The 72,089-nt window shown below is 38.3% G+C and overlaps 2 protein-coding genes across 6 annotated transcripts in view; both read left to right on the top strand.

Moving 5' to 3' along the window:
* Positions 1 to 10,042, top strand: part of TMEM71 (transmembrane protein 71) — a 15,278-nt gene extending 5,236 nt beyond the window's left edge. For 2 of the 5 annotated variants that reach the window (XM_014965596.1, XM_014965595.1), the window contains 6 exons: positions 1,104 to 1,273; positions 1,790 to 1,969; positions 2,504 to 2,579; positions 3,076 to 3,125; positions 3,303 to 3,375; positions 6,082 to 10,042. In XM_014965596.1, the coding sequence (XP_014821082.1) occupies positions 1,104 to 1,273; positions 1,790 to 1,969; positions 2,504 to 2,579; positions 3,076 to 3,125; positions 3,303 to 3,375; positions 6,082 to 6,121 (589 nt within the window). In that variant the 3' untranslated portion in view covers positions 6,122 to 10,042. Of the gene's footprint in view, positions 1 to 1,103; positions 1,274 to 1,789; positions 1,970 to 2,503; positions 2,580 to 3,075; positions 3,126 to 3,302; positions 3,376 to 4,815; positions 4,843 to 6,081 lie in introns of all 5 variants that reach the window. The other 3 variants (XM_014965597.1, XR_001414457.1, XM_014965598.1) reach the window with 3 other exon arrangements.
* A 6,306-nt stretch (positions 10,043 to 16,348) lies between these two features.
* On the top strand, positions 16,349 to 49,571 carry LRRC6 (leucine rich repeat containing 6). Its single transcript, XM_014965187.1, has 12 exons — positions 16,349 to 16,627; positions 16,856 to 17,023; positions 19,872 to 19,949; positions 21,674 to 21,846; positions 22,850 to 23,049; positions 24,182 to 24,370; positions 26,235 to 26,312; positions 28,964 to 29,029; positions 30,532 to 30,601; positions 31,443 to 31,538; positions 38,136 to 38,221; positions 46,978 to 49,571. Exons 1-12 carry the CDS (start codon positions 16,582 to 16,584, stop codon positions 47,159 to 47,161), a joined length of 1,434 nt encoding a protein of 477 aa, XP_014820673.1. The 5' UTR covers positions 16,349 to 16,581; the 3' UTR covers positions 47,162 to 49,571.
* Positions 49,572 to 72,089: the final 22,518 nt, after the last annotated feature.

Raw genomic sequence — 72,089 nt, 5'->3', positions numbered from 1 at the left:
CATCTCAATTGATTTAGTTTAGAGAGTGCAATAACCTCATTTTCAGTCATGTCTAATCTTACTACCCCAAAACTCTCAGTACACAGTTGTTGCTGTAAGTGGAGTTGTGTGCAATAAAGAAGAAGCAGAGCTACAGCTCAGTTTGCCAATGGGGTGTTACCATGATAAGCACTAAGAAAATGTGTATATATACATATATAGAGAGAATCATAGAATCGTCTAGGTTGGAAGAGACCCTTGGGATCATCGAGTCCAACCATCTACCCTACTCTACAAAGTCCTCCCCTACACCATGTCCCTTAGCACTGCATCTAAACGGCTCTGAAACACAGCCAGGGATGGTGACTCCACCCCCTCCCTGGGCAGCCTGTTCCAATGCCCGACCACTCTTTCGGTGAAAAATTCCTTCCTAATGTTCAGTCTAAACCTACCCTGTTGGAGCTTGAAGCCATTCCCTCTCGTTCTGTCACTAATTACCTGTGAGAAGAGACCAGCACCAACCTCTCTACAGTGTGCTTTCACATAGTTGTAGAGAGTGATGAGGTCTCCCCTCAGCCTCCTCTTCCTCATACTAAACAGCCCCAGCTCCCTCAGCCGCTCCTCATACGATTTGATATAAATATATATATATTCGTGTATATGTATATTTAAATAAAAAGGTCTGGTCAGGGAATGCTTACTCAGGGAAAAATCTGTCTTGATTTCAGAAAAACATCAGTTTAGGGAAGCATATACAATGTAGTCCAAAAAAGTTGAAGTACCGTGAAGTCAAGCCTCACCTAATGGGGCATAATAGGGTGAAATTCATGGGTAGCATGAGACCACTCAGAGCAGTATCAGAGCCCAATAACTGTACTATCATTTGGCATCACAGTATCCAGTATCATAACAGCATGATGTAACTCCGTGCTGCTAATACATTCCCCGACATCACTGCAGTGGGCAGCAGGCATTTGTGGTGACATACACGGGGTGAAAAACAGAGCTAGGAACAACACCCAGAACCTGGATCGTTCATGTCAGTCCTGCGAGCTTTAGAGCTCCGTCCTTGCTCAGAAAGAGTCATTAACTCTATTCCTTGACAACGTGGCTTTTCTTTCTAGCATATTCAGGCGAAGGAAGAAAATCCGTCGCTCTCTTGCCGGCTTGTTCAACCTCGAGGCCTCCAGCTCATGGTTCAGCAGCACCGTCCTCAGCACCTTGGATTCCTCCCACGTGGATGATCCTTGGCCTGATGGATGCGATAACCTCGAAGCCAGTCAGAGCGATATTGGTAAGCCCTGACCAGCTACCAAGTAATCGAGCTACAACACTGCAGTCTGTATTTAGTGGGAGTTGGGTATCTCTTTCTATAGGTTTTATGGGGATTGTCTGCCAAGATGTGCAGGTAGAAGATAAGTGAACAACAAAATTTTAAGTGGTGAATTTTGAATTTTTGTGAGTCCACAAAAACCCTTGTGCCAAAAAGGCATTTTTAGACTGAATTTGGATCCAAAGTCATCACCACTGATGTTTATGCTGATGTCATTAACACTGACACTGTCTACTTTCACCTGGCTGTTTCAATGACTTCATTCTGTGATGCTCTATGTAATTTTGTCTTTACTCTGCATATTTCCTCCTGCGTACATTGAACCTGCCAATTCCCTACCCCTAACAATTTGGAAACTTCCCTGTGATTAGGTAATTAACTTTTCTCCCCCACAAAATGAATTAACACAAAGTCTCAAAGCTCCTTTTTTTTTTTTTTTTTTTTGTGCAGTCTCAGTTACATATGCACTTTTTGTAGGTGTTTCAGACTTTTCTTCTGAGTGTGAGAGCCCTGTGCCACAAAGGCAAACTGCAGCAGCTAATGGAGCCTCTCTCACCGAAGAGGACGAGTTTCTTCAGCATGGGAAACCAATTTGGTCTCCAAAATCCTGCTCTCCATTTATGATAAATGCCAACAAGGACACTTTGAGCACTGCAGGTGTGTCACTTTCTTATTCTGATATGCCTCATTTTTAGAGTGAGCTAAAAACACTCACTTTAAAAATAGTGATACGGCCCCTTGCAGAATAGAATTTATTTCCTGAAGCATACATTTTAAATAACTGATTAAAAATAACAAAATACTTAAAATTAGTATTTACTTTTTCACTTCTCCCTGCTCACATCTTTTCCTCTCCTATTTTCAGTGATAAATGGAAAAAAAAAAAAGGGAAGAGGAAAATGGAGGAAAGGGCATGGGAACAAAAACCAAAACAGGCAATTATTCAGAAAAGCTTGTTTTCTGAGAGCGTGGAGGGCACCGTGTCTCCATGGTCGTGGGGGAAAACGACAACTGAGAGACACCCAGAGCATGAAAATTAGGTTTCTGCTTTGAATCACTCTGGGCACATTCTCTTAAAAAGAAACTGAAGGGACTGACCTCACAGGCTGAAGGTAGTCGTTACAAACACCTTCTGTCATATATTTACTTTCCTGAAAACTCATGAAAATTCTTTTCTTGATCTTTTTTTAGGATCCAGGATAGCACGAAATGTCCTTTCTCAGATGGTTGCACTGATCACATGTTTAATCATATCAATATGTACAAGGTAATATTTATTTCTTTTATTTGTTGTTTCTGACAATAATACTTACTCCATTTCAACTGGTGAATAAAATGTAAATTAAGGGTCACATTTTCAGAGCTAGATAAATCTTATTGTGAAAATATATTTTCAGGTGATAGTCATGCAGGCAAATAGCAGAGCTGTACAGATATGCACAAAAATAAGAAACATGTATGCAGATATGGTGGCTACTTTGTCACGTGTGCTTGGGCAGGGGTTTCAAAAAGCTGAACCTGTGTCTTTCTAAGTGACCAGTATGGATGTTTCTCTCAGTCTGGGAGTGCTGAGGTCTTTATTTTGATGAAATTATCCTCAATAGCTTAAGAAGTTTAAAGTTTCAAGTTGAAGTTCACCTACCAGAGTTCAGAGGGTTCATCTGCAAGAACCTTCTCGCCTCCCACCCAGGCTTCACCTCTATTAGCCCAATATGCATCCCTTTGGTTTTTTCTAACCTTTATGGGTATTGTTATGTTCTCAGATATTTTCTGGGAGGATTGTCTGCCACTTTGTTGCTGATAATTTTAGTTTGTAAGTACAGACTTCCTTTATATTCAACACACAATATTTTACTAATTAAGGACCAAAATCCATCCTTGGATGTATATCCATGGCTCTTATTGATGCTAAATAAGAGCAGTTTGTGGGCATATGGGGACAGACTGTAACCTTCAATCAGTTACAGGATTTTGCATTTATATTTCACAGTTCTTTTGTCCCAAGATGGTGCTGTGTCATCTTTCTTCAGTCTTGACACATCTTTCAAAACAACTAAGTTTTGGTAAGTGGCTCCAGTGTCATGTGATGAGTAGAGGAACATAGAAATTTTATATTAAGAAGAGGAAGGAGAGATTCCTCCTCTTGTTTTCATGTCAAAAGACAGAAGGCATGATCTGAAGTTATTGGTGGAGGATTTGGCTTTTCACGTTACTGACTTGTATTCATAGAAACTTTCCATTTCTACTGTAAAACTTCCTTTTCATAAGGTGCAAGAAATGTTGTAACACCTATTTGTTAGCGGAAAAGGAAGACAAACCATAACCATAAACCAGTATGTCACAACATGAAGATGCAGAAACAGACCAAGGATAGTAACTTCTTATGAATCCAGAGGTGTGAATTCAAGCCTTGCACTGAATTCCACTCCCAAGCCACAAAGTCCAATTTTTACATTTGACTGGGAAAAATAAAAAAAACCCAGCTAACTATGATGCCTCATCACCACCTTCCAGGGACTACAGAATTGATATGACTTGGCCCTACTAACCCCATGCACCATTAGTTTCAGGACAGAGCTTTGCCTTTGGATTAGACTGTAGTCTGATAGATGTGTTAGAAGTCTGATCAGTTGAATAAAGGTGCTGTCGTTGCTGTTTCAGACTGCTTTAGTTCGAAGATGTACAGCTGTAGCTTCTAAATCCTTCTGGAGAAAAAGACTTAGATATTTAGAAGGCCTGAATTACATCTCTAGAGCAAGCTCACACATAGGCCTCCGTCCTGCAAGTGTGTATGTGCTGGATTTATGAATTATCATCCTTTCACCTTTTACACAGCAAAAAATCCTTTTGCGTGTGTAAAATCTAAAATGCTGCTAAGACTGAAAACATTTGGGCTTATCTGAATTTTTATGTGGTAAAAGTAAAGCTCAAAAGGACATTGTTTCTGAAACTGTGTCAGAGTTCAGGAGTTCAGTGTATCCCAAGGGCAACAAGACACTCTGGCAGACCTCAGCCTTTGAATGGAGTATATTGGAGGTTAGAAACAACAAGGCGCAACTTGGAGAGCCATATTGCAAAGACAGTCTCAGATTTTGAGCATCCAAAGGGTCTTAGCTCACCACCTCAGACACACAAGGATGGTACTTTGCTCCTTGTTTCTATGTCATTAGTTCCAATGAAATCAAAGCCACCAGGTTAGGACTAGCCTGTTGCAAACACATGCTCCAAAGCACTGCTTTCTGACTTTCTGAATAGTTTAGCCCTGAGTCAGAAACAAAGCTGTTCTTCACAAAAGGAAAACAAATACACTCTAAGAGCCTTTCAGTCACTGGTATACAGTGAATACCTCGTTTATTCTCATTACAAGTGAGAAGTTACCTGCTCAAACAAATAGTCCTACAGCTTAACTAAATTTGACAATTCAGAACCTTCATATACTGATTATAACAAACTGTGGTTTAACTCAAGACATACAAAAAGGTATGCTTATTTTTTTCCTCCAGGAAATAATTGGAAAGAAAGAAGAATTGGTGAGTATGTGTCTAAGTTCAGAAAAAATTCCGTACTTTTTGGGGTGAGCCCTATTTTGAAACAGGGTTCAAGCGTGCCAAAAAGGTTCCCTGGACTTTTCGTTAAAAGAAGGTTTAGCTGCAGGCCCCTTGCCAGTTTCCACTGTGAATTACTTCACTTTGCTCTCTGAAACTCCTTTGTCATTTTATTTGGATGAAATATTTTTTTATTATTTGACAACAGTTGCTAAACAGTGTAAGCTTTTAAACAAGTGCTGTGCTTCAGCCCAGAGAAAACACGTTTTTCAGTAACGGGCAAAGAAAGTCATCCTTTTTGCAAGTTTAAACTGCACGGCAGGGCCAGGTGCTCTACAGCTCTACATTGGTACCATTCCACTGAAGGAGTGAACACTGAAGGAAGGAAAACACTTACAGATTCTTCTTTTCCGTATTCCTTTTGAGTCAAGCCTAATCCTCAGGCTCCAGTTTCTGTTTATCAAGTATTTCTAAGTCTTGATACAGCTTAGAATCCTCAAAACAAGAGCACTGATTTATTTGCAGTTGGAGCAAGCCAGCCCAGTCCCGGCTCCATTATTTCCCTTATCTCTTTACTTTGAATAGATAAAAATGAAAAGAAGGCACTAAGTGGAGCTGTGCCCAGCTTTGTATTCCTCATAGTGTGGCTAAAACAGCCCTGTTCATCAGTTTGCTGGTTGAGTGAGGTTCAGGATGTGATATCTAAAAGCATCTGCACAGCTGCAGATGCAACCTGGAAAACCTTTCAGTCAGCCCTCAGGAGGAGGATGTTCATCCTGAGAACAAAACATCTTAGAACTGTACACAGGCATTTGACCACTTTGCAGACTTACTAAAGCCTACGATGAAAAATGCATCCTACTCCTCCAGTGTGCCAAGCAATGGCCACGAAATACGGCACTTCTCACAACCAGTGGGACCATTTAGGCAAGGGCTGCAACACCAGAACTTTAGCGCTGGCTCTGATTTTGAAAGCCAGTATCAATATTAACCCAAGCAGGTGCTACAGGATGGAGTGGAGAACTTGGGACTTGTTGCCTAGCAGAAGTAAACTAAATACAGACTGGCAGAGGTTACTGAGAGACAGGACCTCCAGCATTTCAAAACAAGCTTGTCTCTTGCCTTTCATAAAAACTTAAAAGCAGAGTAGTTACTTCTGTATATTTTGAAATGAGTTCACTAACCAAATTAATTTTTCCTCCTCCTCATATTTATTTCCTTCAGCTCTTCAGCATCAAACTACTGGATGCCTCCTTATGACTAACGTTACACATTCCTGTGGAAAAAAAGATTAAGGAATTGTTAGTATTCTTCCTTCAAAATACAATTCATTTTAGCTTTATTTTTATTCTGTGAGTAAGGCTGTACTTCTTGGTTTCTATCTGGAAACAGTCATGCAAAACAATTGTTGGTCTTTTATGTCAATGAAGTCCTATGGCGTCCTTTGGCATAGGGTCATACAAGCATTTTGATAATAAATTGATGGTGAAAAGTGTTTTGTAACCCACATTAGATCAGTTTTTTACAAAAAAAAAAAATAACAATGAGGTCTTCCTGTACTTTATGTATTCATTTCTTGTAACACATGCTGTCAAATATAATGGATTTGGATAGTGGCTGAGTACATGGGGTAATATATCTCAGAAGCTTTTTTGCACTGCCTTTTGGCCTTTATGCTGAGCATTAAAAAAACAAACAAACAAACAAAAAAAACCCAGCCAGGAAAAAAAGGAAGAAATAAATATTATTGTAGGGAAAGCAGTATTCAGAAAACCAGGAATCAGGACGTGGAGAAGCAATGATGAATCTGAATTACCCGGATTCACATACAAAAATACAAGACCTGCAGGTATTAACTTTACTTTGGAAACACTGAGCCCTGCTTTTCAGCTTGGATCTTTGCTACAACAGAGACTAAATTACGCATAGAACCTGTGGGTAGCCAAAAACTGTTATCTTGTGACTCCAGGCTTTTAACAATCTGCTTCTTAAAATACCTCCCTGCGTGCCATTTTAGCTAGGACAGTGTGGATGTCATCTTCCCGTGCAACAGGGATGATAATGTGTGAGGATGCTGTTGCCCACCCAATCATTCTATAACCAGTGCTGCTTCTGGTCTGCTTGTCCCCTGGTGGGCTAAAAGCAATGTTTGCACAGCCCCAGCTGGTAAATCAGACACGAAAATTCTGCCTGTGGAAGGTCTGGGTCTGCTGATGAGGTACAATCAGGCTGGCAAGGCATAATGACAGGGATTTGAAAACTCTGCAGCAAAAGCACACAAGCGAAAGGTTCTGGTGGAAGAAAGAATCAACAAAACTGGAACACCACTGTCTGTTCAACTCTGTGTCGAAGCCAAGCTCAAGCAGGTCACAGCTGTATTTCTAGCACCAAAGATCCTAACAAGTGATGCAAAGAGGAAAAGGGTACTTGAAATTAAGTTAAAATGTAGATTTCTCTTTCGTAGCAGACATATATGCTGGTGTATTTTGAATATAAGCATCAAAAGCTCAGCATTAAGAGCTCAACAAGGGAAGTTTCCCCCAAATTACCAATTTTGCATAGTAATTTACTGTTCCCCAGTGCAGTACATTGACTTTATATGAAGACAGACCACTTGATGTAACAAGACCAGGTTTTATAGTTTCAACGGACAGCGAAAATAGAATGTTATTCTTCATAAAACTGATGTATTATGCAACTATAATAGCAGTTATAATACTCTTCCTCATATTTATTTGCAGTTAATACACTTGAATAATTTTGTCAGTATTAAATAATTCTACTTCTTTATTTACTTTAACTATGGAAACAACTGAGAGTGAATATCACTGGGCAATATATAAATATTTTGTTCCCTATTTTATTGCTACTTATAACAGCAATATAACAATATTGCTACTTATACTCATTACTAAATGCACTTTTTAAATTAAAGGATTATAAAGATCTTTAGTGTTTAAATAATCTCCTGGAAGAATAATCTAGGAAATTAAATCCTATATTGAAAGAAAAGTCTAAGACTGCAGTTACCCTGCTGTCATTGAAGTGATTATGCTGAAAACTAGAAAAACCTGAGGTCACTGTATAGTAGTTAGTTCACTGCAAACTGCTGAAGAAAAAGCTGATTCAACTTGCCAAAAATTTGATCTAAAATGAATTGCTATAATCTGTCTATGAATAAATATAAACTCTCAATTAGAATTGCTCTGATCTGGAGAGAGGGAAGTTCCGGGACAATTTGGCAATTTGAATTCAAGAGCTATGAATAACACTCTTAGGATCTGCTAAAATATGCCCTCCATGATATTCATTAATGATGAATTAACAAAGTTCTGTTCAGTTACCAGACTGTTTTGCTTTGGCGGTTCCCTTCCATATATTCTAATGGAGATAAAAGCAAGAGTTGTATTGTTTCTCTGAAAAGAGGCACAATAGTATGTTCAGTCCCCTTGGATGAAAAGTTGAAGCCAGGATCTGTCTGATGAAAAACTAAAAAAAAATTTTTGAACCTAAATGTTTAAATACAAATTTTCAGGGGTAATTAGTATTGGCAGTTTCTGTTAGTATCAAGCCTGAGATAATAGTAAAATGTAACTCTAGCAAATGAAAATCACTTGTTGATTAATGATGAACTGACACATCTACAAACACAGAAAACAGCTAGAACTTTAGGTTTCTGTCCCCAGTGATTAAACTTTTACTGAGCTTCAATATAGCACCTTATTCAGAAAAAGAGAATCAAAGAAGACTTTCAAGATACAGATTTATAACCCCCTGTGTATTACCTCAAACCATTTGGCACTATTTTTTATCACTACACCTTTTCTTATACTCTCTTATTTCTTGCTGTGTTCAGCTGCATTTCAGGGTCATTTTCAGGGTGATTCCAGAGTATGTATCACACGGAGCTTTGCAGCGGGAATGTTTCTGTTGAAGGGAACAGCAGCAAGCGAAATGATAATATTTATGGCATCCCTTATCTTATAATGTCCTTAGTCTGTAAGCAAGTCTGTTTTGTATTTATTTTGAAAGCATTGCTTATAGAAGCCAAACCATACAAAGATTAATATTTTTTATTTAAATGAGATGGAATAAACCACAGTGGTACAGAATACAGGTATGGCCATTGAGTCCAGTACTGCAGAATCTACTCTTTTGGTTTGTTTTTGGTTTTGTTTTTGTTTTGTTGTTTGGGTTTTTTTTGTTTTTGTGAATTAGCTGCAGTGTTTTGAAACCTCTTTGTACATTTTAATCTACACTGAGCAAAACTGTTACTTCATTTTATATTCTTTCTTTTTTATGGTTTCTCATGGTGCATTTTTTTTTAATCGCTGGCATTAACTTATCAGTGAGTTTGTTCCTGTTTTCATTTCTTCCTGTATTTGAGGGTATTGTCAATAATGAAAATTATTGTTAAGAATTGCATATATTTCAATGAATTTGTTATTTGTGATCTTATATCCTGCCCTGTAGATTGTGGGCACTTTGGGAAAGGATTTATTGGTACTTTGGTGTGAATACAAAAACCTCATTTTGTTACAGTTACTAAGTAACTGTTACCACCATAAAATAAAATAACAATAATAAATAATAATAATAATAATAGCAACAACAACAAAATCACACCAATAATAATAATTTAATAAGAAATAAATAGAAAGAGAGTGGTTCAGGTTCTGAGTGGGTATCAGTCAGCTGATTTCCACTAAAGACTCTGACCTGCAGCATCTTAGCTGCTATGATTTGTCCATGGATATCAATTTGCTGGGGCTGTAGCACCTTACACGAGTATATACTGATGGAGTGAACACATATTCAAAATAATTCTGGTGCACTGTAATAATAATACTATAAAGCTTATTTGTGTCATGACATAGAAATATATTTTATATTGCATTGTTTCATACATTTAACAAATAAACTTTTCATGTATTAAAGCAGTAACATGAATTTCTTGAGGGAAAGCATGGCATATGGGGTCATTTTTTCTTTCTCAACTCCATTCTCCTGTTTGTAATGTAGCTCATAAAATTTCTCTGTCATGTACATCACTTCATGCTAATAATTCGAGCTTGTGCTACTTAAAACCCTTAGTACATAATTTGAGTGAGAAATAGGTGCATGAAAATAGCGAACACAATAAGGTCAATACATGTAAATAAAAAATTTGCATTTGATTTGAAAATAAATGAATGCGAAAGTCTCTTGAGAAGCTGTACAACAGCGTACCTGCACGTTACATCAAGCTTTCTATATTTATATTGTGGTGATGTTGTACGGGCTGCAAACATTTTGTTCAATGAAGCACATTGTAAAAGCAGCTCACACTTAGGTGTCCATGCTGCAAGCACAATAAATGATAATTTATGAATTATCAAATTATTAATTATTAAACAATGATGTAATTATTAATTATTACATCATTGATTTATTAATAATTAAATGGTAATTTATTAATTATCATTTTTTCACTTTCTCTGAATCAGAAAATTACTCTGAGTGCGTATAAACTAAAATGCTGCTAAGACTAAAAACATTTTGGCTTACCTGAATTTTCATGTGGTGAAAGTGAAGCTCAACAAAGATATCGTTTCTGAAACTGTCATGGTTCAGCTGTTCAGTGTATCCCAAGGGCAACAAGACACTGGCAGACCTTTTAGCCTTTGACTGGAGTATATTGGAAGTTAGGAACAACAGGGCATGACTTGGAGAGCCATATTGCAGTTCTGAGCATGCAAGGGTCTGAGCACAGCGCCTCGGATGCTCGAGGATGGTGTGTTACACTTTGTCATTTCGTTGTTATTCCAAATAAATCAAGGTCATGGATTATAAGCCTCATTCTAAAGAGCTGGTGGTTTTAAGGACAAGAAACCAGTATGATTATCCTCCTTCAGCATTTAGCCTTGCCCCATGTGTGCTAAACCACCAGGTTAGGACTAGCCTGTTGCAAACACATGCTCCAAAGCACTGCTTTCTGACTTCCTGAATAGTTTAGCCCTGAGTCAGAAACAAAGCTGTTCTTCACAAAAGGAAAACAAATACACTCTGAGAGCTTTTCAGTCACTGATATACACAGAATATCTCTTTTATGCTCATCACAAGTGAGAAGTTACTTGCTCAAACAAGTAGTCCTACAGCTTAACTAATTTTGGCAAACCAGCACCTACGTATACACTGATTATAAGAAACTGTGATTTAAATTAGGACTTACAGGTACAAGAGTTTGGAGTGAAGTTGAGCTGGGAAGAAAGGAAGTGTGGAGGGAAGGTGGTTTTAGATTTGTTATTATTTCTCATTTTCCTATTCTGTTTAATTGGCAATAAACTAAATAATTTCCCCAAGTCAAGTATGTTTTGCCCACAATGGTAATTGCTGTGTGATTAGCATAAGAAAATAATACAGGTATTTCTATGCAATACAATGTAGTCACAGCACTGAATAATATTGACAGAGCAAGAACAAGATTTTTTCTTCTTCTTTAAAATGATTGCCTTGACTAGGAGCTATGTTCTCTAGCAAAAAATTCATAGCAATGGCAAAAGGTGCAGCTATAAAAGTCATTATTTGAAGGGACATGCAATTTAATATGAAATAAATGGATACGTAGTGGAAGGCCTTGCCAGTGGCTCTTCTTTAGTCTCTGTGACTCTGTGGAGTGGCCATGGGCCACGCGGTGGTGCCGTCCAGTCAGCCACGTGTCCCTGTCCATAGCCTGGATTTGCTACTTACCCTGTCCAACAGACCTGGACAAATACTACAGAGTTAAACTAAAGCGCATAAACTACTTCTGCTCCTTTGTGTCTCATTATCTCCACAAAGCTTAGTAGCTTTAACTCAATGGCACCTCCTTTCTCCTACCCTCTAAATAGCAATACAATTAGAAAGTTGCAGAGTGGCTGTGGGGAGTTCCATGTATTACATTACATTACATATATTCCATATTAGAGGGAAATGACTCCATAAATTAATTTCATCATTTAAAAGAAAATAATCCTACATCCTTATTTAAACTTATATGTGAATTTCCTGTTAGTAGGAGGTGACATTTAGGTTTGATAGACTACAAGAAAGACACTGAGGTGCTACAAGTGTGCACCTCAGTGCACCTCGGTGTCTTTGCTACAAGAAAGACACTGAGGTGCTCCAAAAGGATTGGAGCATCTCCCTTATGAAGAAAGACTGAGAGAGCTGGGACTCTTTAGTCTGGAGAAGAGAAGGCTGAGGGGAGACCTTATTAATGCTTACAAGTTTCTCAAGGGTGGGTTGAAGGAGGAGGGAGCCGGACTCTTTTCAGCGGTTCCCAGTGAGAGGACGAGGGGCAACGGGCACAAGTTGGAACATAAGAGGTTCCACTCAAATATGAGGAAAAACTTCTTCACAGTAAGGGTGACAGAGCCCTGGAACAGGCTGCCCAGGGAGGTTGTGGAGTCCCCTTCTTTGGAGATTTTCAAGACCCGCCTGGATGCCGTCCTGAGTAACATGCTCTGACAAGCTCTGGGTGGTCCTGCTTTAGCAGGGGAGTTGGACTAGATGATCTCTATGGTCCCTTCCAACTCTAAAAAACTCAGTGAAACTCAGTGTTGGAGCGTGTCCAGAGAAGGGCAATGAAGCTGGTGAGGGGTCTGGAGCACAAGTCTTATGAGGAGAGGCTGAGGGAGCTGGGGTTTTTCAGCCTGGAGAAAGAGGTTGAGGGGAGACCTTCTCGCTCTCTACAAACACCTGAAATGAGGGTGTAGCCAGGTGGGGGTCACCATGTCACAGGCATAGGATGGGGTGAGAGGAAACAGCTACACGTTGTGCCACGGGAGGTTTAGACTGGAAACCGGGAAAAATTTCTTCACAGAAAACGTTGTCAAGCTTTGAAACAGTTTGCCCAGGGAAGTGGTTGAGTCACCATCCCTGGAGGTATTTAAAAGACGGGTAGGTGTGGTGCTGAGGGACACGGTGTAGTGGTGGGCTTGGCAGTTAAAGGCTGGACTTGATGATTTTAAAGGTCTTTTCTGACATAAATGATTCTATGATTCTATGAATCCTACGAACAAGCCACTTCCACAAATGGAAAACACGCTTTCAGCCCAAAATGTGCTAGGCAGACTAGTTGGTGGATATACAGGAGGACAAAAATACCATACAAATGATAGATGAAAGATATATGCGTGAGAAGAGGCACTTCATACACGATTGCCCAGCCAAGGAAAGGGGCCAGTAGCAGCCGGAGTTGTAAAATCTTACTTCTGGATGACACAAAAGTAATTTTTAAGTAATTTTGCATTTCGGGCGGGTACACGGGCACCTCTGGCCGCACTGGCGTGAGGGGGCGGCGCGTGCCGGGGCTGCAGAGGCCCCACCGAGGGCGGGCGGGGCCCGGCCCACAGCAGCGCGCTCCCGCCCGCCCGCGGCCCGCCCGCCCCGTTGCCATGGCAGCGCGCGGCGTCCTGTAATGGCGGCGGCGGCGGGAAGCTGAGGGGCGGCCATGGTGCGGAGTGAGTGTCGCCGAGAGCCGCTTTCCTCCTCTCCCCCGGGACCCTGCCCTCCTCCCCAGGATGTCCCCCGCTCCCTGGCCACCGTGTTCCCTCTCTTCACACCGGCCCCCCTTTGCTGCCGTCCCCCACATCCCCTCTCCCCTCCTGCCTCCCTTCCTCTCCTCGCCTGGCTGGATTGTCTGGTCTCTCTCCTCCCGGGGAACAGGAACCCATTTTATTTGACCAAGCATAGCACAGGGGTGCGTTCGCCTCCTGAAACAGCCCCTGAGAGGCCCAGCAGTGGGGTGGCCCAGGCAGGGACCCCTCTGTATGTGGGGAGATGCTCTATGGAGTGGCTCTTGCCTGGGCCTAGAGCTGTCAGCGCTGGCCTTTCCCTGAATATATAAATTTCCCACACCGCATGATAATTTATTTTTTTTAGGTAGAAGCAGCCCATGCAGATGCTTGATCAGAGACATAAAAAAAAACCCCTGTGTGAGGTTAAAATACACTATACTATTACTTATGAATCCATAATCTTTTAGAGGTAAAGCAGTATGGCCAGAAAATACTGAGTGCTCATACGTATCACTCAAGAAAAAAACTGCTGAGGAGTTCCCTTCATCTGTGATTTTTCCCTGTAATCTGTTTTGATTGTATACTGTCACTGGACTCCCCATGCCTTGCTGGGCTAATATAGTGCTTTGGAAAGGAACTCCTTCTCTCTGCATGAAGCTGGCAGATGCCCACTTTGAGCAGGCACTGCCTGAAGGAGAATGGCTTCATAGCCTGAACAGCATGGGATGAATTTGAGTCTTAAAATAATGGTTGAATACTTCAGTTTTCTGAAACTCAAATTCCCCCACTGTTTATTGATATATCTGCAGCTGTCCACATGCTTATTCTTTCCATTTCTTTAATCCTTTCCTTTGTATCTGTTCCTTTGTGAGTAAAACATGTCATTTTTGGAAGCCCAGCTGTAAAATCTTCAAGATCTGTTACCTCCAGTTGACTGTTGCCATCTCTTACTTCCTCCTGTGTTCATGAGAACACGAGAGTAGCTGTGATCTCTCAGGTCACTGGTCCATTCTCCTATTACTGCACACAACATCAGATATTCTGCTTATATACTGATATAGTATTCTGATATACTTCTCAGTGAGAAGTAATGTTGTAATGTGTTTTGTAAATGTCCTGGGAAAGCTTTTTTTTATATATATAATTTGTTGTTTTCTCTTGCAAGTTTCCCTCATTCCTCTTAAATAAACTAGACAGCATATAAAATGTCAAATATTCACTCAGTTCCCTACAGCAGGTCCCCAAAACACATCTGTAAAGCTCCACTGTAGCATCTGTTGGGAATGATTGTCTCTGCTTTGCAAACCGTCTGGTAATGAAAGTGGATGTTTTTGCATAATCACTGACACAATCATTTCAATTTTCTTTTCATTAGCAAAAGGAAATCTGACTAATAAAATTCTGTCTGGAGTATCTCATATGACTTCTTTTTGCATAAAAGGTATAGAGGATAATGTTATCTCCAACGTTTATGTACACAGATTGTGGAATATTGTTTTCTTGCTCAAACATACTGTTTGCACTGGAAATACCAGCAATGAAATATCTGCCACAAAACACATTAGTAATCAGGCAATATTTTTTTTTTAATTTCCAGCATATTTGCCAAGAAACTGATTAGAAATGCCAATGTTTTTCATATTTTCTATGAAGTCTAAAATATTTAGTAACTATCGTTGCCATTTTTTTTATCTTTTCTCTGTTAATTTAATCAGGTTTAATCAATGGGCTGTTGAAGGGAAGATGTTTATTCAGATGCAGCAAACCTACCCAACATGATTGAAAAAAAACCCCAAAACTTAACTTCCCCAATATACTTTAAATGTTGGCATATATTGCTCTTACATCAATATCAGTATCACCATTATATAATATTATATCACATATAATGGTGATAAGGACAAGGGGCAATGGGCACAAACTGGAACACAGGAAATTCCATCTCACCATGAGGAAAAACTTCTATAGTTTGGGGGTGGTAGAGCACTGGAACAGGCTGCCCAGAGAGGTTGTGGAGTCTTCTTCTCTGGAGATATTCCAAACCTGCCTGGATGCGTTCCTGTCCAACCTGTTTTGGGTGACGTTGGACTAGATGGTCTCCAAAGGTCCCTTCCAACCCCTACCATTCTGGGATTCTGCGATAGGTCTCTAAATCATGTTAGATGAAACTGTTGAACAGAAGTTAGATTTAACCCTGCTCATCTATAAATAGTACAATATACACAAAACCACTTCCACCTTTTTCCCAAAGGCTGTAGATAGGCTTGTTACCCTGTTCAAGTTTGGGCTGAATTGGTACGTAGTTTACCCAGCTTGTACCAGATCAATCTGTGTGAATTTGTGCAGCCATTCCAGGACCACAAATAAAACTGGATGATTTCACAAAGCCTCCCTGAGAGGTTTGTCCCTGAGACTCAGAAGCAATGAAAGAATAATTTTAATTAATGCATGGTAGGAACAATTTGTTTTCATAGTTCTCTGTATATTTCCTCTTTTTACTTAATTTTCTTCAGTCTTTTTGGAAGGCTCACTAGCCTTTTTTGGCATCAACCATCAAGAAAATACCTATGCTAATTTGAGAAAACCCTACTTTTTTAATCAGTACTTCACTGTAGTTCACTGCTTGTCAAGGAGAGGAAAATGCTAGTGCTTTTTTGGTGCAGTGGGCTGGAAACGAAGTAATAACTTCTAGTTCAAGAGCACTGGTTCTCATAGAATTTCTTTACTTCATTATACAGAGCCTTTTCGTTGGTTGAAAGATTGGCTGGCATTAAATATTACCATGTGAAAACTCTGAACCCAAGTCTCTGGTGTCTTTCGGCCACTGAGACTCCTTTGCTGGGCTGCTAATGAGCTGGTAATGCTTAAGAAATACCCAGGATTAAATTTCATTCTAACATAAACATTTATAAGCATGAATTGGTTATGGTGTTGCCTCAAGGACTGAAAAAGTGAAAAATATCTGCCCACTTTCAGCATTCATCCTGCTTATTCCTGTGCACACTGTGCTGGTGGAAGAATATGATGACACACTGTGGCTAGTTTACTTTTTGTGAACATCTGGCATCAGGAAATAAAAGAACATAAAACACTCCATTGCTTGCCTACATGCATCAATCTGCAACCCGAGCTATGCTGAAAATAACGGATGTTGGATTAATTTCTGCAGGGGTATCACACTCATATGGAAGACTCAGCAGTTTTCATATGGATTTTTCTAAATATTACAGGTGACATGGGTGTTTCAAAAAAGATGTTTACTGTGGCAGGGTGGGCTGAAGTTACTTGGCACTTGGTGTCTTTCCTAGCAGATATTTTTTTTTTCTTTTTGGTGGTGTTCCTACCGGCTATGTATTTGGTATGGCAAAACAAAAGATTTTAATGTTTTTATAAGATATTCATAAATCAGATGGCATAAAATGACTAAAAGGAGATATGACATCTAATGTTTCTTTCAGTCACTGAAGATCTCGTTAGAAGACGTGCAGAACATAACGACTGTGAAATTTTTTCACTGGAAGAAATCTCTTTACATCAGCAGGAAATAGAAAAACTAGAGTATCTTGACAAATGGTGTCGAGATTTAAAAATTCTCTATCTTCAGAATAATCTAATTCCAAAAATTGGTAAGTGCTTTCTGGATATGTTTCTTTTTAAATGGATTTACATGCATAATTTTGAAATTAGAAAAAAATGACTGTTGGGATATTTTTTAAGGGAATGCAGAGTAACTACATAAAAGTCCTTTGTGGATCTGCTCATATAAGATTTCCTTTCCCTGTCTCTTTAATAAATTTCTAAGCAGCTTAGAAATTTGCAAGAGAAATTTTTAATGAAAAAGATGGTACTGAAATAGAAGTCACTAGAACATGTGTGGAACACCTTTTATTGATTAAAATCTCATAAGTCAAGATCTAACTTTAATACCCTGTCTTTGTGGCAAACGGAGAGACAAACAGTTTAGCGTATGCCATGAACTGTGGTATCGTAGGACTAGCTCTCCTCATGCTCATTTTTAAATTCAGTTTTCATACTAATGGTCTTTTTATGTTAACATGAAAATAATTTTCATTCGGATAAAATACTTGCTTTTGTGCATAAAGGCAACTTTTTCCAGTGAAGCCTCAATGGTCTTCCTGCACCACGGGAGAAGGTACAATTTCCTACAGTGTGTGTTTTGTGCTATGAGTTCACATGGTTCCTAGGCTCTCTATGGAAAGATACTACATCAGGCCTTGGGCTGGAAAAGCTTGGACTCCACAGATGTAGATGAAGAATGGAAAGTCAAAAGTGCTTAGAAATTATATTAGCATATTTCTTTGAAGTTCCTTAAGAGGAAGAAAAGAAAATCTAGTTTTCGGGTGAAATTCTGTGCTAAGGACTTAAAATCCTCTGGAGGGGTTCATCAGGAAACCCCTAGGGAGTATCTGTACTAGTAACATCTGCGTTTCTTACAGTGGAGGAATCTTGTCCCAGAGAGAATAAGGTTTTTGTTTTATGCTGCTCTGCTCCGCTCCATCAAAAATGGGACTAAAATAAGTTGGTTTTCTCTCTATTACTGTGTCCATAGTAAGGTACTAGACTGCATCTCGTTCTTTTGTCAACACCTACATCTCCTGTAGGTTAGTACAGTGTATCATTCATATTACTGCTTTTGGGACACAAGATTTTTTCAACGGTCTCATTTCTGAGACATTCAATTTTTATCTTAACTTACTCTAAGTGTAAGAGTTGGAAAACCATGCAACTTTCTACTTCATATATTCTTGTGTAATGTAACAGCTTTCCAAGATACTACCTTAGGAACAAAAACAAAAAAGTAACAAAAAAAGTGACCAAAAGGGTTGCCAATAGGGTTGTGTGAAAAAGTACTGAATTTGAGAAGTCTTCCCAGTGGATACCAACATGTTCATGCAGAGCACACAACATTTCCAAGCACATTTCAACATATCATAGCTGAATGCTTTACACTGATTCTCCTGTGATCGGTCTTTTCTCCTTTTAAAGAAAACCCTTACACAGCCCTCAAGATCCAACTTGCCTGCCAACCAGACAGCAAGTTGTAAGGCACCCACTGTATGGATTCTATTCTTAAATGGAAAAATAACCACAAGATGCCTTTGGCTTCAACACTTATCTCTCCAACATCTTCATGTGTATGGGCACTGCCATTACCAAAATACTGTAAGAAAAAAGAATAGCCAACCTAAGTTGCACAGGTCCTTACTGAGAAATTAATTTCATCATGTTTATGAATTATGAAGAAAATATCTCTCAAGGTCTTAGTAAACTAAGTGGCAGGATTAATGTCACCAAACTTTTAGATATCTATGTTGAAGACAGTTACTGTGGCTTCTCTTTATAACCAGTGATGAAGAAAAGGTGTATTTTTGACTATGATTTGGTTCACTGGTTCTAGACAGCCAATTTAAGGTAAGACAAATTGCACCATGAAGAGCCCGTTTCTCCTTATTGATTGTAGAGGAGCCTAGACAACTAATTAAGCTGTAGACCTGAGCTGTGTTGGTTAGGAGAAGCTCCCTCTTCTTGGATTTCTTTCTTTGTCTGAGCAGGACAGTTTGTACAACAGTTAATCAGTGTAGCTTGTGAATTAGAGTCTTCATAATTTCATTGGATAGGTTTTCCAGTCAGATCTTTGTAACATCTCCCCACAACAGTAGGGAGAAACTGGTGAACTGTGACACAACTAATACTACCTATCTTGTCTTAGATGTATGTCTCTGACCTGTCATGTATCTTGAGGGGTATTTGCATTTTTTTGACATTTTTGAGACTGATGAAGGTCCTATTCCCTCTTTATTCCCTTTCTGTATTCACAGAAGGAAATGCTGGCCATTCTGACACAGCCCCACGCATTGGGAACCTGCTAATAATATAGTATAATATATAGCACTGCTTAGATTCCAGATTGTGGTGATGCTGGGTGTCTTTGTTTTGTTCATACTAAAGCCATATAAATCCTTATTTGCAAATTTTTTAAGATGGGAGCAAAGGAGATTTCTTGTATTAACCCTTTAGATAAAAGGTCTTTAAAAATTAAATGTGTACTAAAGAAGCCAATCTTTTATATAAAAGTGAGTGTAAAACCCTAATTTTGTAAAGCTTGACTAAGTATGGCTGATCATTTCTGAGTTTCATGTCAAATGTCACCATGTTTTTTGGCCAGCCCTCTTGCATTCTATACGTGGTTTGGGAAATTGTGATAAAAAAAATGTGTTTATAACCTTCCTTATTTCTTTTTATTTTTTAAGTTAATTTGTGTTTTCAGAGATCTTTTTGGTTTTGTCTTTTCATTAATATTAAAATATTAATGCCCAATAATCTGATACATATTCTGATTTTTCCTTCCTGTTTTTCTGATTTATTGTTTCTTTGGAGTCAAGTGAGAAATTAAAATGTTAATGGCTTTTCCAATGAAGAAAACTGAAATAACAGATCTCTGTTTTGTTGCAGAAAATGTGGGAAAACTGAAGAAGCTGGAATATTTAAATGTAGCTTTGAACAATATTGAAAGAATTGAAAATCTGGAAGGTCAGATTTTAAACAAACCATTTTGCCTTTTCATATAGAAACACTTCAGTTGTGACAGTGTAAAAAAAAAAAAGGGTGGAAGCCATTAAGTATGTCCACAAGTAAAGATACTTTGTTGATTCTCAGAAAGAGCCTTTTTGTGTGCAGAGTTTCAACAAATGCTTCTTTGTAGCAAATGCTGCTACTGCTGCAGTTTTGTCATTGAACATCCTGAAATGTATTTTAACTCGCTTTTTGCGTACTCTCTCACCAGAATTGCCGGCTACGATAGCTCTTTTCTTCAATACTTTGCAAACCAAGAATCTGTATTTTTGATGAAATTAGTGTTTTTCCCTCTCTAAAGATAAGATCATTTGTTATGCAGGTTAGATGGAACAATACAAGGGTTTTTTTTTAATGCTATGCAGGCTGTAAAAAGTCCCTCTTGTGTAATGTTTCAGCAGTCATCTTCACTTCAGCAACCAAGTGTCACACAGAAGCAGGTTCTACAGAGGGTGCATTGGCAATCTGGGGTATTTTTAAATGGTTTTATAGATTATACTTCTCTGTCATTCCATGAAGTCCTCTCCATTTTTTCTGTGTTTAATCCTTTATCCCGTCACTGTAATTCATAGAATCGTAGTAGAGAATAATTTCCCAGTTTGGGTTGGAAGGGAAGTTTAAAGATCACCTAGTCCAACCCCCCTGCAATGAGCAGGGACATGTTCAACTGGATCAGTTGAGAAATTTACATCTGTTTTTATGCCAGTAAGTTTTAAGTTCCTCTATCAGGCAGCATTATTTATCATTCTGATTTGTCATTTACTCGGGAGTCAGAACCTTTGGGAGTGAGCCTTGCAAAAATTTGGGTTATTTAAATCCATAATAAATCATTTTGAGCTGTTTATTTTCTTGCAGTTCCCTTATGCATAAAATACTTGCCAAATAGACCTGCAAAGGAAAAGAAGTGATTACAGTGATGGGCACCAAAGTTGAAGTTGCTCTTAGCTAAACATTTTTACTCTTAGAGTCAAGGTTATGACTCATGGAGAGATTATGATAAAAGGAGAGGCTGATAAATTTTGCACCCAGATTTTCCAGAGCATCTTGTTAGCTAATTTAGAGCTTCTATTTATAATGAATTATTTTGGTTAACAAACAACATTTTCTGGCTGGTGTTTGCAATTTAACCAGCGATAAAGTATTTGCCTCAATAGCTGAGTCCATAGAGTGGAAACCTCAGCTTGACTTGGAGTCAATTTTTAGATAAGCTTATCTTTACTCTTCAGTAATGTTATCTAGGGCTAACAATTACAGAAATAAAACCCATAATTGATCCTGCTCTCCTGAAGCAATTAGACACTCTTTTAGCCATACCTTACCCTAAACTCAATTGAGGAGGGGTACCAAGACAATCAGACTGTTAAAACTAAAACCTAGTTTATCTGGAAATGAAAAATTTAATAGCTCATCTAGTATACAAGAACAGATCACAAAGTTTTGATAGTGATAAAATCTATAATAAGTTTTGATATTCCGTATTTTATTAAAATATTTTTCTTTCTATAAGTATCGTGACCTCATAAACTTAGTCTGTGAGTTACTATTTCACTTGTGGCTAGGAGAGGATGTATTCTAATAGGGTGAAATTAGTATACAGAGAACAAATGCAGATAGTTTTATATCCAATTATGTGTGTGTACTTTTATATTATGAACAAATTGAATTATGTTTTTTTTTACCAGGTTGTGAAGAACTGAAGAAACTTGACCTAACGGCAAATTTCATTGGCGAGCTCACCAGTATTGAAACCCTAAAATATAATATACATCTGAATGAACTGTTTCTAGTGGGTAACCCATGTACTGAATTTGAAGGTTATAGACAGTATGTGGTAGCAACTCTTCATCAATTAAAAGTAAGATTTTAAAAATTAAATTTATATCCAAATCAATAACCAGGATTGTTGACTGAATATACTAATCCCAAAGAAAATAAATGCCCATGGTAGATAAATGGGGTGTATTTTTCTTACTCTCTGAAGGAAATTAAATTATATTCTCAAAAATAAGTGGCTAGAGTAAATAATGTGATAATAAATTACTCCTGTTTTGACTGAACCACATGCATTTGTTAATTTTTCCATCATTTTCATTGGAGATCCTTAAAGAGAATTCTGAAAAAATAAATTCACAACTGTACCATTTTGGGTTTTTTCCTCTTTTGTTTTTATATACACAATGTATTTTTAAACTATTTTCATGATTGCAGAATGTTACCAGGTTGGTGGTACCGTACCACAATATGTACCAAACCAACAGTGTGAGTAAGTAGAAAGACAGAAATCGATGTAAAAATGTACTGTATGGCATCAACTGTAAATAGATACTTTGAGATTGAGGTTTTGTGCAATGATGTACTGATGTAAAGATTTCCTGCCATCACAACAGGCAGTCCCAGTCTGATCTATGCTCCCATAATTTCCCCTGGAGAAGCACAGATGCTTGCTGATCTTGTTAGGGGTATATTCAGCTACTTAGTTGGCAATAAACTATCACATCAAAATTAATAATTTCATAATAGTTTCATGAGCTGAATCAAGGTCAGACAAATATCAGAAATGGCTGAAGGGACTCTTTCTACTGCATAGTCTAATAAGACCAACTCAAATGCCTGGAAAATGCAAAAAGCAGCTCTCAGACACACAAAAGCATTTTCAGATCTGAATAGCAACTTATTGTTAATTATTTTTTTTTAATACGGTATAATTTACATAATGCTATTGACATTTGAAAGGCATATTTTTAACTTTGTACAGAAAATAATTTATCACAATTAACCTACAGCTTAATGGGTTTATTGATTTGAATATGTTGAAAAGTTCTCACATACCTATATTGATTTTTTTTCCCTTTGGGAAGTGCTTGGACAGTAAAGAAATAGGACGTTCAGAGAGGATTCAAGCACTTCAAAACTATCCAGAAGTGAAACAGAAAATAAGAGAGCAGGAACAAGCTTACCTTCTTAAAAGGGACAGAGAAAAAGAAGAGGCTCAAAGAAGAATGCAAGAAAGAAAGGACAAGAAAGAAAATCAAATGAAATCTAAGCTCGATTTTAACAGGTATCAGCAATAACAGTTCGTGAGTAAACATAATTCTTCTCTTTCTTCTTTATGAATTTTATTTTTCCTCATTAAACAGTTTATATAACTAAACTTAAATATTTTTGTCTTTATTGTTGATTCTAGCAGAATTATTTTTCATCATGCATGTTATCTCTAATGAAAAATATAATTAATTACAAACATAATGAATTACTGACCTGCAGACAGTACAATAGAATTTTTGTCCCAAAACTCCAATCTAAATTGTCTGGGTGCCAAAAGAATGTAATTGATAGCTTCTTTCAGGAGAACAGCTGGAAAATGTTATTTAAGGTGATGCAGGGCTTCCAGAGAAAGCAGCTGTTCACCTATAATTTGTTTTGCTTTATAGTTATTAGATATGAAGACTGGAATGGAATATTGTAGATCTTTTGAGATGCAAAAGGTTATGGAATGTTGATTTCTGTACTTCCTCCACCTGATATCACTGAGATTACCTGGATAGCAGAAGGATTTTTGTCTGGGATCATCTTCCACTGCAGTTGCCACCCATTTTACTTTTAATACAATACAGACTAAGTTCCATGGAGCTTGCTATAGAACTTGATCCTCACAGATCATATCTATAATATAAATTTAGTTTTCTCTCTACATTGATAGAGAATTTCTAAAGATTACAGAGGCTTAGAGCTAGGGTGGGGAAAGTGATTCAGGCTCCAAAATCACCCTGAGGAAATGTCTAAGTAAAATGTTACTACCTTATAAAATTTCCAATCTGCTGCTGATTGATATTGGGAATACTTAAACATCACATGCCCTGAAGGTTTTTTTTTCACCAGGGGTATCTGAAAATGTTGTTCCTGAAATTCAATCTGTTGAACTATCTATCGGGGTTTTCAGAATCTTAGGCATAACCATAGTATCATTTCTTAGTTAAGTCTGTGAAAAACATTATGTCAAAATATGTTTTGTTGGTTAATGAAAGAAGCACAACAGAGAATATTGTCCAAATCTATAAGATACTGTTCTTGGTAGGAATTATACAGTTATTATTATTGGGTTAAAAAGATATTATTGTAAGAATTCATTAGCAACTACTGTTACTCTTTCTTCATTTAATTGGGATAATATTCCATGTGATCTTGTGTAGCCCAGGCTCTCTACACAACAAAGCAAGCCATCAGGCAGAAGGAGGCAGAGAACAAGAAACGTGGAGAACAGCTGAAGATGATGAAGAAGACAGAAGATTTTGGGAGGAGCCTACACCGTATACTCCAGAGTCTAGATTAGAAACTCACAGATATATTGAAGAAAAACGGAGAGCTAAAGACAACATAAGGTATGTTTTCATTTTTTGATGTATTCTATGACTTGAGGAAGGGAAAATTTTCAAAGGTACAGAGTAGAGGGAGGTGACTGCCTCACATTAAATATTACTGAGAACTGGCAGCTTAAATCCCCGTTGCCTGTGCAAATATGCTTATAAAATCTAAGTAAAATAGTCAGATTGTTCACTTTGTTTTGTTTCAGTTTCTAAAATATATTTATGATACCTTTTATTTTGTTTTTCTCAAACAGAGTATTAAAATATAATTTCTATTTTTACCTCAGTTTTATGGACCTCAGAAGTTTCCATCAGTTAATTAATGTTTGGGGTAGCTCAATGTTTAATATTCTTGCTAAAAGCATTTATCCAGAGAGCTGGTTGCATTACAGAAATGCCCTATAGGCCATGCTAGAAAATTTTTGCACAAGTGGCATTTGAGCCACCTTTTCTATGCTACTTAAAAAAATTTTCACATACTTTATCAAATATATTCATCCCGAGTAATAACACTCTTTGTGTTATCTTTGCTCTTTGGCATGGTGGATCTTAAGATGTCTGGCCTCTGAAAAGCCTTTAAAACTTTCTAAAGTTTTTTTGCTGAGCATGGAAAATAGGTGCAGATGCTAGCAAAAAAAGTTATTTTGTTGTTGCCAGCTTATCAGTTCCACAAACATTGTAATGTCTTTGTTTTTTTCTTTTCCTTTTTTTCTTTTTTTTTCTTCTTTTGCTTATATAACAGCATTTGTGCCAGAGATTTTTCTAGCTCTTCTTCTTAAGGACATGCTTTTTAAAAAGATTTTTCAAGCCTCAGTATTGAAAAAATCAGTTCTAGGGAACTCTCCAAGAAGTCTGGAAGTCTGCATTACTTGATTCTATTATTAATTCAAGGTCTAGCACTTTCCCAGAAGAACTGCTGTGAAACCCAGATTCTAGCTAGTTAGAATTCTGGTTTTTTGGGGATGTCTTGCTCTAGTCAAGATCAAATGTGTTCCAAATGCTTCCCTCTAAACATTCAAAGAGAGTCCAAATAACATTATAATAAAGACAGAATAATTCCTTTCTGGATTGGTCTAAATTTCAAAACAACTTAAAGGAATCCTTTCACAGTTCATTTTGCTTTGGTAGTGAGATTTTTGGTAGGTAACGTGAGAAAGGTGAGAACAGAAAAGTGCCCCTGACAACTTCAAATCATCCTTGGTGGATGGTGAGATTGAACTTTAATGTGAGTTAATCAGTACAAAGGATATTTATTTCAGTAGAAAATTGACGTTAACTCAATGAGACCAATGCTAAGTTTGAACCTATTTATGACCTGTTAGTACACGTTAAATTTGCCAGCTGGGTTGTAGTTGGACAATTGATAATAAACTGAGGACATGTGACTGATAGACATGCTATTTAGAGATATGTCAAGCTTTTGTTCAGTAAAAGTAATTAAGTTAGCATGAATAAAATTTATTTTTAGAATTGTTTGCACATGTATCAAATCAACTAACAGTAACAATACCACATGATTATTATGAGCATTCATAACTAGAAAACCCCTCATTTCATATGTTTAAGAAAGCCACTGATTTCTTAAGATAGACCAGATAAATTTGATATGTTACTGTTGGATAATGGACATTGTGACATGTGGAAGTTATTACCAATGTAAAACATGATATTACAAAGCATTTGCTCATCTTTACTTGATGCTTTTGATGTGCAATTAGACATTTGATATAACCTGTTTTGTTTCAAAATAAGTTGTATCCTTAACATCAGATACCAGATAATTTTTACCTCTTACCACCCTCTTCCTTCTTTTTTGCTATGACACATAAAATACCAGATTGTGAAATTATAAACCATTTTTTCTTTCTGTTTTTTTAAGGGAATCACAAAAGAAAGAGAAGCCTCTTCGGCCATTGGTCACTGCAGAAGGAAAAGTTCTGAATGTGAATGTGCCTAAGTATGTAACGTTACGAGGTTAAACAGACTAATCTCTCTACAGAGGATTTGGGCAACTATTTCAAAATATGTGACAATACAAAAATTAAAGGGCTGACAAATTCCCATTGCAGTATTATGTTCCTGGTGGGGAAACTGACCTCTAAAATTATGTTCTGATGCTGGAAAAAGAATTAGTTTTCAGTGAGTGAAGTGCTGAGGGTTGTTTAATTTAACATCTTGGTCTCTGATGATAGAAAAACTTGTTTTTCTGTAAAATATATAAGACATTTTACTCTTTTCCCTTCTATGGTAAGGGTCTCTTTCTTGGAGCATCTTGCTAATAGTTGAAAAAGTTTAACCAATTCGACCATTGAAGATAAATGTGTGTGAGTAACCACTTTAAATTATTATTTCTGGGCAAAATAATTCTATCCTCTGATGACAGATGTAAAATTAGAATTAGGAAGGATATGTAATTAACTCCCATGACATGAGGTCCTTTGACACTGAGTGAGGTCTCTAGCAACAGAAGCTGGTGATACAGGGAAGTCTCTTATATTTTATCCGTTGACAAAGGCACCTGGTATTCAAGTGTTTTGGAATGAGTTTCCAGGGCTATAAGCCATGTGGTACTGTTGGTTTCACTTGAACCAAACCTTTCTTTTCTAAGGGAAAACAGGAGATAGAGAGTCCAAACACTGTTTCCTTATAAACAGTTCCTCAAAGAGCCTCCTATAGGAGCTTAATCAAGTGGCCTACTAAGGGACACATACCTGTCTGCTGTCCTCTGAACAAGTTTTTCTATCATAAGACTGCTTTAGCTGCAAAATCAAAGCTAAGAATATGTTTAGAATGAAGAATGCTTTCTACATCTTGTAATTTATAAATCCTTTCAAATTCAAGGAATTTGAAAACTTACATTACAGGATCAGTGCATAATTTTCAGTGGTATATGGAAAATTAAAGGTAGTGACAGAAGAGCTCATGTTTTTTTCCATCCGTACCAGAAGTTACTTACCAATGTATTGATGTAATTTTTTTTTTGATAAAAATTCATTAACTGAAGCTTTTTTAAAATAGTTTTCTAGTTCAAAGGAGAGAAGTCTAAAATTTGATTTTGCCTCTAAAAAGCAGAGGCATTTGGAATAAAGCTCTGATTATCTTTTAAAAAGTAATCCAGTCCCCTAGATTTCTCTGTTAGTAGCAGTCCTGTTTGTGTCACCCAAGATTTCTGGATTGGAATTTAGTCTGTGGATGTGCCCATGTAAAGCCAGATCAACGAGCAGTTTTTATCACGGCTTCAGCAGGAATATCACAGCCCTTCAGCACAATCTGGCAGGGGATTGGAGAGACATAAATAAAGAGACACAAGTAGACAGATGGTGTTCTCCAAAGTTTTTGCTTCAAAGTGAAAGTCTAATGTCCACAGTAATGTCCAAGCTTCTCTGATGTTCTTTTGGAAGGTTAGCAAGGCTGCATTCTGCTGAGAACAATTCTGATTAAGCTTCCTCCTAGAAAAATTTGTAATTTTTTTCTCTTTCTCACCCTTCGTGTTTTATTGAATTCTCAAAATGTGTGATGCAGTAAGAGAAAAAACATAGACAGGAAACAAAGCCGTTTTGTACTTTTTGCAGCTTTCCATTAAAAATACCCATAAGCTAAAAGCTCCATAAGCTTTCTTGCAAGTTGGCTGTATCAGAATACAGGAGATCAAAGAGTTAAAATGTGTATCTGGCAAATATTGTTATTGTTGAAAAAATGTATCATCTAAATTGTTAACATCTGAGCTTCTGTAACCTGAACCCAAAGTATCTAAACATTTTAATGTCACTGAAACATTCCAGATAAATTGCATTAAGAAAACCCCTCTCATTTTATACCAATAACTACATTATAAAAATCTTCTAATTTATAGGTGGGTTTTTTTTTGGTTTTTTTTTTTTTTTTCTGTAGTTTAATACATGAGAAATATTTGAGTATATCAGCAGAACTGCAGAACTTGTAAATTTAGACTAGATCTCCTTGCAGTTTTAGTAATAGATGTTGTTTTCAATTTATAACTGGTAAGACTCCTTCACAATTTTAAGAATTCAGCCATCAGGTCACAAACATGCAGCTAATACAATCCACAGTCTCATTTTCAACAAATATTATAAAGCTTTTAGAATCAAGGATATTGTGCAAATCATGCTTTACTTTGGAAATGCACAGGCAGATATTTATAATCTATGCAAATTAATTGCTATGAAAAAAGATGCATTTTTTTTAAACTTATGATAAGATTAGAACTACCAAGTTCCAGGCTTTTCATGAACTCTTTTTTCGGTGCAGATGTTAATCGAGCAGACAGATTTCACCAGCAGATGTCTCTGTTTCTGCACTGACAGACTGATCTTAATTTTAACTGACCTTCAGCAGTATTTTTTGTGAGTTTCTTGTGGGTTGGGTGAGGAGAACAGAAAATAAATGTTAGAATGACTTTGGTTCAAATGCCAGTATTTTTTTCTGTTCATGAGGAAAATTGCAACTCTTTCTATAATTATCGTGTGACATATTGCCTACATATGTCTACATATTGTTGTATTTGTATTCAGCTGAAATTGCTAGCAGTTGAATTTGAATTACTCTAATTGTAATTATCCTGGAGGTGTTTCTTGTCATTATTACTAGGCTTCATTTCTCATTGAAAGATGATGAAGATAACAACCAGATCGTCTTGGATCTTGCTGTTTACAGGTCAGTATTTTTTTTCCCTCTTAATTTTGACATTCTTAAGTTTCAGAACACTACTCTTTGTAATGGGGACTTTTCAAGAGGCAAACAAATAACATAGGGGGTAACTGAATCAATCTTGAAGTCTGTGCCAAAGAAATGAAGCTGAATAAACCAAACGCTTTTGAGACTCTTCTGCTACTCCTGAATGAGGACTCTTGTTACTAATAGTCCTTTTTGGAATTGATATTTTCTGCAGCTCACAGTCAGGTCTCATCCACACCTGTGCTTTTGTACCTATGTAAAATATTTTCCATTCTTCATTTGGATATTAGGGTTTTAAGGGGGGGGGGGGGGGGGGTTGCCTATTCTCTGGCCCTAGAAGTGCTCCAGTACAGTCCATGTCCTTCTAGTTAAATTCTTCTCCTCCCCAGGTCAGAGCAGGTTAGCCTTGTCCTACTTTCCTTGCTTGCTGGAAAGACTCCATGGCCCATGTTTTTTCCTGAACTGTGGCAGGACATTGCCTGGAAGAACTTTGGGTGAACCAGGCCAAAATATGACAAGGAAACCTGGTAACTATTTGATGGTATATATACTATAAGCAGTACAGTGGCCTTGCCCACACTTCAGGAAAGGACTGGAAACCCACAAGCTTATTTAACCACTATTCATGCCAGGTATTCTTCACTTAAAACTCATTAATTTCCCTCAAAAAAGGCCTGCTCCATGTTTCTGAATTTGAAGAATTAGGCTCCAAAAATGTGTTCAGGTGCAGTATAATGTTGGATATGTTGTAATATTCTGTGCTCACTTGTAAGAAATGTAAATTTAAAAGTTTGAAAAAATCACCCAAGAAGTAGCTTTATAAAAGAAAGGAAATACGGAATACTTACCTGTGCATTCACTAGTGGGTCACAAGAAGGGTCACAAGAACACAGGTGTATGTGTCACATGATGAAGAGCAGATGTTAAAGTGGAGCTTTTACAAGTCACAAATTTTGTTTGACAGTACTGAAATTTAAATGTACTGTTTCCTGGGAATGTAAAGTGTCTCTGTTCATTGTTTTCCAGCAAATTCTGTCAAAAAAAACCCACAAAGAAACCAAACCACCTCATTATAAATTTACTAGTTAAGCCTTCTGAAAGAAAAGTAGCAAAATAATTTTACAATTTTAAATAACAAATAAACTAATTATCATATTACTGTAAAGCACTAAACTAATAGAAGAAAGACCTCTTCATTTTCTACAAAGATTTTTAACTTTTGCACTTACACAGTAGCTGATATGGTGGACTTGACAGAAGTAAGACATTATTTTAATTGGCATTCTATGAATGCACAGGAAGATCATGCTTTTTTTCCAAGGACATTAAATCCTAATAATATTTCCTAGAACTTAGTCACTGATGTTAAAGTTTGTAGGTTATAAGCTGTGAAATCATTGTTTCAGAGCAATATAGTCTGCACTGCTTATTTAGTGGACTGTACTGTGGATTGATTAATTTATTTATATCTCATTCTGAAGACATTTGGACACTTCTCTGCTTGATGTCGATGTCCAGCCAACTTACATACGAGTACTGGTGAAGGGAAAGGTTAGTCTTTTCTTACTACATTCATTTGAAATCAAGAGTTAATCCTTACCATAGTTATTCAATGCACTCTGCATCTGACTTTTATGCCTTACCAGCCATGTACACTTATGCAGAAAAAATGCTTGTTTATTCTTACATTATTTTGGACCACACATGAATTGGGGAAGTCCTAACCAGAAGATGGGCATAGCCTGAAATGAAATTTCACTCTTTCCCTCCTTCTCTCTTATTCCCCACACACAGTGTACCATAATTCACTTAAGAGAGCTTGCTAGTTGCTCTAGGCTAGAATTTAGCAATTTCACAGTCTGGAATTTATAACTGACAGAAACAAATGCATGTATATTTTGAAAGGGCATTTAAAATGTCATTTCAGTTTTCTTTCTTCTCAGTGGTTTTAATTTTATCATCAATTTTTTTAAAAAAATTCAAAGAGCTTAAACAGTAAACCAAAATCCCTATTTTTGACTGTACCAACTGCATAAACAAAACTTCAGAATTACTTTATGTCTGAAATAGGCTGGATAATCTTTCTCATTTAATTGCTAATATAAGTCAAGCATCGCTTCATAACCTTCTTTAGAAATGTCACTTCAGGAATGACAGCAATTCAGGAATATACATATGACTTGACTTGTAAGTAAAAGCTGTTTAGTGTGCTAATCATTTATTAGGATTAGTACTACTACATATAAAGTGAGAGGATTTAGACCTATGCTGTATTTAAGATCAAAGGATGTGACAGTGATGTTTCTGTGTCTGTTCTGTCCAGGTGAAAAATAAAATTAAAGAAATAAGTTTATTTTAGAATTATATACTCCAATTGCATAATTTCTCATAGCCATTTCAGCTTGTGCTCCCTGAGGAAGTGAAGCCAGACAGCAGCTCTGCTAAAAGATCGCAAACAACCGGTCATTTAGTTGTCAGCATGCCAAAGGTATGTAAAATAATCTGAGGAGGCATCATACAAAGATACTTAAAATGTGTGAGTGCTTTGGGAATGTTTCTGATTTACAGGTAACATCTGGTGAGCTACAGCTATTCAGTCTAGCCATTCCCATCAGGACATATCTTCCAAAGAAGGAACATTCCAGAAAGGCAATTTAATCATAGTGCTAAACCTTAAGAATTAAGATCTCTTTAAAGAATCATTATGAAAATCTAATTATAGACATCCTTGTCTTTCCTTTATTTTCAACAAAACCAGTTTTTTTATATATGAAAAGAGACTCTTCAAAACATGCCGTATTGTGTAAATGAGTAAAAAGATGGATTTTTCAAATAACTGCAAATAAGCAAGTTACCTACTATCTTTTTCCACCCATGAAGTAACAAAACCAGATCAATTTTTCAAAATTTTTGTGGCACACACACATATGAAGATTACCTTTTGGTTCAAGGACAGGAATGAAATAGTACTCTCGTGTCTCAGGTGATCAGAAAAAGAATTGCTCAATTAATTTTCCCTTCATGCTCCCCCCAGCTGGAAAGGATCCATGGCCCAGCTGTAACAAGTTTATGTAATCACAGAGCAAGAAGGTTGTGGCAACGTGGTGTTTTAACTGAAAAATGCTGCACAGCAGTCCCTGGTACTTAAAGAAACCTCAGTAGAAGTCATATTCCACTAGTATTTCTAACTCTGTACTCTCCCATCTCACCCGTGCTCCAGTGTTTGCCTGTACAGTGTCGTGCTGATCAGGATTTGAGTGAATTCTGCTGGCAAGTAAAACCAAATTGGCTTAAAGTGTGTTTTGTATTCTCCCTCTTCCCTGCCCAGCCCAGTTCTTGTGGTGCAAATGAGAGCAAACTGATAGCTGTGTCCACTTTATTCCCTCTCCACTCTGTCGTCCTATGGTTTCAGTAAATGTAGCTTGTACCCTGGATACCTAAGCTGATGACATAATGAGTAAATAAGGTAGAATCAAATGTGGAATCAGATAATCTCCTACTGATTCCCACACGTCTGCCAAAAAATTAGAGAATAGAGAAGGAATGACCAGTAATGAGGAACAGCTGAAGACATGGAGGTCACCTTGCCTTACTGAAGTGGGCAGTGAGAGAGATAACAGGTGGCCAGCCAGCAGCCGTTGGAAGTTTAGAGGCCATTAGAGTTTAAATAGAGGGAATATGCAGTAGTGTGAGCCAGATTAAAAGACATGGGGTAGAGGTACCTTTAGGCTTTGGGGCTTAACTGGTAGGATGCTGGCAGAAACAGGTAGGTATTTAAAGTGGGACTTGATGTCATTTGCTGTAAGACTGAGTTCTTGGATGTGCAGGAAGAACAGAGATGGATTGAAGGGCCTGGAGCAGACAGGGAGCTGGAAGTTTTTGGAAGGTGGAGTTCTGGAGGTGAGAATGGTGGGGTTCTGGGAGCTGTGGTAGAGGTTAATCAACTTTAGCATCATGCTCTTATACCATTATGCCTTTGGAGGGTTGGGCTGCTTTGAAGGCCTCTGGGACTACATCATATATTTTTGGCTTTCAGAAAGAAACAAATTCTTAGTGCTTTAGCCTTACCCTTCTGGCCTCTGGTAAGTTTTTCTGCTGTGTAGGAGCAGTGAGACACATATGAGTCTGCCAGGATATATCAATTGCAGCACTTTCTTCTGAAGGAGTAACCTTCAGCTGTTATTAGGGGTCATTTATTTCTCTTTGGGCTTTGATTTAATTCTAAGACTATGCAACTAGTAGCTGTAAGTAAAAAGCTATTTTTCAGCTTTTGGCTTTTTCCACTTGTGGTTCTATACCTTCTATCTTTTCTTCTATGCTCCAGTCCCATACCATCTGTCTTTCCCTACATGGACAGCCTCTCATTAAATCACAAACTGTCACTCCAGCATCAAGCACGCAGTTTCACCAGGAGCTTGAAGAATGCTGAAAATTGTACTCACTTGGTTAAAATCTGTATTTTGTTAATGTTCAAAATTCACTCATATAAGAATTTATGCTTTCCTAAGCCTAAATCTTTGAAACTGTGGCCTTGACATTTGCCATTTTACTATTTACTTGTCATTTGGATATTTTAAGTGCTATCAGTTTTTTATGCCATAACCTGCTTTTATTACTCATACGTCTTGCAAGTCTCTTTGTGGATAATCAATGCCTTAGAAAATGTAAATATTTCAAAGAGTCTCTGGAGATAATCAAATCTGCTGCTTGCTTAGAAAGTCAAACCTAAATCATCAAAATGAATACTATCTCTTCATATGTGGTTGAGAATTGCCTTTATTCCACTATTAACTTTACATTTCACTTACATTTCACCTACCTTGATATTTTAGCTACATTTACATATTTTACCTACCTGAGGGTCTGGAGCCTGTTTCATCTCAGAATATAATGATTCCCAGATATTTGTGAGACCTGAGGAGAGAATAACTGAGTTATGTTCTGAGTTCTGCCTTGGTTTGCTTAAAAACTATTTGTGTAGCTGGGACACAGGAGATATGCATGAATGGAATGCTGCATGGTCTAATATCTTTGCTGTCAATGTATGCAAAAACTTGCAGCTTTGCAGAAAAGGATGTGAGAGCCTTGGTGGACACCAAGTTGAACATGAGCTGGCAACATCCTCTTCTGCCGAAGAAGGATAATTGTATCCTAGGCTGCACTAGGACTGCTGCCAGCAGGCATCTCTTTTGTACTCCCCAGTACAAAAGAGATGTGGACATACTGGAGAGAATCCATCAAAGGACCACAAGGATGATTAAGGGACTGGAGCATCTTTCCTATGAGGAAATGCTGAGAGAGCTGGGACTGTTCAGGCTGAAGAAGGCTTGAAGGGATCTTATCAATACATATAAAAACCTGAAGGGAGGGTGCAGAGAGGACAGAGCAAGGCTCTTTTCAGTGGTGGCCAGTGACAGGACCAGAGGCAGTGGGCACAGACTGAAACACGAGGTTTCATCTGACCATCTGGAAACACTTTTTTACTGTGGGTGTGACCAAGCACCGGCACAGGTTGCCAAGGGAGGTTGTGGAGTCTCCAATCCCCGGAGATACTAAAAAGCTGTGGACATAGGCCCAGGTACTGGATCTAGGTGGCCTTGCTAGAGAAGGGGGAGTGGACCAGATGACATCCAGAGGTCCTGTTCAACCTCAACCATTCTGTGAGTCTGTGATCCTGTGAACTCCATGGATTTGCTGACAAAAGATGGATTTGTGCTGCGTTGCAGCATTTGCACGTAGCGGGTACAAACCTATTGTTCTTTGCTCTGTATGACAGTCACAGAATCTGGTCCCTTCCCTCAGCATTGAATTAGAGTGCACGCGCTATGTTTTGGGGATTCACGTCCTCCTCACATTCTCTCTATCCATACCAATTTTATTGGTATCATTGGGATGTAATCTAGGAAGAATGAATAAAGTTTAGCAACAACTGGAAGGCCAATAGATGTTTTTCCTCAAGAACATTATGGCTGAGGTTATGAACAATGTCTGAGAATACTCATTTGAGATCATCAATTTAATATGAATTCCTTTTAGAAAGATGATAGGAAGAATAGAGTTCATGCAACTTATTTCAGCCTATATCAGTGATAAGACAAGCCTAATGACTATATTGCACTGTATTTACCCATTTTGTTCCTGATCAACAATTATTATAAAAATAAATTTATTTGCACCTAGGTAAATGGCCTCACACATTCTTTAGGTAACAGAAATGTTTAGAATGCTTTAAACCTAAAAATAGTCTCCTATAATAAGCTTCTTGCAATACTAACTTGATATGATCTCTCTTTTTTCAGTAACAGAACAAAGCACTAACTGAATTCAGTAGGTGTTTTTCACTTGCTTTAGTGAGTTTCTGATCAGATTACTAAAGCTTTCACCATTCATCTTCCAGCCTGTTCATAGTTCCCCAGCCTTTAAAATGAAAAACAAAACCTCTTTCCTTGCCTCTCTGATGACCTTGCCATACCACAGATGTTGGAGATAGTAAATTCCACATGAAGTGAAAGAAAGCAAATAATTTTCACTTTTTCTGGAAAGATTTTTTTTTTCTTAAATATACTGTTTATTGCACAACAAATCACTGCAGAATGAGTGTCTTTATAAAGCAGTGTCTACCAAAATGTTTGGAAGGTCACCAAAACAAACTGAAGGACGCAACACTCAGTGAAGTGATGTAGAGATGCTTTTAAAGTTCAGTGTTTTCACTGTAGTGATCATCTGTACAGAGATTTTGCATGAGTAAGGAGCTGAGAGTGACTACCTTGTACGTGCTTAATTTTGTGAGAAAAATATTTGTGACATGAAGCTTTTTAAACTTTGAACTTCTATGCTCTGGCAGTGCCATCTTTGCAGATGATGCAGAAAAATTAAAAACTGAGAGTTTCTTTAATAGACTTTGACAAAAATTGGCATATTTAATCAGTGATTTTGTAAAATGTCATCAGTAGATTACAGCAGTAGCATTTTAATTAATGTCTGAGAAACAGCATCAAAAATCAGTGTTATTAGCAAGCAGTTTTTATTTAGGGTTCTGAGACATTGTGTCATGTTTTAAAACTTCACTTTCCTTATTTTAGTGATTCAGAGAGCAAAATTTGGACTCTTTGATTAATTCTTTATTATACAAGCAGTCACAAATGAATTCTGACAGCTTTTTATTGCCTAGGCCTTCAAAAGCATTTAGAAACTTAGAGATCAATGAGTTAGATTCCTGAATTAATTTAAAAATAGGAGGGGTATACATTATGCATGTCAGTGTAAAGGTTATTTGATAGAATTTCACTCTATAATTCTCACTTATCTAGGTATGGTAAATGCAGTAATATTTCATTACTGTCAAAGACATGTGGAGACATACAGCTGGGGAACCCTGGAAATCTATTAATGCTTCAGAATGAATGTGTTTCAGGGAAACGCTGTTACTCAGTGGAATTCCTGTTGTAGAAGAAAGTCACTGGAGGAAAAAATTGTGGACTGAAAAGACGACTCAGCTAAAAAATATTGTTTCCACATATTCATTCTGTTTTCTCAAATATATTCTAGATTCTATGTAACACATCCATTTCTAGAATTCTCTGATAATTATATTAAAAGAGCTCTCCTTTCTGTTTTCTGATTAATGCAAATATTAACAACAGTTTCATAAAATCACTTTTAGAAAGCTTCATTATATTAATTTATATATGTATATCACAGGCTTAAAATTTCACACAGTTATCTTCCTACTGACTGAGTCCAAAGTTCTATATTTAGTCACAGTTGAAGCTATGGCAGTTCTGTGTTCCACAACAGTTATCCTCACGTGAGCAATGTCACTAAGAGATGGACAGTCTTGATGATGGACTGACTTGGTGAAGCTCACATACCATTCTTGCATATGGAGTTGTTTCAAAACCAAGAAAAATTAGAGAGTATCACTTAAATATTTTCTTGAGCAGAGGTAGGAGGGCATCTATTGAGCAAAAGATCTCTTAGGTTAAACAATATTTGATAATTGATAATGAATGTTCTAGAAGGCAAATCCTATCCCTTCCCTAAGTTCCAGGATTGCTTCTTGTCAAGGAAGCCTTTATTGTTGATTGCAGAATCAGCAAATTTCCTCATCATCCTTGATGATGTGCTCTGAGGACCAAGTAAGGAATATTAGTCTCAAGGGGCTCAAAGAAATGAATTATTGTTACAGAACGAACACTAGAGGGCCTGCTGAGGAGAGAGGGAAGGCCCAATGAAACAACCTTTCCTTCACCAGAGTAGATACAGAATCAGAAGGAATCAGCTCCTTGACAATGAATTTCAGCAATGTATGACAAGCTCCAGGATCTGCTTTATTTCTTGCATATTTTAGAAATGAGAAAATAAGTTTACTGGTGATCTGGAAGAGATTACTTTCAAAACAGTTGTACTAGGAAATAGTCAATAAAATTAACCATGTGGTTCCTATTCTCCTTTCTTTCAAATGCTTAAGGGGTTCCTCTCCTATAGTGTTATTATGAAGGGCAAGAGCTACCCTTTTGCCAGTAACACGTCTGCCAAACAAATAGCGATGGACGTGTTTTCTTTGAGAAGAAGGATTCACTTGGACTTTGAATTAGAGAATTTTAGCAGAAGAGCTGAGGGAGTTTGTGTTCACTAATCCCTTTTATAAAAAGTGAGAAGTCCAGACTGCAGCAGATTCTTTATTAAAAAATGTCTGAACTACCACATGGATACCAGAACAGAAATGCAAGTGGGAGGCACATCATAAGCCAGTTAGTTATGGAGAAAATCAGTAATGTGCATTATTAACGTGGTACTAAACTAGACAGCATATATTTTAATACAAATATATATATTTAAATACTTAAACATATGTACATATACTTATATATATATTTGAATATAACTCCATTCAGATAATTTGGTTAAAATTGTGTTATGCATGTGTTTCATGCTGAGTGACAAGTGTTAAAATCTAATAGAGTAAATGTCACAAGAAAAAAATTACCCTCTTAATTTCTCTCTTTTTGAGAGATTATTAAAATGCTTGAGAGCATAAATATCAACTGTTATGAGACTTATTTTTGGTCTATTTTTATTCTAGGCTAAAGAAATAATCCTGCCGAAGCAAAAAGTATCAACTTCAGTTAAACATTCTGACTGCAGTACACCGCAAAAAACTGGAAGAAGGTAATTCCTTTTTTTCTTTTATATTATTTTTGGTTTTCATCTGTCTGTTATTCACATGCTGGAATGTATGCTTCTTACTATGTTATTGTTGAAAGTATGAAAATATTGATTTGTACAGAATAAAACTGTGTCCAAAAGCTTTAGACTAATGGCCTGTCTGGTGCTGTTGATAATGTGATCGGCTCCCATAGCAGAGCCATAAAAGCACTTATTTCTTCTGATAAGTCTTTTCCCATTGGCTCATTCAGATTATTAAACTGGTATATGCTAAAACTAAATCACCTACTGAGAATTGCCTCAGCAGAGCTCCTTGCTGTGTAACTCAAGTCTGAAAAACATTTAGAAAGCAATGATTTTAAATCCTTCTCATTAATGTATTTGCTCACTGGTATACAGGTTGAGCTACTGCAATAATAACTAGGTTCAAAAAGCAATTTTGCAATGTTTTATAACACAGATCCATCCTACTAAATGTCATGTAAACTCCAGCTCTTGAAATCTTGCAGGTAATGACTTGCCAGAAGCAAGCAAGTATCAGCAATGCACAATTTTTTCTTTTAACTCTTCGCAAGTCTTAATAACCCTTGCTGCAGGTAGACAGTAGGGTTTTAGACACTTGGTCTAAATACAAATACTATGATATATCTTTTAATCTTTCCTCTTCCTCTTGCTATAGACAATGATACTCATTCTAGAATATCATACAGTAACAATGAAGTTTGTTAAGCAATTCACCTGTTTATATTTGAAGTGTTGCATTTGTTTCCTTATTTGATTTCATTGTGGTGCATGCTCATAGAAAGAGTAAGCAGTTAGTAAAAAGTAGTATGGATCGTGAGCATTCTTCTGGGTCTCAATATTTAGAAGACTGGCAAAATGGCTCTGCAAGAGTCAGTTGTCATTAATTCTGCCTTTGGTTACTATGGAAACAAAAGGTGGATAACGAGCCCTCAGCGTGGGAAGGATGTGAACCTGTTGGAGTGGGTCCAGAGGAGGCCACAAAGATGATCAGAGGGCTGGAGTGCCTCTGCTATGAGGACAGGCTGAGACAGTTGGGGTTGTTCAGCCTGGAGAAGAGAAAGGTCTGGGGAGACCTTATTGCAGCCTTTCAGTACTTAAAGTACTTATAAGAAACATGGATACAGACCTTTTAGCAGGGACTGTTTTATTAGGACAGGGAGTAATGATTTTAAACTAAAAGAGGGAAGATTTAGACTAGATAGAAGGAAGGCATTTTTTATGCTGAGGGTGTTGAAACACTGCACCAGGTTGCCTAGAGAGGTAGTAGGTGCCCCATCCCTGGAAATATTCAAGGTCAGGTTGGACTCTGAGCAACCTGATCTAGTTGGAGATGTCCCACCTTATTGCAGGAGGGGTGGCTAGGTGACATTTAAAGGTCCCTTCCAACCCAAACTGTTCTATGACTTTACTTTGCAAAAGAAATGGTTCTTTCCCACAGAAGAGCAGCTAAAACTTTAGGTACATTGAAAGAAACCAGTTAAAAGAAATGTCTTAGCTTTTTCCAGGAGAAAAATATCATCATTAGAAAACTGACATTATCTCTCTTTCAAATGGATTCTGCCAAACAGCAAAAGAATTGGCAACTTGTGGATTTGAGATATATATTTCCTTCGAACCCTCTGTGTGCCTGTGCTTTTGGCTACACATTAAATATTTAAATAGAAATAATAATGGGAACGTGGAAGTAACGGAAGTAATAATGTGAAATGTTCCAGTTTCCCACTCGCTGATGAACTAAAGATGCTCCATGGCACAGAGAAACTTCAAGAATTTGTGTTTGATTTCAATGCGGTTTTAAGTAATTATGAATATGCTTACTGTAGATTTTGAAAGAAAAATAGAAATTTTACTGTCAAAATATTACAGGGATATATATCACAAAATTAGAAGTAGGAAAAAAAGACTTCTGAATTAGAAATCTTACTAAAAATAGTAAATTTTGACCTCTTTAGTTGAAAAGTCGCTGACTAGCCAGATGCTAAAAATTTGCTGAATAGTTGTCTCTTAGATTACAGAAGAACATTCATTATAGTGATTACACTTGACAGCTACAGATGTCTTAGCTAAGTGCTGTCAGACATATAATCTGCTAAGCTATAATGTAGTGCTTTAAATTTCTTTAACTCTTGTTAGCTAGATTGCAGGATGATACTGTCATTACTTCTGCCACGTAGGAGATTTCTTCTGTGACTGTGTACAAAACCCTATTTCAAACCTTCAAAGAGACAAGTTTCTATGGGAGGAATTTGACTGATTTATTATACTTGTAAAGCCTCTATGCATATAGCTGCTGAGTGTGCCAGTCTCACTGTAACTGGCCTAGTAATTTCTCTGATTGGTACAGAAGTTGAGTTTGCTGCAGTTGCATGGGTGAAATTCAGATAGAGGTTAATTTTCTGAAGTCACACTGGAAATTTTAAGAATAACAGCTACATGAAGTCAATAATCTTTGTCTCACACTCTCAGCTTTAGAGTATTCTTCCTTTAACACATGGCGAAATAAAATAAAATTATATAAAACTCAATGTTTCTAAATATAAATATATACACAGTTAAATTCCTCCAGTAAACCCGTAAAGAAACATACATAGGAATACACAAGACATACTTTTTTCTTTGTGGTTTTGTTGTTGGTTTGTTTGTTTTTTGTTTTTTTTTTTCATTGGGAGGGTGGGTTGGTTGTTTGTCGTTTTGGTTTTTGTGTTGGTTTGGTTTTTTACTGTGGCTCTTTATATAGAGAGGTTGAGAAATACAGAGAATGGATTACTTTGAAGAGGCAAAGGAATGGACCAGCAATTTCTAGGGTACTTAACAAAGCAGAATTAAGAATAAATCAGCAAGTTCTTGTCTATACATATTTTGTAATGAAATAAGGAATGTAAAGTAGAGGTTTCTCTCTGAGTAACTCAAGCATTGCAAATCTGACTGCTCTAAGTGTCTTTCTCCTCTTGGCTAAGTAATGTTGCACTGGTTGACTACACCAGCAGGTGCTGTAGAAAACACTGTAATGCATTAGGTTAGAAATCTGACTTATTTTCTACTAGAATCAGTTCTTGCTGGCAGTATGTAATTTACGGGTTTTTGGGGGTTGGGAGTGGAGTGGGAGGGGTTTTGTTTGTTTATTTTTTCATCCAGATTGTTTAAGGGAAAACAAAAGAAAAACATGCTGCTGGAATATCCACCACTGTCTGCTGGTACACCTACAAATGCTTGTGAGCAGGCTACCCAGTTTCAGCCAAACTTCACTAGTTGGGAGAAACTTTAAATATATAAAAATGCCTGTGAGTTATGCTGAACTTAAGGTCAAGAAAACTTGCATGTTTTTAATACCGTATTGGATTTCAATTCCAACCCTTTTCTAGCAAACGTGTCATCATAAGACTCATTAACAGAACTCCTTTTATGGTTTACAGTTTCAGAGTGATGAAGCATTAATTTACTTTCCTTGGAGAATTTTTTTATTTTTAATTGAGCTTTTTCCCATTTATTAACAAGCAAAGAAAGAAAGACTGATTATTCAAAAAACTCTACAGTTGTCTCACTTGAGATGTAACAGTGTTGCTTAAGATGAGATGTATTTCGAAGCTCTAATTTACTGGATGACCCTGATTTAGCTTAGCACATTTTGGTGGAGAAGGTGCAAAGAACAAATTTGTAGGAGAAATTTGTAGATTTGAGGGTAAGAATCTTTCTTTGGAAGTGAGAAGTCCTGATTTGGATCCTTGAAAGAATCCTTGTGAAGTGTGGAAATAATCCCTTCCTTTCCACAGACTTAATGCCTGAGGATCTCTCCCAGTCTTACATTTCTACAGTTTACAGAGAGGGATAGAGATGTGACAAGGTGGAAAGAAGATAATTTCATGTTGCAAAGAGAAATACAGTAGAACAAAATTAATAATTTCCTTAAGACTAGGAGCATGAGGTAAGATGAGGTCAGAAATTGAATTGAGTTGTAGACAAACTAATCTGAAAGAACTGCAAGAAGATTTATGTGACCTTTCAAAACCTGAATTCACCTTCATTTCTAGGCCTAAACCAAGCACAAATATTTCAAATTGAAGAAAGCTAAGCACATCTGAAGTGTGCCTGCATGACAGATGAATAAATCTGTGGAAAGATCACAAATGGCAAATCAGTTATCAATCCTATTGAGATTGTTTGCTTTCTGTTAATACCTGGGAGCAGATCATAAGTCTTGAGAGTTAAATGGATTTGCAGAAATAATATTTTCAGGCTACATAGTTTGTTAGCTGACATGAGGACATCAAGAATTTTTTACAATCCAAGTTACATTTTTCTGGGAAAGGAGAAACCATAGGAGTTCTAATTCAATTGACTTCTTAAATAGAAAGTGGAGTCAGGTATGACTAAGCAACATACTGAAAAGGCTTTTTGCTCAGGTTAATCTTAAAGTATAGATTAATTTGCATTCTCCTGGAGGCCTAGAGCTAATCAAAGGGTATACATCTCTATCATTTGACTAATGAGGCGAACAAAAGGTGGGGTGGCTAAGAAGTGATTTGAAAATTAATTTGCACATACAGGCATCTGGTAATCCATAACTGTAATAAGGGTGAGAAGAATTCAGAAATATGGCTTCTGGAGAAGAACAGTCTCAAGAGCAGTGTTCAGTTAACTCTTGATTGCTACAGTCTTAAAGTTATCTCCAGCTGTCTGTATGAGACAAGGACAAAAGACTGAGGGCAGAGATGTATTTTAAAGTGTCTTTGTAACATTCCATAACTTTGTTTATGAAGTCTTAACACCTTGTTAGAATAAAGTGTGTTTTCAGTGTAAGCTTCCCAAATTTTTAAATATTAGGGACTCCACAGGGACTGACAAATTTAAAAGGGCTTTTTGTTTTTCTGGGTCAATCAAGGAATGAAAATGAAATAGTATTATAGCCAGACTTAGAAATTTAGGATCAATTTGCATATTGCAAGTGTTGGAGCATTCTACTTGCTATCAGACAACGTTAGTTTGAAATCAGGTATGTTGAGGTGATTGTGCAAAAGGTGGAAAAGGAAGGAACAATGAAGTTGAAAATCTCATGGTGACTGTCATTTTCAGTTTAACTTTTAGAAACTTGGATGCCAGTATTATGTACATTCTTAACCTGATGAATCCTATTTGTTAGGTGTATTTGTCTTTTAGAACAGAATGACCCAGGTATTATCAGCCTTTTCTTTATCAGAACTTTTTACTAGTGATTTATTAGTTCTTTTTGATTGTAGTTCAGTCCTTGAAAAATGAATTTGATTCTGCCAACCATTGTTTATTCATATCTTCCCAGTGATCCACTGATTCTGAAGACTACTGTAACAGCTTCATTTCAGATGACACCTATATAGAGAGATTTGAAAGACCTCTTATGCAATGAAAGAAGTATTAATATTCCAAGTATCTGTAAAACCATGATTATTTGCTTAGATTACCCAGTATATATTTCTAAACCTGTATTTCCAAAAGTTGAGACCAGAGTATGGCCGGTGTAAGACATTCACCATCGGTTTTTAAAGCACATAAATAAAGATTTGTCTTTCTCAAAGTTCTCAAATAAGATATAATTCCAGATACTGAAATCACTTTGTTTTCTTTTTCTAGAAAAGGATGCATTAGTACTTTTTCTAAGATGATAATAACTTTTATGCTATTTCATTCACAATGTTAAAAGACTGGAAAAAGTGCCTCTGCAAAGCTGTTGGTTGTGACTTGCAAATATCTTTGGAAATCCTGGTGCCAAAAGGAAACTTTCAATCAAATGTCAAAAACCCGTATATTCTGGATCAAACATATGAGAAATCTTTAACAATCTAAATTTTATTGAAATTCAGAAGTTGAAACAGGGGAATGTAACTGTCAAATCATTAAAATATCAAATATGGGGATTAAGGACTGTGTGAACAAAAGTGTAAATTATCAAAAAATATCAAATTATCAGATATGTGCTCTGTCACACACCAGATTGTTCAGCAGGCTGCTATAGTTATGCAAAATGGAAGGACTTTGTGAAGTCTTTTCATTTTCATTTTTAAAGGCATTGTTGAGCTATGCACAGATAGAAATAGCCTTTCAAAAGAAAAAAAAAGTCAAGAAAAAAGAAAGACTTTAATTCAGTATTATTTAGTTTGTATGGTTCTCTAGTCTTTAGACCATAATTTTCACTCAAGTAGAGAACGCTCAGCAGCAGGTAGCAGTGCCAAAAACGGAACTTCTTTTTTTTTTTCCCTAAACCTGAAATTGAAATCATTTGCAAACACTGAGATTTCCAGAAATGTGCTGTAGCTGGTCCTGCAAGAAGTATTATAGTTTTCATCACTTTTGTCTTGCTGTTGCTTGTGGAAGAGCTTCAGCAACAAATTACTTTTATTCTGCTAGGCAGAACTACATGGAAAAAATGTTTACATGACATAAAACTCATTCTTTCTTCCAAAAATTTTCAGGTGGTTAGTCTTGACATCATCAGTGCCTCTTCTTACATAGATTACATGATGAGAGGAGCAGATTCTCAGCAGATGTGTGTGTCGTAGCTGTACTGACTTCAGCATGACACGAGTCTACCTCGTGTTGTGGTCGTTGAGATAGCACTGTGAAGCTTTACTAAACAAGTATAAAATATTTGATTATGTGCATATAAAGGCATAAAAATTCACTTCCTTCCTGGAAAAAAAATCACCTGTGCTTGATTCTCAGTCTTTCTTATTGTCTGTTGCTAATAAATTCTCAATAACATGTGCTGATCAAATTTTGAGAATGACTGATGCATATAATCCTTTCACAGCTTGTTGATGTGGACTGTTACTTATGATGCTCACTGTTAATTAATTTCTGGTGTACTGAAGATTATTCTGCTACTAAGCAATTAGCTATTCAAATTCCATAGAGTTTATTGTGTTTTCATGACTAGAAATTTGTACAATTTTAGAGCTGTTGAAGAAATGTAAAATATCACTACTAATTAAAATACTACAAATCAAGGAAAATCTTTTCTACCATGTGAGGGAAGCACAGGCTGAGGCTAATTAATTTTTTCATTAGTGGTTTTTAACTTTTTCTGAGGTGCTTCAGAATAGTTATTAGTGATTAGATTAAGATTCTGGACATGGTGTGCTCTCATTGGAATCTCCCCAACAGCTGCTGATAAAATTATTTCAGATCACAGCGTATTTCATATATTACACAGGAAACAAAAATGTCTTTTACTTTGAGGATGAGCATTTTCTAGACTGGTGCCACACTGAATCCACTTTTATTTCAAGTAACTGTGTAGCATAAGGAAAAAATCTAGCTTTATAAAGTGAAGAATATTATGGTAATGAAGTAAGTTCTGTATTTATTACCCATAAAATTCTCCTCTGAGTAGTTTTTGTTTGTCTCATTTTTTGGAAACGGTTATCCAGGTTATTAAAGCAGGGTGTTTCTCTTGTTGTTTTCCACTCAGCAAAAGGAGCAAATAATTCCTGTAGCCCAGGAAAAAACTAGTGACATAAGGCTGAAAGAGGTGGTTGGGCTGATTATTACCTCTTCTGTTAGGGATACTTTGCTTGGCATAGCAGAGGAGGAGAGGAAGAAAACTCCCATGAATCCCTCTGCATCTCTCCTCCACTGGACTAGAGATCCTGCACACAAATGTGGGCTGGGATGTCCCTCAGATCTCATGGAATCGTGATGGAGAAGCACTGGTAGAATTTGGAAGCTCCTTGGCAAAGCTATCTCTCTGTTTTAACAACTAAAGATGGTGTGATTTTGGTTAAAAATCTTTTCATAGACTTTATTTACATGTTTTCATTACCCATATTGTCATCAAAGAAATACATTCTTTATCCAGTGACTCTTCTTGTTTGTTCTAGTTCTAATGAGCTTTTCTGATCTCCTGGGTAAATCTGTAATTTCCTCACATCTTTGAAGAGTGACGCACTGTCTTTTATAATGTTAAGCTTGGAACTTTGACCCAAAGTAGCACTCCTCAGTATAAAATGAAAATTAGTATGAAGATGTACAAACTGTGGTGGAATTTGCAGAAATTAGAACATAATTTTATAGTTAAATTTCCATGTTGCCATTTTCCCTGTAAACAGTTACAAATTACTTGAAAACATGCTAGTTTTTCTATTTAATTGTTGAGCTCCCCTATTCAAAAAAACCAGTGGCTTTAGGGCTGCAAGACAGAAAATATAAGAATATTTCAAATCTTTGATCATTGTGATGTAGATAGGTTGCCTTAAGTGTGATCTAAAAGAATATCCTTAATAACAATAGACTTTGGGAGTTCTGTTATAGCTTTGACCTTTCTTATACTTTCATTTAAAATTGTTTTCATAATACAAGCGTGGTGAGGATCTATAATGTCAAAACATAAGAATTAGCTGATTTCTAAAATTAGCTGATACTAAAATATCCTGTCTTGCATCAGAAGCCAACCATTTGTAATGTGATACCAGCAATTACATGTTCCGATTTAAAGCAAATTATAGATGTCAAAAAATTAACTTTTGATGTTTGTAGGCTAAGGATTCTTTTGTACAAAATCTCAGGGATTTTGTTCTACTTTTCTGTGTTTACAATGTGTTTTTTATGACAATCAAATCTCAAGAAATAAAAACTTTTAATCTTGGTTTAACTCAGTAACAACTCTCACACTTAAATCAACGTATTTATAAACAGGCACCCAAAATAGTTCTGTTACCTTTGTCACTGAAATGTAGTTTTTCCCATTTGTTTTTCTATTGTTTCAGGAATGTACAAGTTGAGAAATTAGAAGTGGATCCCAGTAAATATTCATTCCCTGATGTGACAAAGATAATCCAAGAAAAGGACCGAATTGGGCAGGGACCTATCAGGCTACAACCAGAGAAGATTACAAAGACTAAGAGTTATGTTGAGTTTGAAAATGATGAAGATGTTCCTCCCTTAATTTGAAACATTCTTAAATAGTCCATTTATATATGGCATTTAAGTTTGAATTATTTTCATGAACCTTGGTGTAAAGTAAGTATAATATAGCTGAAGTTGCAATTATTACAGTTCTTCTCATAAACTTTGTTATGCATATGTTTTCTGCTATGTTTCTGTTAGTATATTGCTATATAAATTCTTTTTTCTAGATTGCTTACTTAGTAAGTCTTAAATCAGAATGGGAGTCATATGTCAGACATTGTCATTTCTTCAAAGAATTTACTGTCTAGCTTGCAAAATAGTATATTACTGTAGAAAAGGAGAGAAAGAAGGAAGAAAGCACTTGTAACAAGACTTATTCTGACTAAACTGAAGATAGCAAAAAAGCTCTATGTATTCCTTCAGTGTTTTCTTTTTCATGAGGCACAACAGTAAAAGAAAATAACATATTCCAGGAGTGAGAGACATTGCTGTAACCTTCCATACATCAGTGAATTTTCCAGCTTAATGCAGAGCTGCTGGATTCTGGAGCTGGTGTAATGATGATGCCACTCCTGGAAGATTCTAGAAGAGAATATATCAGATGTAGCACCGTGGGGAAGCTGGGAGGAATCAGACAGACCATTTTGTTCCTCTTCATGCAGCTGCTCTAAACTGTTCCATCTTTTTCCGGATCCCCTAAAAATATCAAGGCTAATTTGAACCTGTTGGATGAAATAAGGTTGAGCAACTGTAACAGGATGAGCTGCTCCTCCCTACTCTCCAGCCCTTTTTTAGCAACCAGAGACTCCATTATCATATTTTTTCCCCCACAGCTTCTGGATTGCCCAATGAGTGAAACAGGACAATGTGAAAGAACAAAAGTACACTGGGTGACATTAGTAATTTATTGCGATTTGACAAGACCAATTTCTTCTGTTTCTTTTTTTTTCCCCCTGATTTCCTGAGAAAATAAGGCTCATGTCATTCTTAGCTCTGCTTTTGAATGCCATTTCTGTTATTTTCACCCTATTAGACAGAAGAGAAAGGTCAAAGAAATACTCAGCTCCTCTAAATTTAGTGAAAAACATCACTGAGTAGTAAAAAGGGATTCTCTTGATGCAACTGCTGTTTGGAAGAGAGAATCAGCCAGTACCAATTCTAGCAGTAGTCATTCAGCTCATCAACATGTTGGTAACAGAACTCTTTGTTCGTGTTACCATTCTACCTAGGTGGTAGTTAAAGAAAGCAGGAGTTATGATAGTAGAGCTCTGGGAACCTGGGGGAAAGCTGAGGAGAGCGTACGAAGTATTTAGGAAATATGGTTAGACCTTGAGTTACTATGGAAACAAAAGGTGGGTAATGAGAAGACTGGAATTTTGCAGAGAGAGGGTCGCAAAAAATACTTCTGGGTTGGGTGGTTGTTGAAATAAGGAATATGTAGGGGACATGCAATGTAAAACCATAGGAAATCAAGCCTCGTTAGCTTTGTCGTCTACAAAACAGCTGATGTAAAGATACAGGAGTGCTGAACATCTCTTTTGGCCTTTTAGTTGGGCAATTAGCATTCAGTTCTATTGTAAAAAAAAAAAAAAAAAGATAACTTTGGCTTTTTTACTAATTTGAAGGCCTCTTTTATTTCAAAAAAAACCAAAGAGAAACTCCAAGAAAAATCAAGTTGAGTGACCCACCTTACTGTGCTAATGAATTTGAAACTGTTTCTCTGTAAAGGAAGATTTCATTTGGTCCTGCAGAAAGAAAATGCTTCTGATTCAAACCAACTTTTTCTTTTAGCCAAACAGGACAGAGCAAGCAAATTCAGTTCAGGAAGAATCAAAGAGTATTTTGTGGTTACATCTTGGTTTTATCCTTAAGATAGAAGATTAATAAGCTACGCTTATAGTTGAACCACTGAAACTGCACGTAAAATATGTTGTAGGAATCTGTGTTCAGATAGTGCCCATAATATTCCTCAGCACAGAGCAAGTTTGTGATGCATTCTTTGAAAGTGTCATTTCCCTAATTGTGAAAAACATTAACTAACTGCTGAGTTTTCTGCTTAGAAAGAAACCGCTGCTATTGAATTCTGGGTTTTTTTAGGCACTCTAAAGTGCTTTATGATTCTCCACAGATGTTTAATGTAAGATAAAGACAAATAGTCTATCATAAAAGGCACTGAAGAGAAGCAGAATATACCCGTCAACTTAGGCTGATGGGTTTAACCGATGCATTTTCTTTGGTTGCAATTTGAAATGGATATAGAATAAAAAAAAAGAAGTTTCATACTAATGCTGCATATGCTGAGAAAAGAGAGTGTATATCTCACAAAGACCTAAACCAAAGTTAAACTTGGGCATAATCTGACCTATTGTACTATCATCTTGGATTTTTCTTTTCCCATCTTGTGCATTGACTTGATTTTTCCATTTCAGAATAAATTATTCCATTATATAAACCTCTCAGCCTTGAAATCTACTTAATAAGCTCTACTCTGGTAAATGGAGTATGAAAACATCAACTTCTTTGGCATTATTCCCCTATTCACTACAAATTCCTAATCGTGCTGGCTAACTATGAAAAAGGCAGTATTACGTTTTATCTTTTGATGTCACTGAATTGTTATTCTCAATGTATGTATGGGCCTTGGAGATTATAGGAAGAGGATGATTGTAGAGGGATGAAGTGTATAAACACAAGATGATACCAGTGGCCCACAGGAGCATAAACATGCATCACAAAGTATCAATTATTGATCACTGAGGTAATGGATCCTTGAGAGAGGAAGACACAAGAAAGAGGACAAAGGACATGCAGCCAACACAGACAAAATATCCCCTGTGTAGTGAAAAAGCAAAGAAGATGACAAAAGGAATACAAGAGAGTCACAGCTCCCACAGTAAAAAGGAAGAGTAAAGAAGGAAGAGCATCCCCAGCACTGTGTCCCCCAGTTAAGGACATGACAGCTGATCAAAGCTGTGGTGCATCTGCAGCAGGCTGCTCCCACCTACAGCAGGGAAAAAAGTGCTGCTTTTTGATTTGCCACTTGCCTCATTCTGCCGCTGCAGACTCAGCAATTGTATGTACAGCATTATCTCTTACTATGTAATTGGGTTAAGTAGATTAAAATTTCGGAGAGCGCTGAGTGTGTGTGTGCGTATTGTGGTATTTCACCTCTAAGTAGATGACTGGGTGAATTTAAGCAGTATGCGGTGGATGGATCTATTCATCGTCCTTTAGACAGGAGATGGATGGAGTTAATGAAAAATTCTAGCATTATTGAGAGGAAAGGGGATGTATAATGGTTTAGAAAGGTCCTTGGATTTGCCACAAAAATCTTCCCCTTGCTCTTAAAACTGGGCAATGGGATGTAATTTTTGGATTTTCGCAGTCAGAACAAGAGAATTTTGTTGATGCACAAGACAGAAGCTGAGTCCAGTTCCTCCCAGAGGCAAGTAGGTTCAGCTGGGTGAAAAAAAACCCCAGAAAGCAGAAGAGACTCTGTTACACTGTTGCAGCGTGAAGCTATACTGCATTTACAATTACAGCTGTATTGCAGAACAAGGTGCACTAAAAAAACACAGCTTGATTCAAAACTGCCTTTTGTCTTACAGTCTTAGATGTTCAGTGTGGATATTGAATACACCCAGTCTGGGTAACAGCATTGGACGTGTAAAATGTGCTTTCCCACTGCATGTTTCAAGTGGTAGTTCCCTTAAGGAATGGTGAGTAGCAAATACATTTCTAACTGGTTAATGAATAGTGAAAGAAAGCTGTAGGGTAGCCTCTTGCTAAAGACCAGGTGTTTGGTGTCAAAGCTAGACTGTGTTTGTAATTGAAACCTCACCCAAACAAAATCAGAGAATCACAGAATTGCTGAGGTTGGAAAGGACTTGTGGAGGTCATCTTGACCAGCTGCTTGCTCAAGCAAGGCCACCTAGAGCTGGTTGCCCAGGACTATGTCTTTGACCTCCCGGCTTTTGAATATCTGCAGGGATTGGAGACTCCACAATGCCTATGGGCAACCCGTTCCAGTGTTTCAACACCCTTACAGTAAAGAATTTCTTCTTAATATCTACTCTAAGTCTTTCATCTTTCAGTTTAAAACCATTACCTGTTGTCCTGTCACAACAGGCCCTGCTAAAAAGTTTGTCCTATTCTGTCCCATCCCTCCAGCCTATTGACTGCACCGCACAGCTTGGTGTAGTCAGAAAACTTGCTGAGGGTGCACTCAATCCCGCTGTCTATGTCATTGACAAAGATATCAAACAGTACTTGTCACAATACAGACCTCTGAGGGAGACCTCTTGTCACTGATCTCCATCTGGACATTGAACTGTTGACCACTATCCTCTGGATTTGACCATCCAACCAATTCTTCATCCACTGAACATTTCACTCATCAAATCCATATCTCCAATACAGAGAGATGGATGTTTTAGGGGACTGTGCCAAAGGCCTTACAGAAATCCAGATAGACGACACCTGTAGCTCTTCCCATGTCCACTGATATAGTCGCTCCATCATAGAAGGCCAAGAGATTGGTCAGGAAGGACCTGTTCTTGGTGAAGCTATGTCTCGAACCACGTTCTGGTCCTCCACATGCCACCATCCAACCAATTCTTCATCCACTGAACATTTCACTCATCAAATCCATATCTCCAATACAGAGAGATGGATGTTTTAGGGGACTGTGCCAAAGGCCTTACAGAAATCCAGATAGACGACACCTGTAGCTCTTCCCATGTCCACTGATATAGTCGCTCCATCATAGAAGGCCAAGAGATTGGTCAGGAAGGACCTGTTCTTGGTGAAGCTATGTCTCGAACCACGTTCTGGTCCTCCACATGCCTTAGCATAGTTTCTAGAAGGATCTGTTCCATGATCCTCCCAGGCACAGAGGTAAGGCTGACAGGTAGGTATTTGTGCAATTTGATAACAGCTTTTCTAGCATGAAGCATAGGAAAATCATAAAAACCAGTTCCACACTGGGAGTTGTATGGTTGTTACTGGAAATACAACTTTCAGTGTAGTACAGCCTTAGTGTCTGTGAAAAAAAAAATCTTTGAACTTATAGCATGTATTGTATGAACAGAACCACTTAAAAGCTCCGTTGCTCTAAACTGTAAGCAACTTTCTCCTCAGAAACTTCACAGAAAATATGTCTATAAAAGAGGAGACTGGTGAACATTTGGTTAGAAAGATGTGAGCTGTGGCTATGCTTTGACCCTTGTTTTTGTGCTCTCAATCCTAACCATCTGTAAGTCTACCGGCAGCATAATTATGCCTGTTTTACAGTGTACATAAATTAGTGTTGGCTCTTCTGGTTTTGCAACCAGGCAGGCAGCCATCTGACTTTTTAATTAAGGATTTCACTGTGATTGATAATAAAGTTCCAATATGCTTCCATATTTAAATGAAAGTGCATCAGCAGTATAAAATTTTCAAAGGGAAAAACATTCACATAAATTTATGAGTCACCTATGAAGTATAGATAAAGTGAAGCATGACATCAGCTAAGAAGGAAATCCAAGCTGTCCGATTCTCCTGCACAGAACTCCATTCTGCAGTGGAAATCCTTCAAGAGAATCAAGTCCATTTTTTTTCACTCATTTTATTTTTGTTCCATGAACCTGAGACTTTATATTGAACTTGTGAACATTTAAAGATGCTGATATCCTGCATAATTTTCAGAACTTTCTGTGTTCTTATCCTCAGCATCTAATTACAACTTCAGATATTTAAATGTTTTAAAAAAAAAATTACCCTCCCTTATGTCTATAATAAAAGCTGTATTCATCTCACTAAAGTTATTTTTCATTATTCTAAATAAAAATACATGTCAATTTAAATTTATGCTTACAGTTTAGCTCAATCTGGCAATTCTTGCATGAAATTCAGTCACTGTCAAACATTTTTAAAACTTTTGCAAGTGTGTCTCCAGTACAAGTCTATAGTATTTTACATCAATTGATTAAACTTCTTCAATTTCCTTCCCACGAATCTTGAGATTCAGTCTGAACATTCTCAAAGTGGTCGTGACGTGTCAAAGGCTGCTGAGACCTGTTAGCGTGTACCTTATAGATGTGAACACATAGTGACGTTACTTTGTGCTAACTGTGCTGGGATGATTTCTGTGGGGCTGAAGGTAATTTCTCACACGTTATCAGCTGTGATGAGACACATAATTACATGCCTGTGATCTGTAAAGCAAATTCTCCCTCTTTATCAGTGTTTGACAGTAGATGCTCAACAACCTGGTTAATCAAAACCAGATTATACTGCTAGAATTAATGAGGCATTGAAAGGGTTTAATGACTAATGGAAGCTTTTAAAGCCTGTTCCAAAGGGATTACTTCATTTAATATTTGCTCCTAAGTAGTAGAGAAATCTTTGGCACCAAAGTCATAGTTATTCAGTCATATGAATTTCCCTGGGTCAACTCAACCCTGATACCTCGTAATTGAATATCTGAGATCTAGTTCGTGTTCTTTAAATGAACAAAAAACCTGTTTCTTCTTTCCCATTGTATTAGTGCAGGATTCAGTGTACAGGATTCAAGGACAGCTGGCAAAAATGACTATTTAAATCAGCTTGGGACTGAAGTAGAAGAGACTTTATTATTGAGAATAAGCTGGATGTAATATCTGGATCACAGGATTAAGGCAAATTATGTAGTCAGAGACAGCAAAGTCTGCCTTTTATATGAGTTTCAACACCTGATAGCTCTTGAGATATCAGACCTTAAATTTATCACTAGGCCCTTGAATCATGAAAAGGCCCACATACTTTGGTCAGACTTTTGATTTTTGTAAAGACTTTGTGTGTCATTCTGGAGCCTTTCTCCAATTGGAAAAGAGGATCCAAAATATTGTTCAGTCTGGCCAAGGAATGAACACCTGTGTGTGAACACAAGTATAAATGTTCTCCCCGCTGCCTGCACTGCAAAACAGGGTGACAACTTATATACTTCCTTAGGCGTACTGGGGCATGACAATAGGTCCTTTCAGGTGGTTCTAGGGATCTATTGCCTGACATTGCAAATGAAGGCACAGCAAATGGAGACAAGCAGGAGACCCACTTCAAACGTACCTTCCAGTTCTGAACTAAAACAGACTCCATCAGTGCATTTCCAGGCTACTGTTGTTTGTGAGTGTGGTGTTCTTCTGTATCATGGTCATAGGAACTTGTCATCTACTTTTGCCAAAGGAATTTGAGTAAAGAGCTTGATGTGAAAAGTAACTCTTAATTTCTGCCTATAGGGAGTCTTATAGTCAAGATCAGAGTCACTTAAGGTAAAATGCAACTGATATCATCTAGCTGGACATGTGCAAAGCATTTGACATTGTCCTGCATGACATCCTTGTCTCTAAATTGGAGAGACATGGATGTGACAGATGGACCACTCGGTGGATAAGAAATTGGCTGGACAGTTGCACTCAAAGTGTTGCAGTCAACAACTTGATGTCCAAGTGGAGAGCAGCGATGAGTGGTGTCCCTCAGGGATCCATATTGGGACTGAATCCTTGTCTCTAAATTGGAGAGACATGGATGTGACAGATGGACCACTCGGTGGATAAGAAATTGGCTGGACAGTTGCACTCAAAGTGTTGCAGTCAACAACTTGATGTCCAAGTGGAGAGCAGCGATGAGTGGTGTCCCTCAGGGATCCATATTGGGACTGAAGCTGTTTAACATCTTTGTTGGTGACATGGACAGTGGGGCTGAGTGCACCCTCAGCAAGTTTTCTGACTATACAAAGCTGTGTGGTGCAGTCAACAGGTTGAAGGGATGGGATGCCATCCAAAGAGACCTGGACAGGCTTGAGCAGTGGGCCCATGACAACCTCATGAAATTCAACAAGGCCAGGTGCAATATCCTGCACCTGGGTTGGGGCAATTCCAAACACAAATACAGGCCAGGTGGAGAATGGATTGAGAGCAGCCCTGAGGAGAAGCAGCTGGGGGCATTGGTGGGTGAGAAGCTCAACATGAGACAGCAATGTGCATTCACAGCTCAGAAAGCCAACTGTATCCTGGGCTGCATCAAAAGAAGTGTGGCCAGCAGGGCGAGGGAGGTGTTTCTGCTCCTCTACTCTGCTCTCGTGAGACCCCACCTGGAGTACTGCATCCAGCTCTTCATCCCCCAATGTAAGAAGGACATGGACCTGTTGGAGTGAGTCCAGAGGAGTGCCACGAAGATGATCAGAAGGCTGGAGCACCTCTTCTATGAAGACAAGCTGAGAGAGTTGGGTTTGTTCATCTTGGAGAAGAGAAGGCTCCGGGGGGACCTTGTAGCAGTTTTCCAGTACCTAATAGAGGCCTTCAGGAAAGACAGGGAGGGACCCTTTGTCAGGCAGTGTAGTAATAGGACAAAGGGTAACAGTTTTAAACTGAAAAAGGGTAGATTTAGATTAGATATCAGGAAGAAATTCTTCACTGTGAGGGTGGTGAGACACTGGCACAGGTTATCCAGAGAAGTTGTGGATGCCCCTTCCTTGAAAGTGTCCAAGACCAACCTAGTCTAGTGGGACGTGTCCCTGCCCATGGCAGGGGATTGGAACTAGATGATCTTTAAGGTCCCTTCCAATCCAAACCATTCTATAATTCTACGATTCTAGGTACGCTCTTTCATGAATCTGTGTAGTCCTTATTTCATGCTAATTATGCTTATAAACTTCCATTCTGTATCCTGTGGCTACAAGCTTCATGCTTTAATTATGCATCTGTAAATATTGGCCTTTGTTTACTTTAAGCCTATCAGCATTTCCTTGGGAATTCCTAGTTCCTTTAATTCTTCCTGTCACCTTTCTCAGAATCTTTTCTGCTTCTGTGACATCCAGGTATTAACAGGACAATATATAAGAAGTGCGTGCTCTGTGGCTTTAGATAGCAACGTATTATCTCTTACTTTCCCGCATATTCTTAATGGGCTCTTGTATTTTGAATACTGTCGAGCACTGAGCCCACATACTTACAAAACTATCTACAGGGAGCTCAGATTTTATTTCCTGAGTTTCGATAGCTACACAAGAACCTGCCACTATAGACTGACAGATCAAGCTGGTTTAGGTGGAGTTATTTTCCCTTTTGTGTTTAGAGACATTGAACTACTGTTTCATTCAATCACCTGACCACTTGGGATTTTCAGAAATTGTTGCGCTCTTCTCAGACAGTTTGAGATGTGACTACTGCAAGTCATTTTATAGCTGCAAAATTTATCTCAGTGAATGCTATCATCTCATTATTCATCTCTTTTTATGGACTGTTTGAGAAGATGTTGAGCAGCTCAACTTTGAGCACAGGTCTCTCTGGGGATCCACAGATAGTCCTCCTCCATTGTGAAAAGCGATCATTTATTTCTACTGCTTCCTGTGTTTAAGAAATTCTTAATCCTTGAGGTGACCTTCCTTCTTAAACTGTGACGGCTTAGTTTCCTTCCTAATCTTTCAACCTTGTCAAAAGCTTTTTGAAAAACTGAGTGCATTATATCAACTAGAACATCATCTTCCACATGCTCACTAAAAATATTTCTATTTGAGTTGAAATATTGACAGTAAGACTTCCAAGTGACTAGTGATTTCAGTTGCTTCCACTTTTAGTACATAATTTGTGATGCCTTTAGAGTGCAGTGATTTTTCATTTTTTCAGTAAGTCCCTACTGTTAGTCCTCCTTGGAGGAACTTAAACTTGAACATATGGGATCCTGAGTCTCTACTTAAAAACTTGGTTTGGCTACCTGGAAATACAAAAACAGAAAGTAGAATACAGTGGCATTTCTGATTATGCTGAGGAAGGAAGCTGGTCACAAAACAAAATGGTAAGGAATTTCAAAAACACACGTCCCGAAAAGTACAAAATGGACTCTTTCTACTTCCTATCCACCTTTGGTCAAATTAGATAAGTTAAGAGTGCAAGAGTTTTTTCCCATGCAGGCAGATAGGATGAAAAAAGATGTTACCGCTTGCAGAGAAATCAGATGAGAGAGCTAGAGTCCTCCCTCCCTCTGGATTGGAGTTGAGGAGGAGGCAGAACATGCTGAGATGCCAAAGGCATCAAAGTGCAAAATCCCTTCAAACCCTTTTGTCCATGTCACTTCCTGACAGTAAATAGCTGGGACCTTTGCAGGCAGGTGCCAGGCACCTGCCATTTTCAATTCCTCAGCAATGTTTTTCAAAATGTCATTTTCAATTGGAAGGTCATTCCAGCAGAAAAGTTCTCCAAGAGCTAGCAGTGCAAATTTTACTTTTACCTTTAGAAACCCAGTTCCAAATTCCTTTTTAAATTTTTTTCAAAGGTAATGAACTCTTCTTCTGCACCAGAGCTGGAAAGAGCTGAATGTTCTCTTATTCTATTTAGAGTTGAAAGAACATATCATTTGCATGTCAATAGTCTTTAGTAGAGCCACTGTGTACATCATTTGCATGCCTTTGACTGTATGACAATTAACAAATTAGTATCTGCGTATGATGTATCTTTCTGGGTAATGGTAAGAGGTCGGTGAGAAGATTTACCATATTCATCATATTCATTGGCATTTCAGGGAGAAGCAATTACAGTGGCTCCACTAAATTTATTACTGCACTCTGTCAGGGGATTCAGAACTTGACAGTTTACCCTTGGATATTCTGATAGTGTAATACAGAAATATGGCAGACTATAAAAAATACAAGTTTAGACCTTACTGAAGAAATTCATTGTGAATTCCATTGTAAAGAGTTTTGGAGTGAAGCATGAGTTGTGAGGCTAAATAGAGCCTTTCAAATGGTAATAGCAAATACATCAATGAACCTGAGAAGATCGATCAGGAGAAAGAGTTGTGGTCTGAATACAGGATTTGCAAACAGGTGCTAATCCTTCTTCCACTAAATCCTTATGAACTTCTGTAGTTTTTATTGATCTCCTTCATTTGGCATTTCAAGACAAGAAAGGCTGTGCAGTCAGGAATCCAACTTCCAATCTCCATGCATAGGTGTTGAGTCCTTGAAAACAAGGTCTAACATGAATTCTCAGAGCACTTACATGCATATAAATCCACCCATGCACCACTGACTGGTTCTAAGTGTGTATGTGTCAAACCCCACACATGTGGGACAAGAACAGAATAGACTAAGCTAGACTAGACTAGAATGTCCTCTGCCTTCCTGCTGCTCCAGCCTGATTTCTGACGTTGTTTTCAGACTCAGACAATGTGGCCTTGCTCTGTCCCTCACAGCATGGATAGATTTACTTGGTCATGGTCCTCATTCCCTCTTCTTCCTGTTTCAAAATGGGAACTTGGGGGCTGTTAAGCAGCAAAACTCCTGCCTGCAGTAGTGATAGCAGAGAGCAACGTAGTACTCATACCATGGCTGGCTGAAAAATTCACTGTTCCCACTGGAAAGTTTTCCCAGTTTATTTTTAGGTAAAATTTATTCCCTGAAACTGAATTTGCAAAATTACTGAAGAGCAGAAGGGTTTGCATGGAATGAAAATTGTGTCAATAGTTTAACAGACTGCTGCTGAAAATGTGGCTTTGCATTTATTTGCCCTCTAAGTCCATGTTTCTGGTATAAACACAACTCTCTTCTGATTATGAGCCTGCTCTGCTTTTTCCTGGTTGTAATATTTTATGCTTCATTGGCAGAAAGACCTTGGCTTTTAAAATTTATTTTCTTTGGTATTTTTTTGCCATTTCTGGGATGAAACTCATGCTCTGTACAGATAGTGGTGAGTCTGGGATCAAGACAAGGTGCTGTATGTGCAGAGACAGATTTGACACCAAATGTGTCAGTAGAGTGCCAAAGCACATAAAAGTAATGGTCCAAGCAAGTGCTGGCTCCTACCCTGGGGATCTTAAATCTAAAGACTTGGTTACTTGGGAAAAGTGACTGCCTGTAATCTGTGAATTGATGTCATCCTTGTTACTCCAAGTGAAATGTCATCCAGAGGATTGAATACAGGCTATGTCTGTCTGAGACACATTGCTTGAGAGCACAAAGTAGTTACTGAACTCACTGCATAAATTACTGGGAAGTAACTTTTTTTATAGGTGAGACAGAGAAAGAGATATCTAAAAAATAAAATACAGTCAGAATGTCACTTTCTTAAGAGGGTCAGCATCAATGCCTGCGCCATGTCCAGCTTCAGAGCAAATCATGGCTCTTTCAAAGAACAAATGAGTGTGGCTTATCTCACCTAAATTTAACAATGAAACTAGGTTCCCTCATAGTCAATGGAAAGAAAAAGGAACTTCCAGAAAGTTACTCTGAAGGGTGAGTAGAGTCTAGTCCTAAACTAGACATTTGGATGGGAATATATGCATAATTTGTCAAGCAGACAAACCCAAATATTGTGTAAGTGAATTTTTCCTGGTATCTCCACACCATCTTTCCCATCATATAAAGTTTGCTATGAAAATATCTGGAGATCTCCATGCTGCACCCTTTGGCCAAAGATAAAAGAATTTTGAAGGAACCAAATTTTCCAAGATCTTGTTGCAATGACAAAATGAACAGAAATGCATAAACTTTCTGCATTTCTTTCTGACATTTTCATGTTTAGCAAGGTGAATTCTAATGCAGAAAAATTCTGATTATTATTCTTCCCCATCCACAATCTTATAACCTTGCACCAGGAGGAAAGATGAGCCAATACTGGAACATGACTTAGAAAATATTTACTTACATTTATTGGTCCGGCAAGGGAAAGTTTTATAATCAGCCCAAAGGTGTGTATCTGCATCCAGCCATTTTCCCTCTAGATTTAAAAATACATTTCCAGGGTAACCTTCACTATGAGAACTTTGCTGTTTGAGACATAGCTGAGCAGTTTAAGGGTCTGAAACATAAAGAGAAAGACTTCTATGCCCTGTTTGATTCTGATATTAGCTTTGTTTTGGGATTGTGGGTTGAAGAACAGACTATACCTCAATGTAAGGACTGGATTTGGTCATCCTTAGGGGAAAAAAATCTTCCACAAGAGTGCAGAGAACAAAATTAAGGGAGAATGGAGAATCTTGCTAGAGATGATCCTAACAGCCTGGAGGACAGCTGGAGCAATCGTATGAAGCCTCCTCTTTGGACATTCGGAGGATGAGGATGCATAAAAATGTTGAAGGTAAGTAGGAGAAGGGGACTTGTGGGGAGTTGGGTGTGTTAGCAGTCTCCAGCTGACTTATGTTGGATTTCGTAAGTAGGACACAGTTTTGATCAAACATGATTTGTCCCAACCCTCCCACTGCAGTGTCCAGGGCATCACGCTCCAATGATGATCTGGTTTGGGACTTGCATGAATGTTCATGTGGGAAAGGTGAAGAAAGTGCAGCATCCCAGACACTTGTTGGAAGACTTGTGGCTGGTAGCAATGGAAGGAGTCTGACAGCAGGCGCCTCATCCCGAGCTCTTTAGGCAGTGGGAATCATCTGGCAGGGACATTGTAAGGCTGAAGGCAAGTGATCCACAGCATGTGGTACTTAGCCATTCTTAGCGTCTCTCGCTCTTTGATAAGAAGGGAGGATTTGCAGGACTTTGGTGAAATGAGCCTTTAGAAAACAAACCTTTGCTTGTTAAATGCATGACACATCAATTGTTTGTACATGCATCTAATTAGCACAGGATTTGAAGACATCTCTGGGGTGAGCCAGAGGGTAGAGGAGGCATCACATTCTGCTTGTTTGTCACTTTTTCTTTGTCAAAACCATGTCGTTTATGTTAAATGCCTTATTAGCCAGAGCCTGACTTTCTGACATGCAAAAATACATCCCTTTGAGAGTAAGCTGCCTGGATTATGTAAGACCCAAGACACATTTCTTCCAGCCTTGCAATGGATTATTCTCTGTTACCAGCTCAGTGAACACTGACATATTTTTGTTTGATAGCTCTGCATATTTAGTTGCTGAACAAACTGAGATCCCATATTTTTTTGCCCTCTGGGTGCAGTGCCAGGATGCAGTGCCAAGGTGCAGTCAAGCAGCAAAACTTTTCAGTCAGGTATTTTATGGAAGAATTTGAATTTGGTTATGTCTTCCATGTGTTCAGCCATATTCACTCTTGTTAGTTTAAAATCCTAAGCAGTCTTTAAATTGGATATGTGCAAGCATTTCGTTTAAATCGAGGACCTTTGTTTTTCAATTGTCTCTTCCTGCTTCAGCCAAATTTCACTTACGTGAGAAGTAGTCTTGACAGTCAGCTCTTTGCAAAGGCTGCAGCACATCCTAAGAGCTCTCCTGCAGAATGGCCATGCACAACACAGTCTCATGTCATGCCTATGCATCACCTCTGCAAAGTTGCTTCACCAGTTTATCCATCCTGTCCCCCCATGACTCAGACCTTTGAACAACAGACTGTCTGATATGTGCATTACCATAACTGACAGCCTTAGAGAAACAAAAGCTCTTGCAATGTGCTTTCTGCTGGGAAACTGGAAAGAGAGTTCGCTGCGATCGAGAGCAGGCATTGCAAGTCCCACCAATAGCTGTATTTGCACAGGAGGAGTGCACAGAGGAGCCAGATTGGGTGTGTGGAAAAGGGCACTTGAAAACACCAGTCACCTTTGAGGGCACAGGCCCATAGATATGAAGGTCATGCAAGAAACTGAGGGGTGAATATCTACTGTGAAAAAACTCATCAACTAGATCCTGACCTGGTGTCCTGGTGTCAGCCAGGGTAGAGCTAATTTTCTTTCTAGTAGCTGCTGTGTTTTTGATTTGGTGTGAGTAGAATGTTGAGAAATGTTGATAACACATGTTGTTTTAGTTGTTGCTAGGTAATGTTTATATTAGTCAAGGACTTTTTCAGCTTCCCATAGAAGCTGAGAGGGACCATAGAGAGGATAAACTGACAGGAAGGTATTCCACACCATAGAGGTCATGCTCACTATATAAATGGGGGTTGGCCAGGGGCCAGGATCTGCAATCACTGCTTGGGCAACCAACCGTTAGGTGGTGAGAGCAAATTGTATAGTATTTTTTACATTTTGTATATAATTTTTACTATTATTACTATTCTTATTATTTTCATCTTCTGTTATTGTTCTATTCAACTGTCTTTATCTCAGGCCATGAGTTTTCTTTCTTTCCCCTCCTTCTCTCCTCCTTCTTCTTTGTCCCCCACTGGAAGTAGCAGGAGTGAGCAAGAGGTTGCGTGGTCCTAATTTCTGCCTGGGGTTAAACCATGACACATGCTTGCAGAAGTCATCTGTAGAGCCATTGTAGTCAGAGAGGCCATTACATACACAGGATGAGCACTTTGCAAACAGGACATATGAAGATGTTCCACAATCAGGGTATCACTAGTAACAAATTTTCCTGCAATCTCCATCTGTGGATCTGCGGGTGAGGTGAAGTAGAATCAATTTAACCTCAGACTCTCTAGAAGTAAGGCTGAAGTGCTACTTCACTCTTGTCCACATGCTTATTCTAGTGCAAATTGGGGTAGAATATCACCATGGCTGTGAGGTTTTGCTTTGCTTCCTTTGGATCAGGCTCAGAAGATGGTGGGAAGTAAATCAGCAAAACCCAGCAAGCCTGAAGGAGCTCAGGAGCAGTGTGGTTACTGTTGATACCACGTAGAGCAGGCACACTTTTTGGGTGCCGTGAAAGGCAGAGGTGACATTTCATCTAGTGATATTAGCAAAAATTTTCAAGGGGTCCAATAACCCTCCAGCTCACTGCAAATATTGTGCTGGCTCCAGATCTCTGGTTAGCACCAAATTGCTGAGCAAATAAAAAGCCACAAAATGAAAAGAGAATGGAATATCAAGCACTCCAGAGACAAGAAATACCAAAAGACATGGTTCTCCTCAGAAAATCAGCTCTTCTCTAGTGCACACACCTGGCAGTCTTTATTCAGTCTTTCTTGCCTTTATATAGAAAGAGAGAATGAATATATGTATAATTAAGAGTTAGGGCTGGATTTGCACTGAAATGAACCATCATAACAGTAAGAATTCCTGACTTTTTATGTGCCTAAAATATCTTCTTTGAATAATACTTGTGTTAATCTTATTTTTATTTTCAATTTATTTAATTCTGAAAATTTATTTAAGTTCCTGAGATGCCTTGAAAGAAGTCACAGACAATTACATGCTCCTGCTTAATATTCAGAAGAAAGAGAAAAGAAGCTGTTAAAACTATCCATGGTCTGTGCCAGAGCTCCAAATGTCTTCTCTGAAAACTAATTACATCTTGGCATATGGAGTCCTGGCAAAAGTGTTGCAATAAAAATAGAGGACAAGAAAAGAACTAATTCTCTCAATTTAAAAAATAATTCATAGAGCAAAACTCCATGGTCTCCTGCTGCTTGCAAGCTGTTAATATAGAGCAGTGAGGAACGTTTCCTAATTTAGTATGGACTTTCTTCTAAGAACTGCCAATTCTTCAGATGCCGGGGGAGAACTAGAGTAGCAGAGCTGTCCAGAATATCAGATTTATAGTTGTTTTTGTCAGTCTCCGCTGCCTATCAGTGGAGATACTGGCAAGAAATCCAATTAAATCAGGCATCTCTTATTTGGAGACTTGAATCCTAACAAGGAAACCCAGGTTCTAATGAAGAAAATGAGAGTTTGTCATCAACTTCAGTGGAACCAGGATTAAAAGAATTGGTCTTGATTTTAGCAATTATCAATGGGAAAGAAGGATATTTGAAGTATATGCTTAAAATTAAGCTATTAACCAAGTCCCATTGACTTTAAATTGGGACATCATATTGGAAATGTAACTGTTAGACCCTTCAAGGAGATTCATCTTACCTACCTTTAGATTTCTACCATGTCTGTCTCTCTTCTAGTCACTCTTCACACTTTCATAGCCATGGAGAGAAATAAGCAGCTTAAAGATGTGAGTAATCTACTCTTGGTGTTTATGACATAGTGCCTCTTTCTCCAGATTAACTAGCAAAGGACACTTGGGCTACATCTGTGCTGTTAACTTAACGGTGTTGATTCTCCTCACTGGTTGTGGAAACTGTTCCTGGTGCATTTTCTGCCCAGGGCCAACAGACATGTTCCCAAGTAGTCCCCAGACACAGCTGAGGAGCTGCCACAAGCCAGGGTCATTCCCCATGGGCTCTATGGATGCAGCTGTTCTGTTCCACAGGGGAAAGAACTCATTCACACAGAAGTGGACAGCTGCCCTTTGTGTCAGACAGTGGGGACATAGACATAACCTAAGACACTTTGTCCAGTTTACAGGTTAGCTTTTGGGATGTCTGCATTAAGCCGCATGAATCCCATTTATACAACTAGTAGTAGCTTGAATAGTTGGCTTTTTCTTCCTCATGTAAAAATATCCTATAGCACAAAATTAAGTTTGAACAAGGCAAGGGCAAACATGGTAGTCAAGCAAATAGCATCACCTGTTGTAAATCAAGATTAACAAGGAAGTCCTGTCAGCAGCAGCAGAACTGAATTTCCTTGCAGTTTTGATGCAGTCCTGGCCTGGCCGACAGGAATCTAGAAAGTCTGAAAAGAAGTTCAACATGTTGCAGTTACTGTGCAAACCTTGGTCTGTGTTACTCAGAGCAAATGGGAACCCTATTGTGTGCTTGATGCATGTCTGTATGAGAACCCTCAATGTTTATCTTACTACGTCTGGCTTTTTTACTGTAGCAGTATAATTAGTATTTTGACATTCATATAGAAGGAGGGAGAGTTAAAGCTAAATAGATACTGAGCTGTCATATGGTGACAGCACATTCCTGAATGTTTCTCATATTTCATACACTTTGTGCCTTTGAATGCTCAAGTATTTTTCTTCCAAGATTTATTTAGAAGAAAGCTAATCTTGAAACACTTGTGACTTTGGGTATGTGTTTGTGAAATGCAATGTGCCATAGAATAGAGATATATTAGTGTACCCATGGCCATGGAGAAAGTCAGCTTCAGCCTTGTCAATCCCAGATCGGTTCAGAAGAGTGTGATCTTTCTAGAGTCTGAGTAGATATGTTATATAAAGGAGAAGGAGAACACTTTGACCATCCAAACAGCAATCTTATGGGAGATATTTTCAGAATCAGCAGAGAGATTTTAGGCCCAGTCCCAATGAAAGAAAAAATGACAGGACTTCCAAATCACCAGGGCTATTTAATAATTCTAATTAGATTGCATATTAATATTTTTTACCTATATCACTTTTCACCAGGAGTCAGCTGGGAATGATAATGCTGCATCTTTAAACTATGTTCATGATAAATAACAGAAGTATACGGTGCAAGTATGTTACTTTTCATTTTAAAACAATACAAAACATACAATTCAGTAGGTTCATATTGAATGCACTCTTGGTGATTAGACAAAGCTCTGTTAATACTTGCTACCTTTGCTAGTTCAGGTTTTGATCTATCACACAGAATTACTGCATAAGGTTCTGGATTCATTTGGACTAAAATTAAGAGGTAGAGTCATACCTCTTATCCTTGAAATTAAGGAGGTGTGTACTTTATTTAGCTTAACATCTTCTGCATTAATGAGGACAGCACGATATGTAAGAACACTGCCCTGGAGAAAACACTAAGAAACTAGTCCCTTGTATTGAATACACACAAAAAATTATTCAAATTTACTCCAATTTTATCAAAATTGTATTATTTCTACAGCTTCACCTTGTATTTCATTACCAAGGACAACTGTAGCAAACAATCAAAGCATTCTCATTTATGCTAATGTTTCCTTTCATTTTGTTTTTCATTCAGCAAACAGGGTTGTACTAATCTTCCTCAGCAACAGGAACACTTCAGTCTATTAATAGAACTAGATGTTCAGTGTTCAGCTATCAAATTATGTTAAGCATAATTCTTATTCCAGAATTAAACAGTAATAAAAAGGTATAGAGGGTACAACTTAATAAAATAATTACATTTGCACTAACATAATGACTGAAAATGATAAGATTTGTGACTATTTCGTAAATACCTAGTGGTTTCTCCCGTGTTTGCAAATAGTAGATAATAGGGCACCAATCAAAGTCAGAGAATGAAATGCAGGCGTTAGACTCACGAGTCAATGAATTGGGCTTTAATGAGAGCTGCTTGTGGTCATTGAGGGAAAGGCAGGGTGGCCAACGATGCTTCTGTAAGAGCTCACAGCACAGACTGAGCGAGGTTTGAGCTCTGAAAATCACACGCGGCCGTCAGAGCTGCAGAGCCAGCCTCCACATGGGGACCCCACAGGCTTGGCTGAAACACTGACAGTCTGTAGCAGCTCCTTAAAGAGCTGACAGGCAGCCACAGGCCCTCTAATCCGGTGGTAAAATGTGCATCAAGACCCAGTGACTATAAACAGAAACTACACTGTCAGGATTGGAAAAAGGAAGCTGATGTTTAACTAGGAGGGCAACTAACCATCACAACTTCCTGATAAATCAGATAAAGTCTTCATTATGTCAGACCTTAAAAACACGGAATCACAGAATTGTCAGAGTTGGAAGGGACCTCAGGAGATCATCTAGTCCAACTCCCCTGCCAAAGCAGGGTTGCCCAGACCACATCGCTCAGGACTGCATCCAGGTGGGTCTTGAAAATCTCCAGAGAAGGGGACTCCACGACCTCCCTGGGCAGCCTGTTCCAGGGCTCTGTCACCCTCACTGTAAAGAAGTTCTTCCTCATATTTGAATGGAACTTCCTCTGTTCCAGCTTGTGCCCATTGCCCCTCATCCTGCCATGGCTGACTGCCTTCCACTATAAAAATTGTAGGTCAACCCTAAGTAAGTTATGGTACATGCTGTATCTTGTGATATAATATTAAAAACAGAATTATTGTCCTTTTCCCTACCTACACATTGAGGTAATTGCTTCATTTTTTGAAGGACATCATTTAAAGTTCACTATAATATGAATTTTATCCTTTGCCCTGTATCCTGGTTTCAGATAGGATAGAATTAATTTCTAGTAGGTGCTGTGTTTTTGATTTGGTGTGAGAAGAATGTTGAGAAATGTTGATAACACATAGTGTTTTAGTTCTTCCTAGGTAATGTTTATATTAGTCAAGGACTTTTTCAGCTTCCCATTGACAGGACAAGCTGACAGGAGGATATTCCATACCATAGGGGTCATGCTCAGTGTATAAATGGGGGTTGGCCAGGGGGCCTGGATCTGCGATCACTGCTTGGGATGGGCTGGGCAACCAATCATCAGGCGGTGAGAGCAACTTGTATTCTTTCTATTTTGTATATAATTTTTATTATTATTCTTATTTTCCTCTTCTGTTCCTGTTCTATTAAACTGTCTTTATCTCAGCACTCAAGCTTTTTTTCTTTCCTTTCCTTTCTTCCTTCTCCCTACCCTACTCAGGGCAGGGAGTGAGTGAGCAGCTGCATGGTCCTAGTTGCTGCTTCAGGGTAAACCATGACAACCTGCTATTCTGCTTCCTTATCAATGATTCTTCTTGAAGAGCAGCATGAACTTTACTGCCAGGTGGTGCAGACAAACCCCATGGCTCTTCTGCAGCCTGTGGCAGATGCCCCTTCCACAGCCAGAGCAGGAGAGGAAATCACTTCCATTTAAACAAGAACTGGCTCTGTGGATGCAGGTCAGCTCTGTCATGTATGATTCTTTGACAGCCATCAAGTCTTCCTACCATCGTTGTTTTGGATTATTTAATGAAGACCAACAGAGAGATCTGGAGTGGAAAAGAAACAGGACCAGTACTGAGTGGTGTGACTGCAGGCCAGGGCTCTGTGTCACTTGGGAGTTAAAACCTAGACTGTCAGCGAAGCTCAAAGGCATCTCATCTCATTGAGAGTAAAATTAGGGTTGTTGTGCATAGTGTTCGGAAATAGCACAGTATGTAAATGCAATTAAACCAGCATCATTGATGACTCTGAGAGACTATGCCAGCAGCATAAGTCCCGGCAGAGCTGCGGCTGGCTCTGAGGCCCCCCTTCTCCTTCCCTTGTGGAACAGCTACTCCCTAGGGAACGAGACATGAGCAGCCTTTTGCCCTTCATTGCTGATGTGGCTTTTAGGCTGCATCGCAGTATGGTCCCTCTGTCAAGTCCTTCCTGTGCCCACACACACACTGTTGGATCAGCCCGGCATCTGCTTCCCAGCACCACTGCGGGATCCCCCAGAGCCATTGGGAATCAGAGCACTGAGGGAACATAGAGACATTTTCAGTTCCTCAAGGTCAGACCAGCTATACCCAAGTTTTTTCTTGGCCACACTTTTCTACTGCTTCCCAGTTGATGTTTTCTCCAAAACACTGCCCTTCTTTGGACATTTCTATCTAGCTACTCTTCTTACCAAAAGCTGATGTTAGAATGAAACCTGATTTGAATTTGAATTTGAGGTACTATTTTTCCAGAGGGCTGTGGTGATGTTTGTGGAAGGTAATCCCACCTCAGCAGCTGAATTCAGCGATGTGCACCCACCTGCCCAGCACTAAGCTTTGAAACGGTACCAGGAAGATGAGTAAAGGGCTTGTTATGTTAAAGAAGATGAAACCAGGGAGTAGGGTGGCTTATTATCATTGTGTCATGATCCCAGCCAGCCACTAGGACCACACAGCTGCTTGCTCACTCCCCCCATGGTGGAATGGGGAAGAGTATAAGTGAGAAAACTCATGGCCTGAGATAAAGAGAGTGTAAACATTAAAGCAAAAGCCACAAATACAAGGAAGGAGAAACAAGGAAATCATTCACTGCTTCCCATCGTCAGGCAGGTGCTCAGCTGTCTCCAGGAAACCAGGGCTCCGTCACATGTAACGGGTACTTGGGAAGAGAAACATCATAACACTGAACATCACCTTCCTTCCTTCCTTCTTCCCCGAGTCATATATACTGAGCATCATGTCACTGTTTGGAATCACTCTGTTTGGAAATTGTACTCTTTCTGTCCATCCACTTTTTTCTCCTTATTGATACATCAGATTACTGATAACAAATGTTGCCAGACCAGCCTTGAAGGCTCCAGCTCTTCTCTTTTAAACCAGAAACACCATGGGCAGCAGTGGTGCAGCTTGGCTCTGCTCTTTTGCTAATATGCCTTATTCCCCAGTGCAAGGGACCTGCAGGGAACAGAAGGAATTGAATTGCTGCCTTCCCTGTAGTTATGTTGCTAATGAAAGAGGCTCATGGATATTTTTTGAGAAATGGGACTGAGACCACAGCTCACTTCATCAGGGTAACTCATCAGTGAAGACAAACACACTTGTGATTGAACCTTGCAGCCTTCCTTTGGGGGTTTACTGGGAGGGAGGGGAAGCTGTGTGACAACATTAATTAATGCAAAAGTCTGCACATAACTCCCTGTCTAGGAAAGAGACCGGGTCTAACTGGAAGGTGCTGAGACAGATGAACATGTACTGCAGAATTAACCAGCTGGTACACGCTGTAGGCAGTACATTCCATACAATTAGTGGCCTGTTGTTGAGGTCTTTTGGTCATGAAGTGGCCAAGATGGTTTCCATTCCCTCACTAGTGTGCTACATCAACCAATGCTAGTTGGAGGACACCCGAAGACAAACTAAACCCCCTGAAACCAAATTCTTGTTCATGCTAGGTAAATGTTTTCATCCTTCTTTTGGCCCACAAGCTTTAGCTTTGCCTGGCTTCATCACTGTGGTCCTGATGTAAGTCTGCATCTCAGCTGCATATTGGGAAAGCCAAAGTCCACAGTGCTCACAGAGGACTTTAGGTTTATACAGAGGAGGGTGCTTATAAAGGCTTGTCTTAACTGCATAGGGAAAGCCGTGACTGTGAATGAAAAAAAAATCCAATTAATTCTATTTTCTACAAAGAATATAAAGAAGAAAAATTCCATGGAGACATTCCTCAAATCTTTTGCCTTCCATCTACTACAAACCAAGAGAAATTCTGCTAAGAAATGCATGTGTCAAAAATGTGTATGGAAAATAAATCACTGCTTAGTATGCATGTGACTGGAGAGGAGGAGTGCTGTCCTTTGCTGGAAATCTGAAGATGATATTGCACCCAACATGGCAAAGCAGGCTTCTGTGAACAGCCTCTTCCAACAGCATCTAAGAGCTGTCACTTTGGAAAACTGCTGGGAACACATACCTGTGATAACCTAGCCAGCCACTGAGTGTCATCTTTGCTCCACAAACCCAGCTGAAATAGTCCTCGTGTGACGGAAAGGAGAGAGGATGCTTGACCCTTAAGGAGAGCTCAGATATAACAACTATTAGGAGATAGACACAATCCTAGTTCTAAACTGGAGAGCTTAATTAACTCACCTGCTTTAATAAGTGCTCAGCCTCTCTGTTCTGCAGTTTCTCTCTGATGTAAAGCAGGTATTTGAACTTAAAGATCACAGCTTGTTTCTAGAGAAGGGAAGGACTAAATTTCTTTCTGCTGTTGACTCCACTGCCAACAGCTGCGTTAAACCAGGGATGGATTTGACCCAGTGACTCATAGGGCTGTGCTAATGGGAACAAAAGCAGTGTTTTCATATCTTTCGCTTCATAGTTGGTGGCTCCATCTCATGATGCAGCGACTGTTCTGTTTTCTTCCTCATTAATTAATTGCAGTATATTGTTCTCATGATTTGGCTTGCAACTCTTTTGCATTGCAAGAGATAGCCTGGCTGTTATATTTTTCCATTGAACACTGGTCAAGGTTTTCTGTCCAGGAATCAAATGTTACGTTGTTTGAACCAAGACTCTCCACTTAATGACCATAACTCTCATAATGGACTCAACCTCTTTCTCAGCTCTTGCTGGATGGGCTTTTGTGGGATTCCAGGACCGTTCCCTGCCAGGTCAGAAAATGCTGCCAAGACCTCAGGGATCTACAACACATTCCATGGCTTGCCAGGAGAAAAGCTGTACCAGTTCAAGCTACTCCCAGGTGACCTGGGACTCTGGACAACCCCCAGCATGTCTCTCCCAGATTCTTTAGTTATGGTTCTACATGGGGAAGGCCGTGGACAAAGTCATTTCCAACTGCTCTGAGATGTTAAAAGTAGTTTTCTTCTACCATTAGTCTGCTGGCACACCTTTGCCTTTACATGGCCATGGGACTCATCTCAAGATGGTCCTAGGCAGCACCTCCTTTGTTGCTTTTACAGGAGGTACAGCTGAGCACCACTGAGGTAATCAAAATGTATTTATCGGTTTCTTGTTACTATATATAAGCTGTTAGGAAGTTTGAATCCCTGCTGGGGCTGATCAGGAAATCATTAGACTGAAGTAGAAGAAAATTAAATTCTAGAGGATACTGTTCTTAAAATGTGCCATAAGGATGCAGGAAAATATGAAGATTCATGCAAGAGGAGGACCCTGAATGACAGAGGAAGTTCTCACCCAAGAATTTTCAATGGAAGGAGAAAGAGAAATACAGCAGTGTCTGTGGGTATATGTGCCATTTCAGTTTGGTCTGTGTATCTTCTGTGCTGATGTATAAGGAGTGACTGTGTTGAGACAGCAAATGAACAGTATCTGGTTTCCCCAGGAATTTATCCTTGGCTAATTAAAACTGTAAACTCAGAACATCCAATGGGACTGCTGTTCTGCAAGAGGACAAATCTTGCTCAAACCTGAACAATGGCACCTGAAGATACAGGAGCTACGGGCTTTAGTTCAGCCAACTGGACAACAGGATAATTCCAAGAATGTATACCAGTGTCAGATATATTCGTCCAATCTCATAGATGGAGATCTGACTTTAATTTCTAGGTCAGCTACTGACCCATTGTCTCTTTTTATTATCTGCGATGAGGAAGCACATTAAGTTCCTCTGAGCTGGAGCTGAAGAAATATCCTGTTAACAAACATGTAGTTTTCTCATCCATCTGCTTGGAGACAAGAATCCAGCGTGCTGCCATGACCTCTGTTTTTATTCAAGGTCTCTGGATATTTGTCACTTCTGATTTTTGCATTCCTCCTAAACCTGGACACAACACTTAGTGCTGTAGGAGTACAGAGAACCACCATGATGCAATGTGCAGACCTGCTTCCACTTTGTAGATATAGTTTCCTCTCAAATCAAGCAATTCTTGGAAGTATTCATCATCTATAGGAATCCTTCTTTCATAAAGATTTAGGAC

This window comes from Calidris pugnax, unplaced genomic scaffold, assembly GCF_001431845.1.
Source record: "Calidris pugnax isolate Ruff unplaced genomic scaffold, ASM143184v1 scaffold41, whole genome shotgun sequence".
In the NCBI taxonomy this organism is placed as follows: Eukaryota; Metazoa; Chordata; class Aves; order Charadriiformes; family Scolopacidae; genus Calidris; species Calidris pugnax.
The sequence above is the reverse complement of the archived record's forward strand: the minus strand, read 5'-3'. Positions and strand labels throughout refer to the sequence as shown.

Bases quoted from the DNA above. Each gene is read 5' to 3' on its own strand.
- LRRC6 (XM_014965187.1), top strand. From the start codon at position 16,582: ATGGAAGACTCAGCAGTTTTCATATGGATTTTTCTAAATATTACAG. The intron at 21,847-22,849 runs GTAAGATTTTAA...CCCTTTGGGAAG, and splicing joins CAACTCTTCATCAATTAAAA to TGCTTGGACAGTAAAGAAAT. The intron at 23,050-24,181 runs GTATCAGCAATA...GATCTTGTGTAG, and splicing joins TCTAAGCTCGATTTTAACAG to CCCAGGCTCTCTACACAACA.